This window comes from Ixodes scapularis, unplaced genomic scaffold, assembly GCF_016920785.2.
Source record: "Ixodes scapularis isolate PalLabHiFi unplaced genomic scaffold, ASM1692078v2 PGA_scaffold3__209_contigs__length_174095766, whole genome shotgun sequence".
Taxonomy (NCBI): domain Eukaryota; kingdom Metazoa; phylum Arthropoda; class Arachnida; order Ixodida; family Ixodidae; genus Ixodes; species Ixodes scapularis.
Genome location: NW_024609868.1, coordinates 21,551,605 through 21,604,107, shown reverse-complemented (window position 1 = coordinate 21,604,107; position 52,503 = coordinate 21,551,605). Strand labels below are relative to the sequence as shown.

General features: G+C 46.9%; 3 protein-coding genes and 1 long non-coding RNA gene across 6 annotated transcripts; 2 read left to right on the top strand and 2 right to left on the bottom strand.

The window, feature by feature from the left end:
- Positions 1-15,439: 15,439 nt before the first annotated feature.
- On the bottom strand, positions 15,440-28,876 carry LOC115325717 (nicotinamide N-methyltransferase-like). The gene is made up of 5 exons (XM_040220488.1): positions 28,849-28,876; positions 28,169-28,286; positions 27,066-27,226; positions 23,216-23,423; positions 15,440-15,866 (listed from the first exon to the last, which is right to left on the bottom strand). Exons 1-5 carry the CDS (start codon positions 28,874-28,876, stop codon positions 15,440-15,442), a joined length of 942 nt encoding a protein of 313 aa, XP_040076422.1.
- A 4,456-nt stretch (positions 28,877-33,332) lies between these two features.
- LOC115319842 (THAP domain-containing protein 8-like) lies at positions 33,333-43,071 on the top strand. Its single transcript, XM_042292333.1, is given in 5 exon segments — positions 33,333-33,486; positions 33,489-33,580; positions 42,478-42,628; positions 42,705-42,778; positions 42,866-43,071. Coding segments are annotated over 5 exon segments (558 nt in total). The 5' UTR covers positions 33,333-33,419; the 3' UTR covers positions 43,040-43,071.
- Positions 37,587-41,901, bottom strand: LOC115310936. 3 transcript variants are annotated; one of them, XM_040220485.1, is made up of 4 exons: positions 41,284-41,901; positions 40,282-40,459; positions 39,073-39,195; positions 37,587-38,085 (listed from the first exon to the last, which is right to left on the bottom strand). In XM_040220485.1, the coding sequence occupies exons 1-4, from the start codon at positions 41,353-41,355 to the stop codon at positions 37,676-37,678; spliced, it is 783 nt and encodes a 260-aa protein (XP_040076419.1). In that variant the 5' UTR covers positions 41,356-41,901; the 3' UTR covers positions 37,587-37,675. The 3 variants fall into 3 exon arrangements, with proteins under 3 accessions (XP_040076419.1, XP_040076417.1, XP_040076418.1); XM_040220483.1 differs by having other exon boundaries at positions 40,282-40,416; XM_040220484.1 differs by lacking the exon at positions 40,282-40,459.
- A 1,165-nt stretch (positions 43,072-44,236) lies between the features above and the next one.
- Positions 44,237-44,831, top strand: LOC120848497. The gene is made up of 4 exons (XR_005717703.2): positions 44,237-44,281; positions 44,488-44,562; positions 44,650-44,724; positions 44,812-44,831. It is a non-coding gene; the product is annotated as an uncharacterized LOC120848497 (long non-coding RNA).
- The last annotated feature ends 7,672 nt before the right edge of the window (positions 44,832-52,503 follow it).

Sequence of the window (52,503 nt, the reverse complement as noted above, 5' to 3'; positions counted from 1 at the left end):
AATATTTTCATTTTCTAACGTCACAAATGCGTTTCCTTTTCTTCGGGAATCTCTAACACATAAAGACACGTTACGCACACTACAAGCATCAGGTGAACATATATCGAGCGCATACACAGGCATCGCACATACAAACATCAATACAACAGCACCCTACCCCGATCACTACTCCCAAGCCCTGCGTTTCCGTCTTCTATACTGGTCGTTTTGAAAGTACGGAATGTTTCGGTGACTCCCTAAGCAATAAAAAAAAATATTCCGAACATGTTCATTTTTTCCCAGCAATGTTATGCATCTGAGACTATTTTTAATGGCTCAGGAGATGAATCTCTTATTAAAAAGAAAACGCTCGATCATGCCGTAATTATTTGAAAGCCAATAAATCGGGCCGCTCCAATATGGTTCCAAGCCATGAGTTTATTTTCCCGCACGGCCCTTCGTAGCCAGTATTTATATTGTAGTGTTTGGTTTTCTATTTGTGCTGTTCGCGCACGGCTGCAATTGCCGTCTTGAATTCATCTTTGTAGAGCGGATATTCACTCAGCTGAAAGTGATGCTTCACGGGCAGAGAAATCGCTTTTCGATCAACTTGAATGCAATCAAAGCCGCGACTTGCGGCAACTGTTAAGTGTACGGAGCTACGCCGTTGCGAGCTCGAAAACTTCTAGCGCTCATCCCAGCGCGCCACTTGGAGGGCAGTTTCTACAGGAACCGTAATATATTTAAACAGTACAATAAAGGATAGCGTTTTTCTCGATTTTACTTGTTTTTTTTTTTATGCTAAATTTCCATTGTAAATATACGTACTTTCCGTCATACTTTCGTACTGGGCAGTCTTTTCCCCAGAGCGCAATCGCTCTCGGAGACCGACAGTCACATTGGCCATTGTACGATAGGAGCTTACCGTTCAGACCAGCGTTCCAACATGACTATCCACACGTCTATCAACTGCACCTAATCCCTCAAGTGGTTTTAAACTCTTTAATGTAAAGCGGAATGTCATCCTGCGACACTCCGCCCCCTCCGATCACGGCCCGACCAGCGGCATCAATGCCCGACAGTTTACGTCATCTCATATTGTTGTTACACCACTGATACGCGAACACACGGTCACATCGGCGATAATTCCAGTCTTCTGTTCACAACCCACAACACTGCCATCACGATGTCGCTGACACGCAGAAATACAGAACCACGTTGACGATGTTGCTGACACGCAGAAATACAGAATCACGTTGAACGCCGGTTGGCACTCGGCACGGGACAACAGAACCAAACTCAGCACGGAGGGCACCCAGGCAGCCGGCAGGAAAACCTGCCTGCCTTGGACGCAGTTCCCGCGATTTCCATAAGGTCGAAAACGTCGACACAGTTCCTCGTGTTTTCGCTGCTGTAGTTCCGCGTGTGTCCCGCAAATCAGAGACGGCCGTCTTACCCAGTGTATGTACCGCTGCTGGCACTGCTCCGGAACTTCGCTGTTTCTAGCGGCTTCGTTAGCTCGTTTGATAAAATTGGTGGTAAAAACGTCAATGCAACCGAAATGCTCTGCACGTTTGGACTAGAAGACGGAATTACATGCGGCCTTCGCTGCCGCTGAAGCTCAATCAACTCAACATCAATTTATTAAACAACGTATGCGATAGGCTCAAAAAACGAAACCGAAAGAAGATGAGTCGGGAGGGCGAAAGCTTTCTCCGGTCTGGCTGCAGAAGGAGGAATACGTCTCGGTGAATAATAAGGACTTTAATTTTCCTTTCATCGGTCTGGGTTTGTTTATGTCTGTTTTAGTAAATAAAAAAAAACCGCTTTTCTGGGGATCGCACCTTTGACCACTTGGTCAGTAGCGCGATGTTTTACCCCTGCGCCAACTGAACAAGAAGGAACTCGCCCTCCTCCTTTCATCTGAACTGCCGTTCCTTCCTTCTCTGGGCAACTGGTCCGCAACAAGGAGGAACAGTCGCTATTGCCACCTTTCTTCTTTTTTTCTTAGAGTGTTGTTTCTAAGCGATCTGGACCCTTCACTGTTACAGCTCGAGTAACCAAAATACACGGAAACTGCATGCGGTTTGTCTAATGATGACCAACTTGCCGTCTTCCGCAAGCCTGGTCCCCTTCACATAATAAGGATGGGGGTGTTGTGAGGGTGTGGGTTGTGAGGGTGTGGGCTATGCGTGCGACGGCCACGCACAGAACATAGGCGCTAGCGCGACACAGGCCATGCTCGGCGCGGAGTTCACGTCCTGCCCAGCGGGTGGCACATCGAGGCATTGTTGCTCACGGGGAACAATGTGACGGGACAGCAGAGCGTGCGCCATGTCGGCCAAGAAGAGAGAAGAAGGAAGTTATGACTCAAACGGTTGGAAGATAGCGCATGTGGAGTGAATTTATGTAGAACAAACCCCTAGACAATAACAACGCTTTTTTGTTATACTTTGACGTGCAGTTGCTGCACTTATTTGCAATATTTTCATCAAAACGTTGTATTTCTTCTAATTATGCATTTGGTTTTTGTGAATGTTATACCCTATGTGCAGTTGTTCTTATTTGTAACGTCTCAAAACTTTGAATTTATCCTCCCTCCTTCCACCTCTTTTTACGCAATGTTCTCTTCAAAAAGGGTAAGGTATTTAAGTGAATAAATAGTTAAAATGAGAAGTCCGAAATGTGTCAGCTTGCGATGCACTAACACTATCGTACTTCTCCTATCGTCATATGCTTGCCGCGTATTATTCCATCACTCTACAGGGTGCCGAAATCTTTCCGTAAATAAATTATGACTGAAAACATAGCCACGTTTCCCATCTCGTGCCACGCAGATGTAGATCTAGGCCAATACCGGGTGTCCCACATAACGCGCCCTGATTTTTTTAAAATTAATTTTTATAGGCCAGTTAGGGTTGGGCAGAAATACTGAAAAATGTATTTGGAAATACAAATACCGGGATACATGAAAATTGTAGCTAAAATACTGATACTCCAATGTATCTGTAAAAATGTATCCCCGATACGTACCGAAAATACACTTTAAAAAGTGGCAAAAAGCCTTTTGAAAGACAAATACAGAAATACATTTTAGTGAAGGCAGAAATACAAACACTGAAATACTGACACTGCAATACATCTTTCAAATTTTTTGAGACGCCAACTGAGATTAAGCTTGAAGTTCGAAGTGGAAGTTTTTGATCCCGAAGTTACTTTCCCACAGGCTTGTCACTTCGCCTTGGAGGTAGCGGTTCCGGATGAAGAGGAGTTTTCAATGGGCTCAAAAAATGTTTCATCAACGATTGACCGCGGTCTCTTCCCTGACATCCTGTCTGTCTGACGAGTGACGAGAAAAGACTTCGAACTCTAAATAAATTATGTGCCGCCCTTATTCCCATCAAAACGTCTCCACACTCCTCTCCAATAAGGGCGTCCCTTTCAACAGTGATCACATGACGTCGCCGTAAAATCAACTGGCCTTATTGCATCTATAGTTATGACCTTGAACATGAAACTTTAATCATACTGCTGTATGAAAGGACAACACGTTATTTCGTTGTCGGTGATTTCGTTGGAGATCGTGCAGGTAGTTGCATTTTGGAATTTCGAGAATAGTGAACCACCTGAAGCATCCTGGAACATATGTCTTCTGTTACGGTTGGAAAAAAATGTAACGGTGGCATCGCTTTTGTGATGGTCTTTCCTGTCGACCCGCCGACGCTATGACGTGTGAATGGCAGTCCTCCAGTTTCGCCTAGCGTCATCCAAACAGAAACCCTCGTGGATTGCGACCTGAGATTGCCGGCACAGGTGCGAGCTCTCCGAGAAACAGCAAGCTCGAGACGAGTCGCAGGTGTGCGAGGTCTGCGTCAGCACAGCGAGGCCACGTCTGGTCTCCTTCCGAAGTGGAGTGTTGAGGACACGCCACCTGAGGTCCACGTACACGGCGGGGATGGACGGTACATATCAGCTATGCGGCCAGGAGGGGGAGACAGCCAAACATATCATAATGGAGTGCCGAGAGCTGAGGCCGCTAATGCCACCAGATCTGGTGGATTATGCGGTTGCACTGGGGCTGAAGAGGTTGGGACCCACACCATCGACAGGGCGGGAGCAGACGACGCAGACGACGTGCATCGATGAAGTGGGAAGTCGAGGCCATGGTGGCCAGCGCGGGCAGCGGGAAGATGTCGGCGGCCTCGGGGTGGTTGAAATCACAAAGCGAAGATTGGAGGACTGGTGGGGGAAAACTGTGAGGAGGGGGGGGGGGGGGGGGGCAATGGCAATCAACATTGTAAAACCCGAGACGTAGGACAAAAGGAGAAGAAAAAAGGGGACAACACAGATTGACACCTGTGTCTGGGTTGTCCCCCTTTTCCTTCTTTTTTTGTTCTACGTCTCGGGTTTTACAATGTTGAAAGTTCACCAGCTCGCTTGCATCTTCTCTGTAATTTCTGGCAATCAAACTTAGTTTTTTTTTTTTTTTTTGGCTAGATCTAGTTTTGTTAAAACTGTGATCGCCCGATACAATGGGTTAAGCCACCATATCCGTATCCGTATCCGTAGCCGTAGCAAAACAGCGGGTCACGTTCACCTCGACTGATGACGTACCCTTGAGCCGTGCAATATTACGGGCGCAGACGCATTCGGATATGTGATGAACTTCAGGGCGTGAGTCATCCAACTATTTCAAGTCAACCACCATCAGGCTCGTTCTGCAACGGACTGTGACTTAGATTTCCCGGCTGGGTGTACTACGTACGCTAAGGCAAGAGAGTCGGTTAGCAGCGGGCATTGGATGCCAGCAAACAATGACCCATGAGATCCCTACCTTGGGACCTGTGGCAGAAGATGCCCCGACTCCACTCTTGGCACGCTACCGGGTTCGAGTCCCCGATAACGCAGCATTTTTCAGAAAAGAAAGATAGTTGGGAGAATCGAAAGGAACCTTGGTCAGCACAGTAACAATGCCCCATCATCTCCTTTGAGGGGGGGGGGGGGGGTATTTCTCAGGAAGTGTAACGAAATACATTTCATCCTGATTGTATCGCGATACAAAGAAACATTCCAAATGTATTTCGATACAGGAATACAGCTACTGGTGGAAAGTGCATTGCAATGCAGAAATACAGATACGAAATGAATTTCTGAAATACTATCGTGATACATTTGTATAGCGATCCTGCCGCGCGCGCAGCTGACCAAGTAGGCAGCGCGCGCGCGGCCTAACGGTTATTGTACCTGGCTTCCACGCGAAAAGCCAGGGTTCGATTCCTGGGAGCGGCGCACCTTTTTGTTTATTCTCACAGACTAGTATTCTGGTAAATTCTAGAATCTTGTTTGAGGTCCGAATGTTCTACGCGTCGAACTTTCTCCAGAAGCCCACGCATGTAGTACATAAGGGGCTCCGCGTGGCAAGCCGGAGTCAGTTTCGCCCCAGCGTTCGACTCTGCTGTTACGCCGACTTCGACGCCGGCGGCGCTCTGTTTTTATCTTTTGTACCCGTTTATTTTTGGCACCAGTTCACCAGATTAAACGTTTATTTTTTTCTGTTTATTTATTGTCCTTTTGGTCACCACCCGTGACAATACTACCCAACCCTGATGCCAATGAAGCCGACTGTATGTTGTTACCAAGTGTCTTGCGAGAGCTGCAGTATCTTAAAGTAGGTTTGATTAATAAAAAAATTTTTATTTATTTATTTTTTATTTATAAATACTGTTAACCCTTGCCAGGGTCATTACAGAGAGGGAAAAACAACAAAACACATTACCTAACATCTTTCACAACAATAGTACACGTCAAGTAGGCTCTCAAATTCACGAACATTTTCCCTCTCAACAATATAACTAGGCAATGTATTCCAGGATTCAATCACATCAGGAAAAAATGAGTATCGAAAAACATCAACACGGGCATTGAACGGCTCAATGGCTAGGTTGTGATTTAATCGGTCACTTCGTTTACATGGTAGTTTTACATAGCTGTCCTTATTAATCTTAATTTGTCCATGGATGAGTTGTAAAATCAATATCAGTCGATGTTTTTGTCTCCTTGTCTCCAGTAGCTCTAAGTCGCATGAGTCTAACATTGATGTAACCGAATCTGTTCATTTATATTTAGCACAAACAAAGCGGACAGCTAATCTTTGAATTCTTTCTAATTTGGACTTCAAGACTTTCTGATGTGGACTCCAGACAGCCGACGCATATTCTAGAACTGACCTCGCGAATGTTTTGTAGGCAATTAACTTAACGTTCTTTGTTGCGTTGTGCATATTTTTCCTTAAGAAGAACAATTTCTTTTGAAGCCTCAGAGCACACGTTTTCCACATGTTTTCGCCAGTTTAGATCATGGGTTATGGTCACTCCTAAATATTTAAAACTATTTACATTGTTCAAGAACTTATTTCCAATGTTATACCTAAAACAAAGTGCACGCTTGTTTTTAGTTATATGAGTAAATGTGGATTTAGTATAGTTCATTTCCATGTCCCACTTTTCACACCACATGTTCAAAGCCTGAAGGCTACGACTGATTTTAATTTGCTCATTCACATTTGTGACTACCGAATAAAGTAAACAATCGTCGGCAAAAAGCTTCATTTCTACGCCTGGCTCTACAATGCTAGCAATATCGTTGATGTACAACAAAAATAATAAGGGTCCCAACACAGATCCTTGTGGGACACAAGAAAACCTCCAACGAACAAGACATACAATCGTCAACACGCACCACCTGCTTGCGATTGATCAAATAAGCCTCAATCCATTCTAATATTGTAGAGCTAATACCGGTTTGTCGAAGTTTGAAGAGTAATTTATTATGAGAAACCTTAACAAAAGCTTTTGCGAAGTCTATACAAATAACATCTATCTGCTTCTGGTCGTTTATTGCTAACGAAAAATCGTGAATAGTTTCGACTAGCTGCGTAACAGTGGAAAGATTGCTTCGAAACCCGTGTTGATGCGGGTAAAGCAACTGGTTCTTTTCAAGAAAAATAATAATATGTTTTGCTATATTGTGCTCCAGAAGCTTACATGACACAGAGGTAAGAGACACGGGGCGATAATTATTCACGATTGCTCGGACTCCGCCTTTAAAAATAGGTATTACGATTGCACTACGCCAATCTTGTGGTAGTGAGCGAGTTTGCAAAGATTTCTGAAAGATAGCTTCTAGATAAAATGACACCCACTCGGCATATGGTTGCAAAAATGCAGTCGGTATTTCATCAGGCCCACTAGCCTTCTTTACATCCAACTCTAGCAACTGCTGAAATACGCCCACCCGAGTTATTGAAAAATCTTCCATGCAGCACGGGAATGAATTAAATTGTTCACCGTCGTAGCTATTACCCTACCATTGTCTTTCGAAAGAACAGACTGAAAAAACGTAATTGAAGCAGTCTGCTATTTCCTTCCGTTCTGTAACCCGCTTGGTTGCGGTTTGAACATGATCGATGCTTTCTTTCTTCTCACTAAAAAAACGCCAAAATTTTTCTGGCGATGTTTTCAGGAAGATGCCAAGTCTCCGATTAAAGAACTGTTGCCTAGATTCATTTAATGCGGTTTTCAAATTACGACGGACCTGAGATATCTGGTCTTTACTATATTTTCTTTTCCGTAATCTATTTATTTTACGCTTCATGTGAATAATCTTACGATTAATCCACGGGTTTTGTTGTTTTTTTTTTTCTTTTTAAAGCGAGTCGGAATAAATCTGTTTACACAATGATTTATAACTCCTTTAAAACGCTGCCACAGTTCCTCCACGGACTCACAATCGCAGGCAAGCTGGAACTGGCTAAATGAACATTGCAAAAAATCGATTACAGAAGTGTCATCCGCTTGAACATAATCTTTGATTGGAATAGGAACAAAGGGTCGCTTACGATTTCCTATACTATGCAATATGTCCATAGCAATCATCTTGTGATCTGATATTCCTTCTTCAACGGAGATTGTGTAATCACCCACTCTCTGGGATATAAACAACAAGTCCAACAGTGACCGGGACTCAGGAGTTACTCTCGTTTCCTCGTTCACAATTTGCCTTAGATTGTGAGAAATCAATATTTCCAACAATATTTCAGCACTGGAAGTCTCCACGTGCCCAGGGGACAAAGCTTCCCAATCTATGTGAGGTAAATTAAAATCACCGGTCAGTATTAATCTTGTAGTACTTTTCACATGAGCGCACAAGAACAAATTCAACTTATCCAAAAACTCTGGCTGAGTAACAGGTGGCCTGTACACTACACCAACAAGATACACATTGTTCGCAAAAGTAATTCTACACCACACTGTTTCGTTAAGATTGCAATGAACCAAAACAGCCGAGACAGAGCTTTAACTATAATAGCTACACCGCCAACACGAGAGTCTCTATCCCATCTGAACATTTGGTAACCAGGAGGAATAATGCAGTTATTAGGCACATCCTTGTTCAACCATGTCCCTGTTAATAACACAACGTGAGGACTTCGTGCTAATAAAAGATATTCTAAGGCTGAAGTTTTATTGGCGATACTGCGCGCGTTAAGCACTAGAAGGCGTAGCTATGCTCCTGTGGGAGTGCCTTGGGAACCAAGACGACTATCTAAAGCTGGAGATGACCGTGTACCACCTGAGGCGTCATTTTGGCGATATTCGTGACATAGGGACCGCTCATTTTGGCCATGGTCCCATACGTAAAACTGGTCGTTTACTTTCAGTTTGTCATGGACCAAGGTGACACTTTTGCCATTGTTCCTGTCAACTGAAGCGCTTGCCCACAGCTTTTTACGCACTTCCACTATTTCTTTCGGATAATCGTTGCTGATCCTAATTTGGCTTCCTTTTAGCTTCCGGCAGTTCCTCAGCACCTGCTCTTTTTCCCTTGAGTCATAAAATCCTAGAATTACAGGCCTATGACTTCCTGGCTTCTTCTTGCCTAAGCGATGTAACCTTTCTACCGTCTGTACTTGAACTACTAGCGTTTCCCGAAAGAGCGTGTCTACAACCGCCGCTTTCAAGGTTGTCTTGGATTCCCCATTCTCCTCAAGAAGACCAAATACTAAAAGGTTGTTCCGTCGGCTTCGGGTTTCAAACTCAATCAGCTTTTCAGCTTGTTGCCGAACAAGGTTCTCTAGACTGTCTACTCTCCTGTTCAAGTCCTTAATTGAGTTAAGACTAATTACCTCATTTTTTAAATGTTGCATTAAGAGCCGGAATGTCAATGGGAAAGTTGTAGAGCTCCTTGAGACACACCCGCATTAGCTGTTTGTAATGTGATATCGTTCACGTGCTTTTAATTTTCTGACCTGTAAGAAAGCTTGTGAAGCATGACGAGATACCCTGTGATAACGCGCCCTCCCCATAACGCATTCAATTTCAATTGTCACGGCCTTTCTTTATAGGCTGGACGCGAAAAAGAAAAACGAAGCACGCAAGACGCTTGCACCACGCTTTATTTCTTTCGCAAACAAAATCCTTTGTTTTATTACCTGGTGTTTCAGCGAAAGCTTTGAGAAGTTGCTAACGATAAGGCCGTTAAAGAAAAACAAAAACAAAAAAACTGGAAGACGTTTACAATCCTCTGTAAAGCCGAATTAGAGCGGAGCTCTTGAGGAGGAGAAGAGGGTACGGAAAGGAGGGTATGCCCTTTCTCCTCCTCCTCCCTTCCCCTCCTCCATCCTCCTTCCCTTTTCCTCCCTCCCTCCTTTCTCGTTACGTCACGCATGAAGACCTCGTGAAGGTCGTAACCTTCACGAGTGACCTTCAGGTGACCTTCACTGTGAAGGTGGGGAATTTCGTCGTGACCTTCACGAGTGACCTTCGCGACCCTCGTGACGTCACACGTGACGCTACATGTAACGTTATTATGGGAAACGTCTCAAGAAGCAACGCGCTGTTACGCCGACGGCGACGGCGACACCGCTCAAGTTGGAAACGGGCACCTAAGAGCTGCACTCTAAAAATTTAGAAACCGCCTTTAGGCGGCGGGGGCCGCTAAGAATTGCAAACGATATAAAAATTCGCTATATAAATAAATGAAACTTGCTAATTAACTTTCTAATTAGCGACGTTTAGGTCCAAGTTGCAATTAGAATTTGGGTGGCCTCCACCATGGAAAGCTAAAGCAATTTACGAAAAGTAAAAAGAAGCAACTGGTTAAAGATATTAGCCATCAGTTTCCGCTGCAATGGGTATGATAAGACGGATGCATGCAATTATATCGAATTTCGGAAATCAAACCCATGTTCAGTGCAAAGTTAGTTGGCAAATATCTCTAAGCCTGTTGCTTTTTTTTTACCTTACGTAATTTGCTTTAGCATTTCATAGTGGTAGCCTTCAAAATTAGAATTGCAACATGGACCTAAAAGTCGCTAATTATAAAGTAAGTTAACACCTTTTCGTAAATTAGATAGCGAATTTGTATATGTTTGCACTTCCTTGTGTTCCCGCGGCTAAGAGTTAGCTTTTAATTTTTTTCGACGGCTTTTTTTTACGATTTTATGAACGCTTTCGAAAAAAAAACGGTATAAACATCGTTGTAAATACGTTTTCTTACGGCCAACAACCTCGCTATGGTCACAAAGGGGAAGTTGACCCCACATCATGCACAGGCACTGCTATTTTCGCAAGAGAATAGGTAAAAATTTGATCGCATGTAAAATAAATTATTTAGTCAATTTCGGTTTGTTTCCTTGATTAAAGTCGATATTTGATGTGATTACAATTATTTGGTAGTCGCGCATCTCTACATAATTTTCTAATGAGCTAAAAGTGATGGATCACCTTTTTTTTTCATCCTACAAGGTTATTCGACACAGCGGAAATAAGCTCCGCAATAGGCGCCATCCTGCCTTTATGTTTAAAAAGAATGGCGTCTCTATTGAATTATGGTTGGAGCTTATTTTATTCTATGTCACCCCCTAACCAGGCAGAAAGCTGCCAAAGCTTTACTTGAATATGGCTGTTAGTGTTTTATTTTCTCTCCCCCGCTGCATTAGCAGGCCAGGAGGGTTTTATTCTCGAAGGGATTCAAGAAACAGCAGAACGACGGTACTGACATCATCAAACTACTCGGTGTAGATCATTTCTGCCAGGGGTGGCCAAGTTGCGGCTCTTTGTGTGTTGAAGTGAGGCTCGCAGCTCTCTAGTAAACCTATCTTCCCCAACCCCCGCCCTCCCCGCCTCCCTCTCGGTCACACGAGCACTTCCCCAGGAAGAGAAAAGGAAGAAGTCGCGGTTTGGTAGGGTTGCCTCGCTGCTACCTTACGTACAGTTGGACTGCTTTTGACTCACTCGTATTGGCCTCGAGATCGGCCTAGAGGTGGCGCTACGGTCGCGCTATCATCATCATCAAAGCGGGGATAGGCTCTCCACGTTCGCGCGCGAGACGTCGTAGATTTTTGCGTTTATTTTTTCGCATACTATCGGTGGGAAAACAATTCTAGCGGAAAAGGATGCGGTACTGTTCGGTGCTTCAGTGAAGACAGAATCGTGTTGCCAGCGTGCGGCCTAAATTTATATAATCGCTTCTGTGGGTGCGTCGTCTGCTCTAGGCAGATGTTGGAAAGCATGGATTTCCACGACTGATGCCTGTCTCCGGCTGAACGGGAATATTTATGTTAAATATTTTTTTCTTCTAAAAAAGATGTGTCGGTTCATCAACGTGGGAATTAAAACATAACAATAAATTCTAACCCGGATAACATAATACTGGTACTGTGGGCTGTGAAATCGCAGCTTCCGTGTTTTTTTCTTTTAACTTCTAGCTTTTGCAGTAATATAAATATTTAGAATGAAGATAAGTTAGCGCTGTATTGGAAATTACCATGCTGTTGAGTTCCTCGGTCCGTTTACTGTGCCATAGTGTGGGTAAGTTTTTTGGAGGCTGAACAAACCTACTGCGTTGCGATGAGGAGAGTGTGTCTCTTCTAGTTAAAATTTGCAAACTGCACGGTTGGCAGGACAACTGAAACAAGTGAAACAAACTGTTCTAATATATCTGCCATGACTGTCATAAACGGGTGTAACCGAGCAACGCAGCAATGCTCCGTTTAATAATTGCTCTTCTCGGTAGTGTGGGTTCACCCGCTTCAGTTTTCTTTGTGAGGGCCGCGGATGTCAAGAGACTAAATGCTATACATTTCTGGCTAAATAATCTCGTATTCAAACACAGTAGACTTTGCAACCCAAAGAAACAACGCGCACCACGACACAGAGAGCATCGGCCGCAGTGATATTCTTTTACTGATGAGGGCTAGCGACATTCACAAGACTTGCCGATGACCCTCCGCCCTCACCTAACGTATATCGGGACTGGGCAGTTCATCGATTAACTTTCAGGTTATTCAAGTAATGCTTTAATTGTAACTCTTTTTGCCGGTAAATGGGAGTCTTGTGCTGGAGAAAGTCGACAAGGAGTAAAAAATGTCTGCTTTAATATTTTTTACATCTTTATTTCATTTGTGACACAGGCTTGCACTGTAAACCACTTCAGCGTGCTTGTCATTTTACTGAGGGTGATTGTAATGTTTAAATAATGACTTAAAAATACCTCATTTTAAAAGGCTTCCTGTGTTCATATTTATGTGGGACTCATAATGTGAAATTTAAAATGGGGATGCAATGTGCCATTTACGACATAGTAAAACCAGTAAAAAAATGTGTAGTTTTAACGTCTATCACGCAATATGACCGGAGAAAAATCAACATATGAATTTATTGATTGATCAGTCTATTAAAGGACAGCGATCAGTCGGGTCAATTTTCTACTCAAACCACAGACCCACTCAACACTCAATGCTTTATGAAGGCCACGGTTTGTGCGAAATAACAAAAATACGTGGAACCAGCGATTGTATACAAACCAACACACTGAGATTATGGAAGCTTCCGACTTAATAATAATCGCTTTGCTGAATTTCTACGCATGGGAAACGATACAACACAACCTTTAGTAAGAAGAAACGGCAACAAAAACATAAAACATTTAATAAGGAATGTCAAGCTCAGCCGGAAACGGGCTTACGTCGTCGAGATCCATGCTTCTGAGCCTGCGCCCGTAGCAGACGACGCACGCACGGCGGCATCCCCGCTTTCGCGCGTTTTCAATTTCGGCCGCACGGTGGCGCCACGATTCGATCTCTAGGCGAATAGATCTTAAGTGCTTAAAGTTTTATTTATTGCTCTAAAAGAAGCTTGGAGACCCCCCCCCCCCCCCCCCCTCGCCCTTTCTGCCTTTCCTCTTCCAGGCGGCTCTGGGAAGTTTAGTGGTTTTGCTTGGGACTTTTGCGTCTTCTTCAGCCAGGCCACCCTTGCCCTATGCGGACAGCACACGTTCCCCTTTCATTGTAGGTCAGATGGCTTGTTTCCTGTGCTTGACGAGCCGGAAACGACCATTTCGACGACAGCGTGCATGCCGAGCGCAAGAGATTGTTCACGAGTTTACAAGGAATGCTAAAGTCATTGTCGTGATTGTGAAGGGCTTCCTAATGCACTGGAAACGAGTTGGTTCGGGGTTTGGTACAGCCACGCCGATCAAGGAAAAATATATTTATTATTTTGAAGAGGGGGGGGGGGGGGGGGGTCGTCAATACCCCTACCGCTTGCAACCCCCTTGATGTCAATGCCTTTATTGTTTGTAAGCATGCCTGTTTTCTTTACTATTGTATGTTCAACTGAGTCAACAGATTGTTGCCTATGAGTTTAAGTAGGCCGCTCTGCATCCTTTCGCCCAAAATGTTTCTGCTGCTGCTTCGTATCGAACATCTTCATATCGAGGGCCTGCAGCTCTATGTACCGCTAGTGAATGCACTTCTGAGCGCCACCCACAAGAAATACGTCTCCTAAACCGCCCGGAAAAAACTTTTCTTTTCTAATTTAGTTTTTTTTTAATTTCTTTATACTTAGAGTCTTTTAGAACCGTGACGGACGACTCTTAACGGATGGGAAGAACTTTAATTTCTCCTGTCATGTGTGGTAAACAATCGATGCTATACGATTTCGCGGGGGACGCACAGGTGAAGACATTTCGAATTGTTCTGAGCTATCGTAGAGAAACAGCTTCTCAAGCTTAACGAAAAAATTGCGAGTGTGCAGGCGAGCTAGTGAATATTGATCATGTTGAAAATTTCTGGAGATTGAGGTAAGAGATGAGAAACTTCGTGAAAGAAGAAAGACACAGGAAGATGAATGTCTCAAAGTTTCACGAAGCTTCCCATCTTTTACTACAGTCTCGGGTAATTATCAGTATTCTCAAGCCTCTTGCTAGTGGAATTCTTCCCACATAGAATACCGATAATAAAGCCCATGCCCTTACAGAAGTCGCTGAGAACGCATATATCGACCCAAAGCGAAACACGATATGATCCGTCTAGTGCGTACATTGGAACAGAGACACAGGCAAACGAACCATAACGTCCGACGTCTCCAATCCTTACCCAGGACAGTGCTGCGCCTAACAAAGTCACTTACGTCGTTTATCGTGAGAGATCTCCTTGTTTTCTTCCCGCCTGAATGCGTAAGCCGCGAACGTTTCGGCCAGCGTCGTCTGGCTTCGAGCCTGCTCGTTTTCTATCATGTCGGGGGAAGTACAGCACCGTACTGGCATACTCTCTCGTGCTCCTCGGCGAGACTTCCGTGTTGGAAGACCAGCGAGATCGTGCAGGACGCCTTCCCTTCTCCGAGTGGACGGTCGTCTGGCGAGGCGTCCTGGATTGGACTCCGGGCAACGGGTCGAGTCGGGCGTGGGCTAGACCGACCGGCGATGAATAAACGATACCGTTTCCACTGGCTCTGACAGTCAGCGTCCCCCTCCTTTGAGTGGACGTCCGCCTGCCGAGAGCTCTGGCCTGAACTCCTGCGACGACGGCTTGCGGCGTGAGCTCGGCCCACGGGCGATGACTCCGCTCGCGATACCTTTTGGCTCTCAGGTCTGCGAGCGCTGCGGGTACCCTGTGTTCTCGGTTTGCTTGACCGGAGTGTCTTGTTGGCGGCCCCTGTTTTTTAATGAACGCTGTTGGATACCGGGATCATCGTTGTTGGCATGGCGTTGGCAAACCCGGCACGGCGACCACCCTCGCTGGTAGCCGTCGGCCGCGCGGTGGGACGGGCATCACGTTCACTTTTGAGCACTTCTCCCGGACGTAAAGGTAGGTAACCCCCACAGTCGGTAAGTGACAAATGAATGACCAGGTCTACAAATTTATTTTGTGCAAAAAATGAATTTATAGGAAGAATCCGTGCACCGAACTGTCCGTGCACCGAAAAGTCTGTGCACCGAAAAGTCTCCGCACCGAAACGTCCGTGCACCGAAGCGTCCTTGCACAGAAAAGTTTCTGCATAAAAAAGCCCTAACCTAAACGTCGTACACCAAAATGCCCAACACCGAATATCGTCTTATTTTGTCAATAGTTGATATGCTCAAATGTGTCACGTCTGTACCGGTGGTTGCACAAGCCGAATCAGGTTTTACGGGCCGCCAGACAAAACCTGAATGTGTCTGGGCTGCCAACAACTAATCCAAGTATTTTGTACTGGTATTGTTTCATCTCAAAGCCGGCGCAAATCACGGCTTCCTTGAGCACGTTTTCGGTAAGGTTCGCGTGGGTAATATCAGCGGTTCCCAAGGGATAGCTTTTCACGCCTCCCGCGCCCACAATGATTAGCAGACCGCCCTGTTTTGCGAGTGTTCCCACGTTGCGAACCGCGCTTCGGAAAGATTCGTGGTCAGCTGCTGCCGAGTCCAGGCAACCAACTGAAAGGACGACGTCGAAAGCCTCCCTGTGTTCCTCAGGGAGCACTCGGGGTTCCAGGACGTCGCAGGGAACCACCTTACGGATGGCCTTGCGCGTACGCTCCAGTATTTCCAGCGCCCCCTTCTTGACGTCGCTGCAAAGCAGAAGGGAAAAAGTGGACGTCAGCATTTATGCAGGTATGAAGGCTAGCACTGTGTTCAGACACGTGAAGAAACATCCGGAGTATCAGGTTTCTGGGATTCCTCTTTTCGTAAGCTGTCCTCAGACCTGCGAGGTTACATATTGCCACTTATCGCGAGCACATAAATCTTAGCTGTCCCGATGCCTTATGCTCGACCTTTATACTCCGTTTCGCCTTAAATCCGACTGCAACCGACGTTGAAGGGCAACTCCGCTCAATTGGGAAGATTTCGGGATAATGAGTGATTTCGCATTAAAACCCCTAGCAAAAGACACTGCGTCATTGGCTTCGCGAAGAATGGGATATATATTTTAAATCTAATTTTGAATACGAGGAGAAACTGAAACCGAAACTTCGGCTCCGTCCGGCAACATTGGCCTCGGGCCTCCAAGAACGTGGCTATCACGTGGTACGAGAGGTCACGTGAACCTTTACGCGACGACGGGCGGGATGGGGGCGGGCGTGTGCTGCTGGCGCAGGTGTCGTCTGCACCGCACTCTTCACCACGTTTTGGTGTCTACGACATTTGACGACTTCTGCACAACTGCGGCATAAGGCTGAGCACGTAACGTTCGTAGTGCGAACGGAACTCCGAGACACAATAGGGAGTTTTCGAAGACCGCGTTTCCCCTCTGCTAAGCCGTCGCAACGAAGCCGCTACTGCGCCTGCGCGTCGATGGCCTTGACTGTAGAGTTCCGGGTAGCGGGTTGCGAAGAGTAGGGAGTTGTAGTAGATCGTTTTTCTCCTCCCCTACGGTATCCCCGAAGAAAACGCCGCAGCTGCGCATGCGCGCCGCCAGCCTTCTCTGCGTAGTTCAAGGTCTTGTGGCGGATTACGGAGCGCTATCCGGGTGCTTAGCGGGCTGCGGGAACGGTCTACTACAGTTCCCTATTATTGCGGGACGGCGACAACGATCTACGAAAACTCTCTAATAGGGAGTTTTAGAATTGCTCACGCTAAAGCTTTCCGTACGCAAGGAATAGCGTCCTCGCCACTGCGCATGCGCCGAACTCTAACCCCGTTTTGCGATTTGCGCGCGCTATTTTAGCGTACGCTATTTCTCGGAAATTACGTGCGTACGCAAAGAGTCTTGCGCTCCTCCAGGGTGGATTCGTGATGAGAAGTTGGCTAAAGCCAAAACGAGCGCAGTTAAACAATGGCGGCATCCCGAGGCCATGTCTGCGGCCGCTTTGGCGGTGTCGTGAGCGCGACGTCGGCTGCGTCCTCGCTACTGCGATTTTCATTACGGATCGACATTGCACTCGGTTCGACAACGATCATCGGCAACTTCATGCTTGCGAGGCGCGAACATTTCTCGGCCAAGGCACGGTGTACGAAGGTCAGTACACGAGACCTCTCTTGCCGAGGCGACGCAGGAGGACACGACCTGTCGACCGCTCGCGTCCCATTCTCACGTTTAAACAAATCTAAAATGCTACCATAAACCAAAAAACTTGTTTCTTTTCAAGTTACAGCATTTGGTGTGTGAAATAAAAATTGTGACTGTATCTTGGTGGCGTTGCAAGCGCGAGATGCTTGGGCTTTTGCGTTGCGGCGGAGAAACGCTATTCTACTAAAGGCCCATACGCACATTCGCGTTTGAACGCGTTTGAGTGCGTTGCGGCGTCCTTGCGGCCAGGAGCGGTCGCTTGCGATGCGACGCGCGCCTTCCCGCAACGCTTCGTAGCGCGACGCAAGCGAGTAGAGACTCGCTCAACTTTCCGAAGCGTTGCGGTGCGTTCGACCAATCAGAAGCCGAGAGAGGAGAGGAGGGTGACGTGTTCGCTTACGCCACTCGGCCGACTCGGAGAGACGTATCCGGTTCTCCGCTCGCAGATAGTGCTTTTTCGTTTTGGGGAGCGGAGGGGAGTGTATTTTCCAAGGATATGATGGTTCAAGCTTTAAAAAACGTCGGGGAAGCCAGCGGGATTGTCCCAAGATCAAACACTTCGACGCTGTCGCTGTGCGCCGCCATGTTGCCTTGGATTTCGCTTACTATTGGTGAGCCGATAGCGACGATAGCGCGTTCTTATTGGCTCTTGACTGCGCTTGACTGCGTGTCAACACAACTGTGCGTGCAAGTTTGGCACAAGCGTTTTTCGCAACGCAACGCGTCCGCTTGCTGCTACGGACTCACGCACCGCGCTCAAACGCGAATGTGCGTATGGGCCTTAAAGGGATACTAGAACGAAATTTCGGCGCTCATTGTTTTGGTCTATATGTGTTCAAAGGAGCAGTATCACATCGAACATACCAATATCTTGTTAAAAAAAAGTCTCGAAAAGGACTTTTAAAACGAGTTAAACGATTAGCAAAGAGCACCTGGTAGATGTCGCTAACGCCTCGTTTGTAATGCCCGTCTAGGAACCTTGACAGCTAGCGACGGTGGTTGTCTCGCCTCCGGCCACCTCGAGAGATTAGGGGAAGGAGGAACTCCCCTCTTGCCGAGAATACCTTTTGTGTGTCGCAGAAGTCGCTATTGTACCCCTACAAGATTATAGAAGATTAACCCGTCACTCAAAATTTGTACAAAAGCAGCCGCTTCGGTGGCTGGAACGACTAGGCCATCCTCTAACGTCAGCCTCACCGTAGCTTTGGTCGTCTTGAGACGACCTACGTCACGATTGCGTTGGATGTCACGTGGTCTCCACTGGGCCTTCTCCGGGCGCTTGCCACAGTGGGCCGTTTATAACGAAAAATACAGCCACCAGGCTCAAAATACAAACGTGCGATTGTCTTTTACGGATATTGCGGATCATATTCAACCTATTTTTGAACACGACGGGAATATTTCAAATTTCGTTGAAGTATCCCTTTAAAACTTTCTTGCGTAGCGTGCACCGACACAAGCGGTAAATTTAGCGCTGGCGTGTGCTAAAAGTGCGTACGTTATTCTAAGACCCCCTAATTGTCACAAAAGAGTGAGACGACGACGGCAGTTAAGCGGCGGTAACGGCGGGGCGGCCGGACGGCTCCCAAGAAGCGCGCTGCACAGGCGCGCCGAGAGGACACGTTATTACGGAGTTTTCGTAGACCGCGTTGCCCCTCCGCTAAGCGTTTCGCAACGAAGAAGTTGCTACTGCGCCTGCGCGCCGATAGCCTTCACTGTGGAGTCCCCGCTATCGTAGCGGGTTGCGGAGGGCCTTGCGGGACGGCGGAAACGATCTACGAAAACTCCCTATTAACGTCACCCGTTACGCTTGCCCGGAGAAGCAGACAAGCAAAAGTCGCAATGGTGATTACGTTTAGCTCAATGTTGGCTACGCCCACGCCGTAGCCTTGACTGCACTGTTGGTTAATCTTCTATAATATTGTAGGGGGACAATAGCGACTTCAGCGACACACAAAAGCATTCTCGGGAGGAGGGGAGTTCCTCCTTCCCCTCTTCCCGAGAATGCATTTTGTGTGTCGCTGAAGTCGCTATTGTCCCCCTAAAATATTATAGAAGATTAACCCGTCACTCGGAATTCGCACAAAAGCAGCCGCTTCTGTGGCTGGAACGACTAGGCCATCCTCTCGACGTCAGCCGCGCCGTAGCTTTGCTCGTCCCGAGACGACCTACGTCACTATTGCGTTGGATGTCACGTGGTCTCCGTTGGGCCTTCCCCGAGCGCTTTCCAGAGTGGGCCGTTTATAACGAAAAATACAGCCATCAGGCTCAAAATACAAACGTGCGATTGTCATTTACGGATATTGTGGGTCATATTCGACCTATTTTTGAATACGACGGGAATATTTCAAATTTCGTTGAAGTAACCCTTTAAATTGCAGGAAGCTTGGTCGGAGTGGTTAGGTTACATAGATGCTTATTATTGTTTTGAACGTAGTTAAAAAAAAATAATAAGTAGGGCGAGTGTGACGATTGCGAGCTCCGAGAAGGCCGGTGTTTCGCAAGCTGGGGTGTGACATTGACGGGTTCCGAGAATGACTGCCTTGCGGGGTCGGGGTGTGACAGAACAGGGAACAGCGCGCCTACAGCCTTGGAGGGACCATCCGGGCTTTACCGCATTTCGTGCTTGTCGGGAAAAATGGAGGAATCGAGGGAAAGGAGAGGGAGAGACAAGTGGGGCACTGAACGGCCGTCGGTGGGGATTTCGGCGGGAACGGCAGCTGGACGAGCGCGTCGATGAAGACTTGACGCATGGTCAGCGGCCAGCCGAAAGGAAACAAAGAAGGAATGCCGTGCTGAGTCCTGGGGAGGAAACGGCATTGACGTACGTCTTCGACTCAACTGCGACGACTCATCGCCAGCCAGCCCAGACTTTACACGGGAGCCCCGGTCTGCCTGCCCCTGCGGTGTCCTGAGCGCCTCGACGAGCACGTCGGCAACGCAAGAGCCCGGAATCTACACGGTTTCCTGTAGAGTCGTCTCCCCCTGCTACTACGGGGCGAAGCCCCTTACAGCAAAGTATCAAGTGCTCAGCTGCCTGCTCCTCTTCTCCAAAAGCTCCACTCACCGTATCTACTTCCTGATGTCTAGCTCTACATGTCTTAGTTCGCAGCACTTCCGTCCTTGCCTCGAATAACAAGGAGCTCTCCCTAGAACTGCCTAGAATGAGTTCCTTAATGTCGTTCTTAAACGATCTGTACATGTCCAAGACCGATTTAATCTGCATGCCCGCGTCCCATATTTCTTTCCCAGTTTCTTTAACTCTCTGCTTAAGCTATATCTTATCATCCGCATCCTTGCTACTGCCCATATATTTAGATCTAAGTTTCCTATTCCGCTTTCTCCATTTTGTATCGACGCTTCTCACGCGTTCATAGCAAAGAACTCTTCGTGTCCGTTTCTTCGTTTTTTACTGCGCACGCAACCGGGGCTCCCGTGTAAAGCCCGGACTTTACACGGGAGCCCCGGTCTGCCTGCCTCTGCGGTGTTCTGAACGCCTCGACGAGCACTTCGTCAACCCAAAAGCCGGGACTCAACACGGGGTCGTGTAGAGTCGTCTCCCCCTGCTACTACGGGGCGAAGCCCCTTACAGCAAAGTATCAAGTGCTCAGCCGGCTGCTCCACTTCTCCACAAGCTCCACACACCGTGTCTACTTCCTGATATCTAGCTCTATATGTCTTATGGTGAATTCCACTCGTAGATCTGGAGCGCTTTCCAAAATCCGTGAGGGAGGCGAAATTCCGCTCCGTGGGACCCGCTCAGAATCAACAAGGGGAAGATAAACTTGCATTTTTGGAGCGACCTCCCCCACACCCCTGCCCATCCCTTCTCCCTCCGCCGTACAAAATGGCCGCTGCTCGAACTTGACAAGCCCACCAACGCCTCAGCCGACTGATCTTTCCGACGACCAGTGACGACTGTCACTGCTTAGCTGCGGAAATAACACGCGACACAGGCCGGGCGAAATTATACGTACCACGGCGCCCATGTCACAAATAACGAAGAGTCCGCGTTCGGCACCGTCACGTATACCTTTCGGCCGCCTCGAAGCGGCGGGGCACGGACAGCGATTGCCAGCGGTGGAGTTTAGATTTGTAGTACGACTTTAATAAACACAGAGGTAACAAACCATCACTTGCGCGTTCGTTGCCTAACCACTTCTTGCTTTATTTCACGGGAAAACGCCGACGGAATGCAGTGTAAAAAGGTAAACAATCACTGGCTGCAGAATGAATAGGCCTAACCTTGCGTCTGCCTCCGGCTTTTCTGTCGTTCTTTTTCTCGTTCTTCCCCTCACGATCACAGACGTCAGCGCTTACGATTTGCCACGCTCCACATTCCCGGCTTTTAATCCCTGATCTACGCGAGGTAGAAGCGTTCGAGCCGTCACAATCAAGAGTAAACAACCGGCGCACCCGAACAGATCCAACTCCACGACCCGACCGGCCCGTCGATCTCTCCAACCTCGCCGCGCATGCGCACCGCCGATTTAGACGGAAATCACGTGGACCGCTCTGTCAACTTCCGGAGAGATCTGTGAAATCCCGCAGAGCAAGTTCGGCGGAGTTTGGGGCGCTCCGTGGAGCGGGCGCTGCCAGAGATCTACGAGCGGAAGATGACCAACTTTAAGGTCGGTTCAGACAATTGCGTTTGAGTGCGTTTGACTGCGTTGCGTCGAGAACCGAAATCGAGTCACCGGCACGTCTGTGCTTCGTATGAAGCGCGGAATCCAATTCAAGAAATCATCTTGGCACGCGATATAAGCAGCAGGGATGTCCTGGTTTCTCGCTGCCGCAACGCAGTCAAACGCAGTCAAACGCAACTGTCTGAACCAGGCTTTAGCCAGATCTGCGAGCTGAATATGCGCGCTCCAAATGGAGCGCTTTTGGAGCGCTCGAGATCTGCGGGCGAAATTCACCATTAGTTCGCAACACTTCCGCCCTTGCCTCGAACAACAAAGAGTTCTCCCTAGAACTGCCTAGAATGAGTTCCTTAATGTCGTTCTTAAACGATCTGTACATGTCCAAGGCAGATTTAGTCTTCATGCCTGCGTCCCATATTTCCCTCCCAGTGTCTTTTAAGCACCGTTCACACTCTTGCAACCGAGTACGACCGAGAGAGACCAGACCGGTTTTTAAGCCTCTTGCGACGTCTTAGGACCAGCTCCGCTGCAGCGCATCCGGTCCTAACAAGTCGCAAGAGGCTTAAGAATTGGTCTGGTCTCTCTCGGTTTTACTCGGTCGCAAGAGCGTAAACGGGTCTTGACTCTACCGCCTCCCTGCTACTGCCCATATATTTAGATCTAAGTTTTCTAGTCCGCTTTCTCCATTTTGTATTGACGCTTCTCACGTGTTAATAGCAAAGGACTCTACGTGTCCGTTTCTTCGTTTTTTTTACTGCGCACGCAATCAAGTGGCCGCTACGCCAATTATACGAGTGGGCCATTGCTGAGACACGTACTCTGAGCATGCATTAAACACAAGGGTTGCGTCATGTTTCGACGTGAATTCCGCTTATCGTATTGAGTGCGTTTGTAACGTTAGCGTAAGGTAGGGACGCAAGTCTAATTGCATGCTTCGTGCCTGATGGAGGGGTGGATGGATTGTAATGGCTATACCCTTTGTAACGGGCGGCAGCTTGCGCCACCTAGCGTAACATTGGCGATCGCCAAGAAATGGCGATCGCCAATATTGCTTGACGGGGTTTTAAAAGTAGTCTATTCGATTTTTTTTTCAGTATTGTCCCATCGTAGATAACTTCTGAGGTCTCCACAAAAGAGAAGTGGGCTTAGCGATAAAGGAGGAGGAGGACAACGACGACGAAGGAAAGGGAAAAACAAAGGAGAAAACAAGGAGGATGAAGATGGAATAAACGAGCGACAAACTAAGATACACTAAGGCGATACTTACCTACATTCTTCAATGGCAGCAACCTCCTCTGCACGGAAGGTCCAGTCGATGGCATCCTCATCCTTATTGAGCCACTTTTGAAGTTCCAACCTGTTTGCTTCAACTAAGTCGCTCAGTACGATGTCATTGAATCGACTGGAGGCCAAGAGCGAGGTCAGAAGCGTTGGGCCAGTGCCCACATCCAGTAAGGACCCGCCCTGAGCGAGATCTATGAAAAACAAACGAGAGTTTTATTATCTTCCTGACAAGCGTGTTGATAAAGTATACTAGAGAACAGAAGGAATAAAGCGCAGAGAGGTCGAAAGAACGAAAGTACTCGTCTGTTTCGTCCTCTCGATGTTTTATTTTGTCTGTTATCTAGAGGAGTTTTATATTTACCCGGATGTATTACAATATACACATATCCTCGATTTATTACTCAGGCTGTGTTCCAAATCTTACCCAAAGGATCCGAGTTACTCCGGCGGGTCGTGTCACGTGACAACACAGATTGAAAAGTGCTGGACGCGGGTAGGTTTTTGAACGCCAAGGTACAAAACCCTTTCGCTGGAGTAAGATCTAGTAAATTTTGGAACACGGCCAAAATAATACAGATGTGAGATATTTTTGCTATTGTCAAATAAAGAATCCAAGTTTACAAAACTCCAGTATCTCGTACTCACAATTAAAGCTTCTACTTATGCCCAGGTGGGATAGTAAATATCTCATCCAACGAAGAAGGTAAAATGCGTTCTCCGGTTATGACCTGCCAAGATATGCTACTGGTGTTCCCGATGGCTAGAGAGCCTAGACTTGGAAGAGAGAGCAAGGCAGCTCGTGGGGAGAGTTATTCTGGTAGGCATAACCCGCGTCTTTCGTACATAAACAACGTGAACCTGGTCGGCCAGTTGCATTCACTCTCAAACCCAAGCCCCTAGTGAAATCCTACTTACCCTGGAGCCATTGCATTCAGATGGAGCGGTGTTTCTATCAACTCGTCTTCGAAAAGGTTATGTAAGGTGTAAGATATAATAGCCTAATAAAAACCGAACCGCAGAGATTGTTTTTTTTTAATTTTTTCAGTAAGCCACTACCATCTTTAAGAATGGCGAGCAGTCAATCCTTGTACAACGAGACTATTCGCTGTGGTGTGCGGTATTTGGTTGCATACTATGCGCTAGACACCCGACTCGACATTGTGCAAGGGAGCACCCGAATATTTAGTTCCATAATCTGGCCTAATTGCAAAAAAAAAACAAAAAAACACCTTAGTTATTTTACAAGACGTAAGAAAACTTGACAGTACCTTCCGCCGGGCTCAACTCCGGAAAATAAAAGTGTCTGTCTTTCATTGTCATCTCTATTAAATAAATATTACCTTGTTAATAGTTATAGTTACACTTGCAGGTACACAGAACTTCTCACAATGTACCATAGCATGGAAAGCTAATTTCTTTTTCTTTATGTGTGCTACTGACATATGTTAAACAAATTTTGTTAATTGCTTTCGTGTGGGATCGGCTTTTCGTTTATTTTGTCTTAGTGTAAATAAACGTGATTATTGTCAATTCCTTTTTTGGTAGTTTTTTTTTTTTTTTTTTTGCTTTTTCGATGGACGTACCTCGTATCATTGTTCTTTCTATTTTACTTTTCTTACCCCTTATGTGAACTTGAGGGGGCTGAGAACCAGTCAAGCAGCTCGGACAACGTTTTATCCTCAACTCCCACCTTACATGGTAAATAAAACCCATCATTAATATTAGTTATTGACGATTCTAATTTTATTCCTTGCACAAAGTGCACAGGTCATAGATAAGTGATTTCCTGCACTCATTAGTATGAAGATAAAAACTTCGACGTATGTACAGATTTAACCTGCTATGGCTGTTCTAAATCATACACACACGCACATATACACACACACCTGCACGCACGCACGCATGCATGCACACACGCACACGCGCGTGCACACACGCACACGCGCGTGCACATACACACACGCACACACACACACGCACGCGCACACACACACACACACACACACACACACACACACACACACACACACACACACACACACACACACACACACACACACACACACACACACACACACACGCACACACTTATTTACAAAGGAAACGGTCCCCGGTCCTCTGGGCTATATGTTTTGTTTCATCGTCTTCCATCAACTCTGCATATCAACCACCATGCATTTTCTGTGTTTATGTATTCTTAATATTGTTTTGTACGGATCAGAAGCGAGTTTTGAAGCGCCAAGGTGCGACATCTTTACTATATGCGCCTGGGTACATCTCTGACCATAGCCTATAGTCGTCTTCGAAGTTCGGTGCATTCCCAGCATGAACTTGGAATCGTAACGGTGCAGAGAAGGCGTTCTAGTTGTGATTTCATTCACAAACTTGCAGTGATTAGTCCTATGCACCAGGGCCGGCACGCAATAGGACATGCTCTACCTCGGCATCTGCAAGTTGGGACGGCGCCAGAGTGCCCGCTCTTCTCAAACGGAAGTATCCATGCCGCCCACAGCCTACGTCCTTGCCAAAAAAAACTCCTAGGCCGCCGCCATGTTGCTGATGCTGATGCGGCTGATACGGCTCTCGCGCCTTCTAACAGCTAGAAAATTTCTGCCACTCTCTTGGACTGTGAAGACCCGCTTGACGCGGTTCTCTACCTCCTTTTTTTGTAGTGTTGCATTCGACGTTTTGTTGCCCCTCTTGAAAGTTTAGACTACATTTTTTTATGCGTGCTGCGTACCCTTTTTGTGTTATCTTCAATTGTGAGAAAAAAAGGCCGGTAAGCGCCTGACATTCAAGCTTTTCTGCTCGACATTCACGAGAAACGAAGGAGGTGAAGGACATCGAACGACCCTCGACGCAATTTTGCGAACATTGTTCTCCACCCTCCCAGAGATAATCCGCGTAGAATCCTCGGTCATCTGCAAAACTAGTTGTCCGGGTTGGGGTGGGGAACGGGTCAGTCGCGTTCGTTCCTTTGCCTTGGTTCGATTGTGAAAAAAGGAAGCTCTTCCCAAAACGTGCACCAAAACAAAATCATCTCGGATTCCGTCCGATCGTCAAGATGTGACTGTCGTCGACTCTAACTGTGTTATTTGAGATCTTTCTCCAATAAATTATTTTCGGATGAGTCTGCATCGTGTGGTGCGTACGATATATTGTTCGAATGTTCCTGTCCATCGGTAAACACGTTATTTGTGAGCGTGAAAACTGCATGCCCTTCGGCCCTCTTCTGTTTCAATTTATTTTTGACAGCAAAGCGCTTTGTCGTTTTGCTTGCGCCGAATCCCGTGGCGAACGAACGACAAGTTGCGAACGACAAGTTCAATGGTGTGTGACAAAAAGCGCGACGCAAGCTTGTACAAATCGCACTCTTAAACCAACAAAGTCCCAGTATTGGTTGAAATAAATGCGCCATAAAGTGTTTGCCCACTCGCGGATATTGGCCACAGTGACGTTTTTAGTCCTACACGTCGCCAATAAACCGGCCTAAAATCCTATACAAAACTATAGTCACAGACATGATGAGAGGAGCAGTGATATCTCTCGGTTGTCCCGCCCAGAGCGAGCCTCCTTGCAGCTTCAATACCACTTCGGCGTATCGTGATTTAACGAGCGTGCAGGCGCAGCTAATGCATGGCGGAATCAATGGGCTCTTGCTGGGGTCGTTCGAAAGAGGAGCCCCGCCATTTTTATCCTGTCAGGAGCTATAGTTCGGATATTTACAAACAAAAATCGCCAGCAAATCTACGTGTTGCTCGATGAATAATCTCGTGGTAGTCGACCTCTGGAACTCTAACAAGATAGCATTCCGAACGGTAAGCATAATTTACCCGATTGAAATATGCGATGAAGATTTTCTGCCATGGACGTAATAGCTTCACCAGTTAAACGACCATAAACATCCATATAAGTTCGGGGGAGAAATTGTTCTTTGTAGGCAGCCCTCAGGGTTTGGGACTCCATGGTTAACGAAGTCTTCGAACTGTAACTCCTGAAATCAAGTAATATTGAGGTTATAACATATACCCTTCTTGATTTCATCTCAAAATTGAACAGTTTAAATATAGAAAGGAAACCTCTTTTTTTTTTCTTATTTGCAGAGTGCAAATTTCGCTCTGTGGCATATGTACTCTCTCCGGCATCACCAGAATTGTAGTTTCACTTTATATACATAGTCTTAGGAAAAAAAAAAAAACATTTCAAAAGCGACTAAGCTTATTACGAAAAGTTAACTGCGGCCTAACACAGCACGAATAACAAGAACATAAACTTCCGAGTAAAGGCGCAGCCCGTATAAGTGAGGACCATCTATATTCTGGACACTATTATTACAATAAGCTGGAATTTACATTCAATAGATCTTCGAGGCGGCGTTGCAAGATATTCTTCAGAACCGACCACCACATTTTGTTCCTCTTTATACCGGCCGAATTACTTTATTACCAGTGTTTATTGGTAGATAAAAAATTCGGTGGCTCGTAATTCAATGCGTCACGGAACGGTAACTAATGGCGGTCAAATCCACCACTTTCGGAGAGCGAGTTGTCTTTCCTTTTTTGGTGCAAGAAGTAGCGTGCGCATGAGATAGGCTACTCAGGTGCATCTCTTGAAAAAAGAAAGCTCAGGTGCATCTCTTGAAAAAGAAAGGTATCGCGTGTCTCCAAGCCGCTTCTGCGTTTCTCCGTGGCTGAGCAAGCAAGTGATATTTCAATGTTACCAAGGTTGCCCTCGTGTACACTTTGCAAATTCTTGGAGCCAACAGGCGCAACATGCTTGTTACTGTATTCTCGGCGAGGTGCACTTTCGACCCAAACTTTGAATACAACATCTGTTCCTGACCCTTTAGTTATTCTATTATCTACACACTGGCTTCTTGGACTTGCACACCGATACTACAGGCTTGGATCAATACAAGAAAATGAAGCGTTCTAACCTTGTCTTAGAGGAAATATTCTTCAGACGGCGACTTCCAAGTTTCAAGGTGGCAGTTGTAACTTTCAGCATCTCCCTCAGGGCCATCATATTTGAAGCCGCCCTTGACGTGGTTATTTCTAAGAAAATAAAAGAACGTTTTATTTAATTTAGGAAGACCCCATGAGGGGGGGGGGGGGGGGGGGGACGTTAATTATATGTGCTAGCACCCCAACACCAAAAGCAGAGCGCAAGAGAACGAGCTTTTTGTTTATTTTTATTTTTGAATGAATGATTGCATCTTTTAGGACTGTAGCCGGCGCAACAAACTACATCAGACCCAACTTGATAAGCCTCAGGCACAAGGTGGTAGTTGCTGAAGATGCTGTGTATACATGGTTAGTGTTTTTTTTTTTCTTCTATTGGGGTACATCTTAAGAAAGAATGGAAGGGGAGGGAGGGTTCTACTGAATTTATATGGTAGGATAGACGACACGATACGTAGTGTAATTAAATAAATTCTATCCACTTCATGACTTTTGTTCCTTCTTTGTTCGGTTCGCCAGGAACCATCTATTTTCTGCGGCAGGTCGTTCTTGGCGTGGTCATCGCCCTGATCGCCGTCCTGGAACCCATCGGATGATTCGGCCTGCTATCCCGCTTTGGAAGATGCCGGATTCTCCTCGTCTTCCATGAACTGACCCACGGCACTGACTGGTCGGCTCCCCATCACCGCCGTCACCGTCTTTGGGACAGCGATAAAGACAGCGCCTGCACGCTGGGCTTTTGCAGTCAGCGTCCGTTCTTCGGCTCTTCAGTAACGATCTATATTATGCGGAATGTGAGCGCGACATTTTAATAGAAAAAAATATTTGTGCTGCACGGCCGTCGACTGCAATACTGTGTGTCTGCCTGTCTTTGTTTCGTTGTATTTTGCTTAACGCTTAGGCGTGCCATGATGTCAAGCATATGCATAGCACGCGCTATGGTGCTGCCGGATGTTAATCGTTCTCTATCCTGCTCGGAATTTTACTTCTCTTATCATCTTGGCGACACGTGTTCTGGTGTCTCGGAAAATAAGTTTACAAGCATATGGGACCTGAAGAGGGCGAGAACTGGCGTTGCTGAACTTGCAGAGGATAATCAGGCAGCTTCGGTGTTCGACGTGGATATCTTCAAGCCTGACTTGGCTAACATCTTTGTCCTGTTCAGCAGAATTAATGCAATGCAAAAATAAATCAGCTTCTGCCTTAAAAAAAAAAAAGAAAAGGTGCATTTTTTTTCTATCTGGCAAGGCTTACTCGTAATGAAGTCTACAATCGATGAGTTAAATGTTGCATTTAATGAACTGATGAAATCGGTAAATTCAACTCGGCCCAGTATAATAGGGTACAACAACCAAGGAGACTAAGGTTAAAGAGCTCAGGACGGAGGTGTCCCGACTCAAAATTACCGCCTCGCAGAATGCTCGCAGTGTCGTTCAGCTACCGGCGGAGTTGAACGACACCGTCCAGTACAGTCGCCTTCCTAACTTCCAAATCCACGGAATGCCGGTAACTCCCAACGAAGCTTTGATGAATAACATTGCTGACCTCACAAACTAACTGTAATTGTCCGCCTTTCAACCCTCTTAAGCCGTAAATCGTTTTTATGCACAAATTACATGGCCAAAAAGTCAAAACACCCCCGGTCTTGATTATATTGTAGTCAGCTGAAGTCCGTGGAACCTGGTTGAACGCACGAGGCAAACTACAAACCTCTACCGCAGCTGTATATCAATGAAAATCTGACGCTGGTTCAACCGTAATCTACTCTGGCATTCTGAAATCCGCGGCAAGGAGAAACTCTTTAAATATGTCTGGGTTCGCAATGGAAAGATCTTCGATAAGCGAACAGATGGGGCGGGGCGTGCACGTCCGTCCATATCAGTTGTGTGTGAAGAGGACCTTAAAACGGTAAACTAGAGCGATGACAGTGCAGTTCCTTGAGTGCCCCGACATATGTGCGTTCAAAAAAGAGCGACAGTCTGATTAAGGAAGTATTGTTACAGCTGTGCATGTGAGCATACGTATCATAAACAAATACTGGGATAAATTTTTGCCTATTCATGCGAACCTCGGTGAATGCGTCGATTTCTGTGTTTTTATGGAAACTTATAATCCGGAAACATCGTTGAAACCGTTCACCATTAATGGTTTCAGTGAGTTCTTTTTTACCCGCCCCACAGGCAGTGGGAATGGGATTGGTGTTTTCATGTCCTGGATAACCACACAAATGCCTGTTCATTTCAGTCATGCTCAGTCAATGGCGTTTGAGAATAATAAATCTGATTTTATGGTAATGCGCCGCGACTACCGCCATGGACTGGTTTCAACGTCACCTTATGGACATTAATGTAAACAAGGCAAAATTCATATGTTTTCGTACTCCGCTCAAATATCTGAATTTAGATTTTCCTTTTCTTCTAGATAGGTCGAGTTCTATATCTTGCAAACGTGATCCTATGGTATATGTCGATAATGTAAAATATCCTGGAATAATATTCGATTGCGGTCTGACATGGAATGCTCAGCTGATTTGCCAAATTGAGGAGTACTTATTGCCTTTTTTTATAACACAAAATCGCTTATGCCTTTTTCAGTTCGTAAAAGAGTCGCCCAGGCAGTTGCATACAGCGTGCTAAGATACGGTGTTGCTGTATTTGGCAACTGCTCGGGGTTCTGGCATGAGAAAAATGATTGTAGTTTGAAAAATATTTTGAAAAGTGTGTCTTATGGTTTGCGAATTCCCGATGTTACCGAATTGCCATGTCTTCGCACCCTATCTACTCAAACAGTAGTCTCGCGTTACTTCTGATAAAACAAATTAAAACAACAAAACAAAAAAACATCTCTTCGTTCGTTTCGTTTGTAAGAGACCTTTAAAATGCCTTACATCCGACCTAGATACGGCAAGTATACGCGTGAGCTCTACGTGCCTGAGATCTTTAATAGTTTGCCTTCTGAAATTCGGCAGGCTAATTCATTGAGCGAGCTGAAGACAAGAGATCATTTTACCTTTCAGGCAGAAATATACTTAAATATGTATTTTGTGCTCGACTGCTCTGCACCGAAGTAGTCATCGGGCTTTGTATTTTCTGCAACTGTTTCTTTCTGTTTTTGAAAACTGCTTTGTGACTGTGTCGCTTCTACTACAGCTGTGTGTTCTCGAACATTCTCTGTTTTTTTTTTTTTTTTCTTTTGAACTTTCGGGTGGGCAGCGACATGTTGGCCACTGTTGGCTCTTTATTGCCCACGCACTATTGTATGTAAGTATGGATATACTTAAATATAATTTATTGTTGGTATTATTATTATTATTATTACTACTTTTAATTTCTCTTAGTACAGCATTAAATGTAATTTACCATCGCGCTGACTTCAGTGATGTTACTTGTACATTGCTGATAAAACCTCTTTTAAATGTCGTGTTGCTTCTTCTTCTTTTTTTCTTTTTTTGTAATCATATTAGTAGCGAAGATGACTATGTATTAATTTTCGAAATAGGGCCATGCCAGCTAGTTTCGACTTCTGCGAGAGAGCTTTGATGTCGAGTTCCGGAATGCATTCAGTTGGCAGGTTTGGTCAATTGGTAAACGTTGTACACGATGGGATATAAATATCTCCAATAAGGCGAAATAAGAAAAGGCCCCAACGCGACAAGATACTGCTGTGTTCGCTGCTGAAACACAAATATTTACTCACATTGGATCGAATGAGGTCGCAGAGTCACTGATGTCTCTGAAGAATTTGTTTTGCTGCGCGTCCGACGTTCGAGGTTTGCAAATTCAGGCAAGCTGCTTCTCTAGTGCATATATATCCGTTCATTTAGGCCACGGCACCGAAGTGCCAGCTGCGCTAAAACACGCGGCCCAGGTTCAACATGGCGGCTCAACTGCTTACTCAGGTACCTACCGAGCCATCCAGATTTCTTCTTGTTTTTGGCTCTGGCGTGCTGCTGTGGCAGGCGTAGCCAGTGTTATACGTGTTATTGAAAGAAAAGTAACAGAATATGTCACACGTTACCTGCAAATAAAAGGAACGCGTTGCCTTTTTTGATAAAGAGTAACCCATGTTACTTTTGCGTTACTTTTTTTTTTTAAATTACGAATTAACACGTGCTACAGTTTTGACGGTGTAAGTATAAGGAATAAAGCACGGAGGGCAACCAAGTCGGAGAACTTGATTGTCCTGTGTTGTCCTCCATATTTTATTTTTTCGATTTTAAGTATTCATTTTCAACTGGCTCGCTTTTACCAGTCCAGGTATGCATAAGAGCCATATTTCGAAAAACGCTATGTTCCTACAAAAACTGAACTAATTACTTCAGCTTTTTTTACGGTTTCTCATAAATACTCACGAGAAAAAACTCAAAGAAAAACGCAACAAACTCAAACATTTATATAGCTTAGCGCCTAAAAACACGCGAAAGAAATTCAAAAGTAACCTTTTTTTTCAGGATTTGGTGAAGGAACGGGTAACGTAGATACGTTCCCCGTCATTTGAAATAAGTAACGTAAATACGTTACCCCTTACTGTTTTGAAAAAAAGTAACGACGACGTTACTACGTTTCCGAAGAACAGTAACTCGTTAAAGGTAACGAACGTTGCTCGTAACCCTTTACTGGCAACGCATGTATAATGAAATAAGAACTACCGGCTCTTTTCTAGTAAGTCAGCTCAGCTTTGTTACGTAATGTAAGGATTCGTACTCCGGTTAATCGTATTTGCCTTCATTTAATGCCATCTCAAGATTTGTTTGCCTCTTTTTTTCTATTTTCGACAATGTTCCTCTGGCAACACTACTTTTGTTTTTATTTTTGCTAAGATAGTATGGAATAATATTTCCAACTGCACTAGGATCAGTGATGCTGTTTAGACCTTGATTTTAAATAATCTTGTAATATTTTTCTAATTCTTGTTTCTTCATTATATTAGTAGTTAGAGCACTTTATAGCTCCTTCGGAGCAGAGTAGCGTAAAGTCCCTCGATGTTTTTTCACTGCGTTTAACAAGTACCGTCATTCTTTGCCGCGCCGACATCTGTTTCTATTGGAGGAGAGCGATGTCACGTGATTTCCGGAATTGTCGCCACTTCCGTCCGCCATTTGCTTCCGAGGTGCTCGGCTGCTCCGTCCGCTACCGTGTTTCGTGATACTCGCCGACGACTTTAGCTCGACGTCCTGGTGTTTCTGGACCGTAATGAGGCAAGTGAAGTAGTAAGCGTTTGTGTTAGATGACGGGGTGTTGCGCTTTTGCGTGCAGCCAGAGTTCTGGTAGTGGAAAAAAGTTGTTCGCCTTTCCTTTCGGAAAACCGATCTGAAGAGGCAGAAGGCATGGCTCCACATGATTGGGAGGAAAAACTTCGTCCCTACCAGAAGCAGCAAGCTTTGTGAGGTGAGCATTTCTGGGCTAGTTACCTCTTCCACAGACGTTCACATAGGTACACATGCAATGTTTATCCTGACGCGCCTGACTGCCGAACTCGGTTTCAGCTGAAATGCGGCCTCGGTGCTCTGCCGTTTTAGCCTGTTGTTTTTCACTCGGAAATCCGGTTGTTCGCCGGCAAAGTTTTTCGCGTAGTCTGAGTTTTTAAGAGACAGGATATGAATGGATGAAGCCGCCGATTGGCCGCTTCAGCTGTGAGTGTCTCGCAGTGAACCTCTAGGAAACACGAAAAGCTACTACACTGTTAGCAAAAATAACACGCCCAGACGTGTAAACCGTTGTCCCATAGCGGACACGTCGAAACGTGTTCGTTTTACACGAGGCCATCTGTGTTTTTCGTCTACACATGAGGTGCTGTGTAAACTTAACACGCTACACCGCGTGTCTGCCTTCCGCAAAAACGTTTCGAGCGTGTTCCTTATGAAACATGGCGGCCAGCGGCCGAGAACAGGCGAGAGACGAGCCCAGCGAGCCGCGCGCCTTTCAGCCGAATTGAAAGCACACAGGGCGCGTTAGTTCTCGTTCGATGTCTTTTATACACAGTAAAAATGTCTCCAAGCGGCGGACGTAGCTACTTGCAAAGGTACGTACGTGCGTTGTCGGCGGTCGGCGGTGTCGGTAGCCTCAACGAGCCGCTAGACAAAAAATAAAACGAATGCCGAACTCACATGGATAAATAACTTGAGCAAACTATTTAGAATCGGGCGGTAACTTGCGCCACCTATCGAGATTTCTAGTAGCCTGTATTTAAAAAAAAACGAGTCTGTTAACACTACGACCGACTACGACTACACAGCAACCCCTCATACAACGCAGGCGACACCAGTACCACGTGCTACACAGCACCAACATGTATACAAACACAACAACCGACACTACGCCCGACACTTCCTACTCGATTACCATTTTTCCCCGCGGCGCATATAAGCTTGACATGTGCGGGTGAGCTCTTCGGTCGCTGACCATTACAGATTTATAGAAGAATACACAAAACACGGCGCAATGGACAGCCGTGTGTTAAAACTGTTTGCATTTAAAAAGTATGGAGGTAAAATCTCTAATGTTAGTCCGTTGCAATAAATAACGATATGTTAACAATAAATCTTAAACCGGTCATGAAAAAGTTCAATTTTTTGTTATTTTCTTGCTTAACCAGTGTTATGAGCCGTCCGACTAGCTTGAATCAGATAGGAAAACAAATTATTGGGATTTTGTCATTACGTATACAATAATAAATGGAAATGATCCTTGCGCAAAGTATTTTTTATATATTTTTGTGAAGGACATCCGGACATCCGCCCAACACTTCACTTCCGCTAGTTGCAGTGGTTGCAGTACGGGAGCAGACGCCTTCACTTTTGGGGCGTTTTGATGCAGTTTGTTGTCGTATGTCGTGTCGGTGTCAAGTGGAGCGGTAAGGCTTGGGAGTTTGGGACCGGTGTTATTCGTGAACACTGGTGTGGGGCGCTGATGCGTCTATTTTTTATACTGCCACCACCCCGAAATTTGAAGATACACGGGCCCGTATAGCAGTGCATTATGCTGAATCTCGAGCTCCTTCTCTGTTGACGTCGCTTTCCTGGTACCACTCGTGGATACTGCAAGTGTTTAAACAGTGTGCACCGTCTCGCCTACATCCCCGGTGACGTACTCGACCTGTTGAAACTGATTGCTTCCGTCATTTTAGAGTACGCAAGGCAGTTATCTCGTTGGTATGGTTTCGGTTATAAAAGCAAGGCAAAACGCTCGTAGTTCCCGCCTTCAGTACACGTTGGACATCTTCCACACTTTGACACCGGATAACTGAATGAACGAGGATTTACATTCACTTCCGAGGTTACTCTCGCTGCTTCCTCACCGTTGAGCAGCAGGATGAGCTGGCGACAAGCCGCGGATGAAAGGCTTGAGCATCAACAGCCCAAGCGCACTCGGTGCCGATGCCGGCGACGCGGGTTTCTGTCAACCAGGAGGCCAGCACAAACCGTGACCGTTCCAGCTCTTCGTCATAACACGGTGTTGCACAGAGCAGGGTAAAATACTGCTACACGGATCACCGAAGCAAACGCACTGCTATCTTATATCTTGGCTTGTGATTGCGCCTTTGTAGTAGATCATCTTATTCGTTTTGCTGGAGAGACGCAAACGACGGGCATAACAAAATCGCTTGCATATTCCGCATATCTCACGAAAGCATTTACCCTGTCACCTTGCGAAAAGCGCGAAACACGGAGTCCGCACCGTCCTAAGCTTCCCGTTTTTTACCTGCTTTAGAGCAGTTTGTACCTGCTAGTAGATATGCCTACTGAAACTGAAACAGGGCAGAGCCAGAGAGAAAGAGACGAGGTTGGGAAAGCTTTCTCGCTCTCCAATTTCTCAACTCTCAAGTGATTGTACTATAATGAATGCACCAACGCCCCTTCCAAAATAAAGAAAGAGCACTACGTTCACAAAGTAAAAAATGGTCTCAGTGCATGCATCTGTGGGCAGGTAGGAAACCTTGCCCCAATTTATTCACGCCGCATGATTGACGCAACAAACTCGTTGCAGGACCGAATCAACTACTCGAGCGGTGTGCGTCGCTGTGCAAACGCAGTCCAACACGAAGCATAAAAAACGGCAGATTTAAGACAACAATCCGGAGTCCATTATTCAATTAAAACGACGTAATTTTGTTGAAAACGCCCGCTGCTTCTTACTCACGGTATGTGTCGGGATACTTACACAGTTTGAAACGGAACGAAGGAAGATTTACTTTTAAAAACGCTCGCTGCGTCCTCCCGGACCAGCTGGACCGCATCAGGTGACGACGACGGGACTATACCCGTTGAATCTCCACCCCGCAACAAACAATTTGCGCTCCGTGTTAAAAGCGTGGTTCAAACAGACCCGGAATACAAAGCACCGCACCACACACGACGAACGTTTCAGCTCTTTTTCGCATCGCCGGGTTGCACCAAACAGAACGAGATCGCCGAAGTCAACGCCGTGCTGTCGTGAACCTTGGCTTGTGGTTGCGAACTCGTGGACCCTGTGGCTCCCTTCGCTTTCAAAACACACACGACGATTACGAATGGTACTTTCCGTCTTCCAGGAACATCACAGGGGAACTTCTCCGGTCACGTCTTCACTATATGCTCGCAAACTCCGAAGCTCTATGCGAAGCTTCTCGCGTCCCGTCAATCCAAAACAGTAGTGGCACCATGCGCACTTGCCAGATTTTCTCCGGTCAAACAAAAACAACGAAAGCCAACCGGCGCTTGCTTCCAGCGTACATCGGCGTTGCGCTTGCGCCGTGGCCAGATCGCTTGCAGTTGAAGGTTGAAGCAAAAACGAAACCAACTGCAATGTCACGTGTTCACATCGGGGACAAGCTTTTTATATCTATTTTAACTGTTTGGAACGAATAATTAGACCCATGACTTTATTTGTGGTGTGTAAGAAACTGTTATCAAGACCCCTAAACTAAATACAAACATGGGCGACATGAGGGAAGCCGCATTGCCATCGACCAGAAAATGGCGGGGCGGCGAGCACGGTAAGGGCGGGTTTCGCCGACGTCCTGCGACATGGCGCAATTGCTTTTGGGGCATATCTGTCTCCGAGACATGTTTTTTTCCGCGGCATTTGTCTCGACGGTCCTTTCTTAGTGTGTCCCCAAGCATTCCGGTGCTTCGATAGCCGGCAATGCCGCGGTCGTCGCCGGGGGCGATCCGTGTTATCGAGGTCGGCTACACGGTTATGCGTGTATGACCGAACCAAAACACGTTTTTTACAACCTCGCATGATTTCTGAACGAATTATCCGTTACTGCTGCGTAGCAAGCGCACATACGGTGCGTGGACGACTGACGAGACCAGCGCTGGGGGACTGGAAAAGAACGTTTATTCGTCCGTGAACAGAGTATTTAACGCAAGCAAGAGAGAGGGAGTTGGGAAGGGAGAAAGGGCAAGGAAAGACATAACGCTGCTGTTGTTGATACGTCACACGCCTGGCTCAGGCGGCGGGAGATAGCATATCAAGATGATTTACAACATTTCTCCTCCCTTAGTATTGAAGACGCTGTACAGGCTTCCTTTCCCGAGTAGATCGTCGCAAAGCTTGAGGGGGTTTCTGCGCCTTCTGGATAGGCGGCGACGCTTGTGCCGGCGCCACCTGGTCTGTAGGCTGCTCGTTCAAATCGCCTTCGTTGTCGGTCGGTGCGGGCGCAGCTGCAGCCGAAGGGCTCCCCTCGTCTTGGTCTCGAACGCCGCTCCGAGCGGATGCCGGGCTCGGCCTGGAACGCACTTGGTCTATGTGACGTCGAACCACCCCAGTAGGCGTTTGTATGGTGACCATGCGTGACCCTGTAGTGGACTGCACTTTCCCTGGTGTCCATTTCTCCCCCTGGCCGTAGTTACGGGCGTACACGGCTGTGTCGGGCGGCAGTGTCCACTCTTCCGTCTCCTGGGTTGACCCTGGGAAAGGTGGGAAACACGAGTCCAAGCGCGAGCGGATCAAGTAGCCGAATAGAAGTTCGGAAGGGGATTTTCCCTCGTGGCACGGCGTTCTCCTGTAGTTGAAAAGAACTTTGACTAGCTTCTCTTCAAGTGTGCCTTCGCTCATCTTCTTTAGCGCTTCCTTAATCGTACGAACAGCTCGTTCAGCAAGTCCGTTAGACTGTGGGTGATACACAGCCGTACGTAGGTGTGCGATGTTATTGTTCTTAGCAAAGATGGCGAATTCTTCGCTAGTGAACTGCGTGCCGTTGTCCGTAACTATTGTGCGTGGAACACCGAATCTGGCAAAAATGCTGCGCAAGCTGGCAATCGTAGATGACGTGCTTGCCTGCCTCATGGGCACGGCTTCAATCCACTTAGTGGCAGCATCCACGACTACCAGTATCATGCTGCCTGCGACCGGCCCGGCGAAATCGGCGTGGAGCCTCGACCATTTTTCCTTAACGGCTGGCCAACTGATGGGTTGAGCAGAGGCCGGCATAGGCAGGTTTTGAACGCAATTGTGGCACGACGCTGAGAGGTGTTCTATCTCTCGGTCTAGTCCCGGCCACCAGAATGCCGATCTGGCAACCGCCTTCATGGCCGAGGACCCTTGATGCGTTTCATGCAACATGTGTAGTACCCGTTCTCGTGCTTGTGTGGGAACAACAACTCGATGACCCCAGTATACCAACCCGTGAGCCACAGATAGTTCCAACCGGCGTTCCGAGAATGGCGCCAATCCCGCGTCCTTTACATGTGTAGGCCAGCCGTGCTTCGTATACTCCACAACCTTCGTTAGTAACACGTCCTGCGCAGTTAGCTGTTTGAGTTCCTCGACAGACACAGTGCCATAATCGAAACTTGCCAGCGCGTGAACATACTCGGGGGGTTCGCTCCTTGCTGGTGGTTCTGGAGTGTGCAGCGGTAGCCGGCTGAGTGGGTCGGCGTTTAGTAGCAGCTTACCGGGCGAATACTGAAGTTTGTAGCGAAATCCACCGAGGTAGAGAGCCCAGCGCTGTATTCGGGCTGCGGCCAACGCCGGCGTAGGCTTGTCCGCTTTCAGCAGGCCCAGGAGCGGCTGATGATCTGTGACCAAGGTGAAATCTCTGTTTAAGAGGTAGTCGCGAAATTTCGACACCCCAAAAACCAGAGCCAAGGCCTCACGTTCTAGCTGAGAGTAATTCCGCTCGGCACTGGTCAGCGTTCGCGACCGGAAGCCAATGGGCCGGTTTACTTTTCCGACCGTATGAAACAGCACTGCACCGATGCCATGCGGAGAAGCATCACACTCCAGTTTCAATGGTTTCGCGGGGTCGTAGTGAACGAGTACCCCTGCCGCAAGTAAGCACTGCTTTGCGTTGGCAAAGGCGGCCTGCTGAGCTTCTCTCCAGACCCAACGCACATTTTTTCCCCAGCAACTGGTACAAAGGTGCAAGCACGGATGACATATTCGGCAGGAACTTGGAGTAATACGACAGCATGCCCAAAAACGAGCGAAGTTCCTGCACATTTGTTGGGTTAGGAGCCTGGGCGATTGCTTCCACATGTTTCTCAGTGGGATGTAGGCCGTCTTTGTCGATTTGGTGCCCTAAATACGTGACTGAAGGCTGACTAAATTTGCATTTGTCTCGCCGGAGTTTTACACCGTGCTCGCGGAAACGCTGCAGTACCGCTCGCAGAGTATCGTTACTTCCTTGTCGCTCCGCAACCAGCACATCATCGAGGTAAGCTTGCACGCCTGGTAGTCCCTGCAGGACTGTTTCGATTTTCGTTGAAAGATGGCTGGGGCAGACGCTATGCCAAAAGGCAGCCTCTTGAAGCAAAATAGCCCTCGATGCGTGTTGATTACGCATAGCTTCTGTGATTCTTCGTCAAGCGGTACTTGGTTATACGCGTCACGAAGATCGAGAGTACTGAAGTACTCTCCCCCGTTTAGGCACGCAAACATGTCGTCAATCACCGGCAATGGGTACTGCTCCAGTTTGCATACAGGATTTAACGTGATCTTGAAATCGACGCAAATCCGAACTGTTCCATCTTTCTTTAAGACAGGCACAATGGGCGTAGCCCACTCCGCATGCGCAACCGGTGATAACACGCCAATTGCTACCAGTCTGTCTAGTTCTTGAGAAGCCTTATCACGGAGAGCAAAAGGGATGGATCGTGCCTTACAGAACTTTGGTGTAGCTCCCTCCTTGAGTTGAAGGTGTACAGGGGGACCGCTGATGCAGCCGAGTTCCGCACTGAAGACGTCTTGAAACTCGTTGGCGATGTCGTCCGCGGCCGGGAGACTCGTTGGCGATCCGGCTTCCGCAGTCATGTGAAGAATAGGTGACCCTGCGTTGCTCAGCTGAAACAGTAGATCCCGCCCGCATAGACTAGGACCGGGGCAATTCAATACAATTAGGGGGCACTCTACTACGGCACCCTTGTAGGCTACCTTCATGTCCAATTGTCCTAGGACGGGGAGCTTGCCAAGATAACAGGACAGCTTGACACCTGAAGGTTGCAATGGCGGCCATCTCTCCCAGTACTTTTCATAAATTTCGCGGGGCACAACACAGACGGGCGACCCCGTGTCTATCAGCATTGGCATGTCGACACCGCACCACGTGAATGTCCTGTGAATGGGGGGCTCTAATTGCCACTTCCGAGAAGAAGTCGAAGTCCAGAGGTGCATCGCTTCGTCTACGTTCTCCTCCGCACAGTCTTCCGCCATCGCCAGTGCTCGTCCCCGCATGCCTTGTGTCCACGCCGTTTCGCGTTTCCTCGGAGCGTCGCTCGAGCACATTTTCGCAAGATGACCCGGCCTACCACAGTGATAGCACCTTCTCTTGGCCCAGCGGCATGCGTGGCTGTTGTGCTTCTTACTTCCGCAACGCCCGCATTTTAGAGTCGGCTCGTTCGTCAACACGCGCTGCGCGTCAACCTTCAGTACGGTGGTTGTATCGCCCGGTATCTTATTTGCGTCGTCATCTGCCGTTTCGGCTGATAGTGCTATCGCTTCGGCCTCTTCCAAAGTCAAGTTTGCTTTTGCCAAAAGCTGTTTTTGCAAGGCCTTTGATCTGACGCCACAGACTATACGGTCGCGGAGCATTCGTTCCAGCATGCTGCCGAAATTGCAGTTGTCTGCAATGCGTCGGATGTCGACAAGGAAATGTTGTAAAGGCTCACCTTCGTGCTGACATCGATTGAAGAACCGGAAGCTTTCGGTGATCTCGTGGCGCTTTGGGTCGAAATATTCATTCAATGTTGCAACTACTTCTTCGTAGGTCAGACTGTTGGGTTTCTTCGGAGCGACTCGTCCCGCTAGGATCTGCACAGTCTTTGTGTTTAACGCTGCTACGAGCAACGCCCTTTTTCTCGCTGTGTCGGTAACTCCCGTTGCCTCGAAATAAGCTTCTGCCTTGATGACGTACGCTCTCCAGTTGTCCCTTTCGCCGTCATACTCGGGAAGATGGTGGTGAGCCAAGGCTGGCGTTGTCATTGCTGCAGGTTCTTGAAAGGCCGTACCGTGGCTTTGCTCGCCGTGATCTTCTTTTAGTGCATGGGTTCCTGTCTTGCTCGTCGCCACTGCTGCGTAGCAAGCGCACATACGGTGCGTGGACGACTGACGAGACCAGCGCTGGGGGACTGGAAAAGAACGTTTATTCGTCCGTGAACAGAGTATTTAACGCAAGCAAGAGAGAGGGAGTTGGGAAGGGAGAAAGGGCGAGGAAAGACATAACGCTGCTGTTGTTGATACGTCACACGCCTGGCTCAGGCGGCGGGAGATAGCATATCAAGATGATTTACAACAGTTACTCATCGTGTAAATTTATGGTAATTTGTGTAAATAGCGTGTTTTTCACCCCAAATATTCGCCAAATACACGGGACTTGCTAACAGTGTACCGAGGACAATATGAGCCGAAAACGCCTTTCATGCTTCTTTGGCTTACCACCTGTTTTTGAGAGAGCTGTAGTCCAAACTAGGAATAGAAAGCGAAGTTGAGGAATGATGGAGCTTGTGGGAGTCGCAGAAAGAGGTTGGATCGGGTGTTCCAGCTCGTACTGTCCGCGCGCGGGGAGGGCGTACAATGCGCGGCACTGTTAGCGCGAACAGAGCATCGGTGTCTCTACGTATTTTACTTCCATGGAGTGTTGCTTTGCACCAAATTTTACCGCTTAGGTTAGCGTCCCAAATTAGCCCTTCCCACCGCACTAGCTGTTTTGTTGACGAATTTTTGATTCCGATACAGAAAAAAGCGGCGATCACTCTTCTGTACTAACAGTGTGACGCTCTCTACCTCCAAACAAAGTCGAATTTTTTAGTGTTCTCAGTGCACTGTCCCGTGAATTGCGAGTTAGCCCTGTTCATTCTCGACAGGACCATTTTGCACCGGATCAGTTTGAACCTCAGATCTGGCAGAGCCATGGCATTAAAAAACTTAAACCAGACGCTGTCCCCACCAAGTTTAGCCATAGGCTGCCAAAGCCAGTTCAAAGACCACCGCGAGAAAGGGAAATGTTCAAGATAAGTTGACACAGTCAGAGATATTGAATTTGCAGTCACTTGGTTGCTAGATTTGGTATTAAAGTGCTGCCTATTTTAAGCAGGGGAGCCAATGCAGGAGGAAGACAGCATCCAGACGCTTCAATCTCTGAATTCAACTGCTGCTCTCACAGGTGTCGTATTTCCTCCTTCACAAATTGAGAATATTCTTGTCCAAGGTGATGAATTAATGCAAGTAGCATTGAACTGCATACTGACAAAGTTTACAATTTCACCACAACCCTTGCCCACGCACACAGAGGCACAATCCAGCAAAGTGCAAAACTGCGACCAGGAGTATGTGCCTCAGGCGGGCCCTCCAGTTGGTGAGTCACACGCAATTCCAGCATTTAGTAGCCGGGCACACGCAGCGACATGCAGTCACAATCATCCTTAACTCGAGCGTGTGCCAGGCATACTCTGGGCTAATTCTTCTGTTCCTTCTTTTTCGGCCTGTACTTGCCCATCTCAAATGTGGTATGTGCTTTCTTGGGCATTCCTGCAACAATTGACCATCCTGCCATGCGTATATGTGCAGTATGTACCCAGGACGTCATAAAAAGAGTATTGGAATTAATGTCAGCATGCTCTTCTGTGCTTTGGGTAAGTGTTGATATGCACCATACATGCGTCCCTGCCAGGAGCGGGTGCAAACATTTCCTGAGGGGGGGGGGAGTCAGGTGTTGGTCAGCGTACCATACGTTTAGGAACCCCCTCCCCCTCGTTTCACGTCCTAAATTTTACACATGCAAAAATCAAGAGGGGGGTCAGGACATCCGGACCCCCCCTCTAAATCCGCCCCTGGTCCCTGCTGTAATGAACAGCGTGAGTGGAATTTAACTGCCTGCTGATAAAAATCCCGGCTTCAGCACGAGCCTTGCCCATACTCACAGCCGCCCACTCCAGCGAGATGCAAAGCTGCGACTGGGAGCTTGTGCCCAATGCGGATGCTGCAGTTGCTGAGTAACATGATGGCCAGACACAAATACTGCATGACATTGTTAGTGCGAGTACAACTGCGGCACTCTTTGCATTTTACTTTGAATTAGTAAATGCTGGCACCAAATAATAGGGTGCAACTTTGTGCCCCATATGAACATTTTTCATCCCTTGTTTGCATTAACAGTGTCGCACTATGTTAGGTCAGAACCATCCTTAACACCAGTGGGGTGAGGCGTACAAAATTCATGCCATAGACCGATCTCACCAGCCAGTTCGACTACGCGCCATCGCTGTCGCAAGGCGTTGAGGGAACTTCAGTCTTTCTGCACGTGCCCGAAACACTGGAACTCTGCGCGTGAGACAGCACAAGCCGTTTCGGGCACCACCGTCTACCTATTGTGAACTAAAGTTATGGCGGCTTCATGCCTGCGCAGAACGTTTGGTGAGGTGGGTCTATTGGTGGCAGGACGACAACAATTTCTTTCTTTTTGTCTCTATTGGTCCCTCTCAAAACAAATGCATTTCTGTGACCATTGACTACTCTGCCATACAAATGTCAGCTGCATGCACCATATTGTGGGGCTTCATTTTGTGCCTTCAAAATTTACAGGTTCACTGCAAGTCTCGGTACGAAAATCGAACATGGTAGGCTCCATCCTAATAAGAACTGTTGGTCAGCGCTCTGTGCTTAAACAAAGTAAGTCAATGCCAAAGGGTGCTATATTGCTTTTGCATGAAATTACACACCGAACATATAAGTGCTTTATGCCCATTCTCGATTAATGCTGCAGGGAGCAACTCCCTCCACTATTATGAGCATTCCTTATAAAAGTACAAATGACAGCCGTGTGTAGAAGTGAGCGACAGAACTGACGCTGGCTGTTCTCTTTGCTCGATACTCAGGAGCGGTTCCCTCATTCCTGGCAGCAGGCTCCTCCGTCCAGCCATGTACACCGCAGGGGACAACTGCCTCAAAGGGTGAGTCGTTTCCCTGATTGAATGGCAGCCATGTGCAGAAGTGAACGACAGGACTGATGCTGGCTGTGCTCTTTGCTCGCTACTCAGGTGCGGTTCCCTCATCCCTGGCAGCAGGCTCCTTCTTCCAGCCAGGTACACCGCAGGGGACGAGTGCCTCGAAGGGTAAGGCATTTCCCTGAACGAATGACAGTCGTGTGTAGAACTGAACGGTAGGTCTGATGCTGGCTGTGCTCTTTGCTTGCTACTCAGGTGCGGTTCCCTCATTTCTGACAGCAGGCTCCTCCGTCCAGCCATGTACACCGCAGTCACGTACACCACCCCTGGGTCCAATAGGTCAATTCTTGGTGCTCCCCTTATTCGTCATCGGTTGCCCAGATTCCTCGCTAAAAAGTAATCACTTAATCAACATCAGTGTTCTCGTCCATCTCCTTCTGGTCTTCATCAAGTTTCCGGTAGAAGGCAGACCGATTGAGCTCGAACAGCTTGTTCGTTTTCCGATACTCAATTTGGTTTGCAGTAGTGACCGGTTTTTTGTGAAAGACTGCCCCTTCCTCTTCGATCTGGTTCTCAAGCTTATTCAACTGGTCCTTGTTGTTAGAGTGGTACTGGTTGGCTCTGCAAATTCGTTTTAATGCTCTCGAGGGAGCCTTGTTCTGTTTGACTGGTGATAATTTGCAGCTGTTGACTAAGCTCCTTTATCTTTATTTTAATGGCCTCCTTTCAGTTCAACTTCCTTTTGTCACCTCCTCATATAACAGCTGGCAAGCACAGATCAAATCATTCAGCTCTGCTAGAATATTCACCTTCTTTTCCAGCTCGATCCCGATGACCTGATAGTTTACTTCCTGACTGTATACCTTTCTTGTTGTCTTTCAGTCAGTTTGGTGATTAAGGGCCAGCTCAATGTTACTGGCCAGCAGATTCTTTATATTGGTGTACAGTTTGCTGTTTGTTATGGTCGCTGGCAACGGTCATTCTCTTTCTTCGGCCGCCTGACCACTGCCCGATTGAGTAGGCTGTTGTTGATTTTTGCACTGGGTATGCTTGTTTTTCATCGTTGTCGACGTTACATATTGGTTATGCTTCCGATTATACTTGATTGTTATTTCTGGCCACCAACCATTGGGCATCCGTCCATGTGGTCCTTTACTTCGCCTGATCACCAGGGCCAACCATCTTTCTGGTGTTGTCGTTTCCCTGTCGGCTCGCCTCACAATCGCCGCAAAAGCCACTTCTCTGTCACTGAAAATTCTCATCATCATCGCCATTCAGGTCGGTTGGTGGACATCGCCGGTTGAGTTGGCACTTTTGTTGTCATCGGCAATGGATGCTGGGGTTCGTGCTGAGTGCGTCAGTGGCCTTTGCACTCGCGAGACGTCGTTGATTTCGGAGGAATTTTCAGTTCCAACGCCTGGAGAATTTTTATTTAGCGTTTCCATCCCTGTTTGGCAGTGACACAGTCATTGGTTTTCCGATAAACACCAGAAAACCAGTATCTCGGCACTCACAAAATTGGAAACACAACCACCATGGACATCTTTATCTTTTTGAAGTGCTAATAGGAGAAAGGGAGGACACACTTAGATGAGGAGAAAGACAAGGGCTTGATCACATGCAAGAAAAACATTCATGGCTTCTTCTCTACTGTAAGAGTGCTGGTAGAGTGGGCTGGAGGGGTATGGTGTGCTCATTTTCTGCTATGGCATAGTAGGCTGGAAGTCATGCTGTGGGTGCTCTTCTTCACACTTCCATCCTGGATTACTAAAATGGAGCGAAGTAGGCAATGAGCACACATCCCCCTCCAGCTCACCCTAGTAGCTGTTTCTTTTTGTGTTATCCTTTTTTTTAAGCATGTTCTCCTAATCTCCTGTGGGATGACTTGTTCGACTGCAACATTAATTACTTCCTAAAAAGATCTTGAATAAAAAAAATAAAAAAAATCTGCGTTGTCTTATCCAAGACACTTTCTTATCTTCACTACCATGAATACACAAACTGCATACATATCATAACATGTGGCAGTTCAATTAAATTACAACAAAGTTGGGCTCTTCCCATATTTACTATTTATGTGCTTTGCATTTGCATGAACTCAATTACATTAATTATATCTTACTGCACTGCTCATGAGTTTCAACACTTGGCTTTTGAGATATACAGTATATATAATCTCACGACAAGAGGTGAAATAAACAAAAATGTCTGCACAATGCATGTGCTTCGTATTGTGTTGTCCTTCCTTCCCCCAGTTTCGGGGGTTTTGTTTAAAAAATATCTACGTGGATGTTACGGTGGAAGCTAGGCAGAAAAAAGTAGACGGAGACATTAAACACGCTCATAACGAATTCCTTGAACGCGATCTAATAAAATTGGTCTTGGATTCACCGTTTAAGGTGGCGAAATAATAAAAGTTGTACACCACATTTCTTCACTGCACGCTGAAGGTATGCTATCCAGCAATCAAAAACAGCGAAAGTTGCCAGCTGGAATCTTTCACAGAGTTATTTAAGACCAAACACGGCTCCGCAATAGAGGTTCGAGGACGAGATTGCTCGTTATCGCATGTGGAGATAACACGTGCATTGGTGTAACTTCACGCAAAATATTGTTTGGGACTGGTGAGTTAAGTGCTGTAAATTCATCCGCACGGATCTCGCACCGTCCAAACTCGTCAAGGTCACTACTTTGCACGACATTTGTTTTCCATCCAAACACTGCTACTAGTACTTATAACAAAATGCGTGTTGAAGTCATGTAGATACACTCCAAAATAATGAGTTCCAGACGCGTTTGCGTCTACACCGTGCACACGTTTGCGTAGCATTACCAACGCTCGCCACGAGGGAGAATGGTTGCAAACAAAATAGAGTTCTCAGAATAGCTTAACCATGCGGCTCTATTGACGACGGAATGAAATTTTCACAAGGCATTTGTCTTTATTACAAATATAAATAGTTTATTGTAACGCAGGCGCGCACATATCTAGCATCGCCGAGAGCATTGCTCGCGAAAGCTCTCGCTGCGGAGGGATTGCGGAAATATTAATATATATATGTGCTTTTGCGGAAATAACAGCTTACCTTCGATTCACGTAAGTAACCCGATGATATACAAATTAATTTCACGCGCTGGAATTTACCAAAACAAGGAAGACTACACTACTGCTAACCATATAACAACACAACGCAACCGCCCTCCCGTCTGACGTTAGGAAGCGAATGGCGGCGCTAGAAAGGGAGAGGAGAAATTTTTGGGGGAAAGAGGAATCGTAGATGGAAAGGAGGAAGGTTGTCGCTACCTGTAAAAACGAAAAAATATCCAGGGACGTTAGAGTAGCGCAGAGCCGTGTATTGGGAGAGTTTGGCCAACAGGCGGAGCAAAGGCCGCCGCCAGCGCCGAATATTCCCCCCGCGCTTAGAGCGTGAACTAAATTTGTGACACAGCGTGGACCAATCAGGAGACCGCGACGTCAGAATATTGCAAACGACATTCAAAGCGTGAAATAGAGGCGTTCAATCTCGGCCTCTCTGCTCCATCTCACAAATGTCGGCAGTGAAGACAAAGGTACAGGCACGTGAGCCTAGCTCAGCAAAACGCTTTTGTTTCTACGTAAACTCGTGCGTAGGAGCCACTTTCCAAAGCCACGCGCTCGTGCCCATGCCTTTCTCTGCACTGCTGATGTTGGCTTGTTAGAACAGCGTCCTGTGACTGGCAGAAAGAAAACAGTGCAAAGGGTGGGGCGCGCGAGCGTCTGGAGACGCGGTGTCCCGCTCGGCTCGTGCGCTGGCTTTGGCAGTGCTTTCTTTCACCGTCTCAGCTGAGACGCTGTTTCTAGCAAGTTGGCCCTGGTTTGGAGCGCACGTTCGTTTATTCTACGCTTGAATATTGGCGTGACGAAAACCTCGCACGCACAAAGTTTTCAGTCACTGAGAGTTACACCTTTTAACACTAGCGACGCTAAAACGGCTTGAATTAGTCGTGTCACAAATTTAGAGCTCACGACCACCGCTAGGGGCTGTTTCGCGGCCTGTGGTTGGCCCCGAGATGCTCGCCTATTCAAACCAATGTATGGCCAAACTCTCTCGATAAACGGCTCTGGAGTAGCGCAATCTAGTACGCCATCTCTCGGCGACTAGAGGCGAACGCCCGGGGGTTCCAACTCCGGTCAAACATGCATGAGGAACTTGAGAAAATCGTAGTTTCTTGGATATTTTGGGGATATACGGAACGACAATAGTTTTCGACATAATAAAGTCACAGTTTACAATAATTTTCGCTAAGCTGGAGCCATATAAAAGCTTTTTTTTATTATTATTATTGCCTGAGCCGCATTGTGCAGCAGACGAAGCGGTGACGTCACACCGTTCACGTGACCCGCTCGGGCGAACCCATGAAGTCCATCTCCGCTGCGTAAAACAATCGTCTACATCAAATGTCATTGCCTTAGAAATTGCCTTCTAAAAAATTCACACCCACCAAATATTAGGAAAACTTAGATATTGTGTTTAGTGCTTTACAAACTTCACGACCAGAGCCGGATTAAGGCATTTCGGGGCCCTGGGCTAAGGACGTTTCAGAAGCCCTAATGGTGATGATGATGGCGACGATGATGATGATGATAATGATGTCTGGTTAAGGCAATGAACCTTGGAAATACTGCAGTTTCCTTTATTTTTTAATCAAGAGAATGTACAGTCTATATTTTTCAGTGTCATCGACACATTGATTACAGCTCGCATTTGATTATCATCTAAGAGATAACTTGTTGCGTTTCGATTGTCAACCATGATCGCTCTGCCGAACGAAATGCAGAACAAAACCTTTCCCATCATAAACATATTTTATTCAAACAATCATGCTCGAAATGGAATGAAAGTGCAAAAAGGTACCGCAAATATACGAGTATCACAAAACCCATGCATGCTTCGCAAAAGGACTGTTTGAGGCAGCGAACAGTTTGCACATGAAACAATACACAGATCTATTGGACTGAAAGTACAAGAGCCAGTCTCGCTCAAATACCTCCCCGTTAGCGGTCTTCCTCACAAAAAGTTGACGAGACAGATATCGTTTCTGGCTCGTGTACTGTCTCTCTGAAGTGGGGTAATATTCCGATCGATTTTGAAAGTACTGTGGTCCTCTTTCGATACACGCGGTTTCGAATTTGTCAGGCACAGTATCAGGCCACTTACCTGGATCGCTTTCAACGCTGATGAATCCTACCTCGAGAGGTTTCGGAGAAATATCCACGCACTCGTCAGAATCGCTGGGCTGTGACGCAACTGTTCTTGCGACATGCTTACTTCCATGGACAGCGACTGGCTCCAGTACAGTTGCCCGCAGACAGTCTCTGACACCTGTGAAACACTGTTCAGCACGCTGTTGGAAGGGCTCCTGGACCTTGAGACAATTTCCCGTGTCTGTGGTGGCGGGTTTCTGGATGGTCCGTGGTGGCAGAGGCTCACGCGTCACAGGAAGGGGGCAAGGCAGAGGAGGTGGATCAGCTTCTTCACCAGTTCCTTTGGCATGATCGGTGGATTGCTGCGCTTGGGAGTCAGCTTTTAGTTTCGGTGAACCCGATGGTATAAGGCTCATTCGAAGATGTCTTAGGGCAACTGGCTAAATATTTAATCAGCTTTGGCAACCTTTTCTGACTTTCTTCCCTCTCGAACTTCGTTTTTCTTTTATCAGCTCCACTCAGACACTTGCGACCTGACATTTGGACTCCGACTTGGAAGGATTTGTCCCGCCGGAAAAACAAGGCCTCATCATATAGGGAGTTTTCGTAACTTTGAACAAAACGCTAAAATATGGTTGGTGCAGACGAATAAAGTGATATGATTGGCTCCCTTCTATTCTCACTCTCTGGTTCTACAAAATCGGCCAATCAGCAACTGAAACGTGAAGTCCAGTAACTATAAGACCGTCATTCATAGGCTGTTTGAAGAGCTCCTTTTCTTTCTTTTATTTCTGGGAATCCTGAAAATTACTACCATGTGCTGCTTTTTCTTGAGGGCTGATGGTATCTCTACAGGCTTATCATAGGCAGGGCTTTCGAGCTCATTGTTACGGACAAAACTGTCGCTTCCCTAAAAAATCGTGTATCGAAAAGGAATTACTCCGCGCCACCCGCACTCAGCATTTTGCGAAGTGGAACCACGTGTGTATCCTTCGGCGTAAACAATCGTGCACTTGCCTAGAGGGCCACCATTGTTCGTAAAACTAACAATCCAAAATAGTCTCAAAATAAAAAAAAAAAATTACCATTCCCGTTTGGTTTCAACTAGGGAGCACTCCGGCAAGACCACCGCGGAGGCGGCATGCAGCCTTGTTCCCTACCCCAGCAGCGACAAAAGACCACACTTTCAAAGTGTAAGCGCTGCTCAAATACACGTGTTTGCGCGCACGAGACACGAGCCCGAGTAGGGTGAAAGGGGAGGTGTTTATAATATTTCCCTTCCTGACAAGAAAAAAAAAAAAAAAAAGGAGCGAAAAACCCCAGATCGTGGGGCCTCTCGCGCGTTTTCTTCGTTTGCTCGAAGCCGCTTTCAAAAGAAAGCGGACAAGCACCCTAAGGGGCCGGTCACCCACCCAAAGCGCCGGCTTTGTACAGGGATAGGAGTGTGCTACGCGAAGTGCGCATTTGGCCTCGCTGACATCGCCATTATTTTTGTATATCCCTCTACTTGAATGCTGCGGCAAAGGAACATCGCTTTCCAAAATATTTTTAGGTTTCGTTTTTTTTCCTTTCTACGAGCTACATGGGGGCCCCCAGAGAGTCGGGGGCCCTGGGCTGCAGCCCCCTTAGCCCGTATCGTAATCCGGCCTTGCTCATGACAGACTAATTTCGAGAAGTGTGAACTCGGCGTATATTTTTAATCAGCCGTGTTGCGTCAAACTTTATGTGTTCTCCAATCGGGAAGGCGCCTCCTGGAATTCTGAGTACCACATGACTCGCGCCGAGCTAACCTGTCGGCCTTGTTGTCGATAAAACACACGGATCAAAGGATTGCGTTACTTTGCTCTATACGAACAATATAGTGCTCTAATTATCAGCAGAGATCACTAAGCCTTGGACCTATGCAATAATTTACGAACCAGGACTACATCTGTTGTGTGTCTCTAGTAGCGGCAAGGCTCTTTAAATCGACCGCGAAATTCGGTTTCTTAACCTATCGCGCTATGATTTTGTGCAGCGTTGCCCACAAGTGTTACTCATGAACCTTTGACAACTGGTTCGAACCACTAGCACCACGTTTGTATGAAAAGTGAGCTTCTGGCGATTCGTCATGCTTTTCTCTTTTGCTTTTCTTTTGTTTTTTTTGCAAAAAAAAAAAGAAGCAGTTTTTTTTTTTTTTTTTTTGATGGTGAACACGTTGTACACAATACCCAGCCACCAAAGCTGGCATCCGCGAAAGCCGACAGACTCGGTAATTTCACACGTAGAACAAGACGTATTGGGCAGCACAAAGGATATACTTGAAAGCATCGGCATAGCGTATCAAAGCAAAAAGCTTAAAGCACGGGGAGACACAAATGGCGCCAGGCTGATTCCCTGCTCATCGACACCAGATGCAAAATTCTCTTCAAAATGTATGACACACGATGCAAAATTCTCTCATCTTTGGTCAAATCAGCTTGGAGTGTCAATGGTTACTTTGAAGTATTTACTTCGATGGGGGTTGAGAGTCGAGGTTTAAGCCTGAAGACAAGCTACTGTATTGACTATAAATTCGTCGGTTAACGTCACTTAATGGGGAATTCCGCCGATATTTTGAGCTACCTAATCCAAAGGCATCAACTGGAGGCGGATGACTTTCTGATTCCAAAATGCTATATCGTTTTCCCAGATTCATTCTAGTCTGTTAAAACAAGGTGATATTTTGTTCGCTACTGAAGCCGAAACGTCCTTAACCCCGTCTTTTCCCCAGTTCTCCCCGC

What these genes read in the sequence shown, in the direction of transcription:
- LOC115310936 (XM_040220483.1), bottom strand. Translation starts at nt 41,704, where the DNA reads ATGTGCGCTTGCTACGCAGCAGTGGCGACGAGCAAGACAGGAACCCAT. An exon ending in CAATCGATGTCAGCACGAAG is followed by an intron (nt 40,417 to 41,283) that starts GTGAGCCTTTAC and finishes TGACTGCGGAAG; the next exon opens with CCGGATCGCCAACGAGTCTC. An exon ending in GGGAGCTACACCAAAGTTCT is followed by an intron (nt 39,196 to 40,281) that starts GTAAGGCACGAT and finishes CCTTGGTCACAG; the next exon opens with ATCATCAGCCGCTCCTGGGC.
- LOC115325717 (XM_040220488.1), bottom strand. Translation starts at nt 28,876, where the DNA reads ATGGGGAGCCGACCAGTCAGTGCCGTGG. An exon ending in CCGACCAGTCAGTGCCGTGG is followed by an intron (nt 28,287 to 28,848) that starts GTCAGTTCATGG and finishes TTATTTTCTTAG; the next exon opens with AAATAACCACGTCAAGGGCG. An exon ending in AATATTTCCTCTAAGACAAG is followed by an intron (nt 27,227 to 28,168) that starts GTTAGAACGCTT and finishes ACTTGATTTCAG; the next exon opens with GAGTTACAGTTCGAAGACTT.